General features: G+C 50.4%; 1 protein-coding gene across 2 annotated transcripts; it reads left to right on the top strand.

Annotated features, from left to right (window-relative positions):
• Window positions 1-13,155: 13,155 nt before the first annotated feature.
• On the top strand, window positions 13,156-61,148 carry STK32C (serine/threonine kinase 32C). Of its 2 annotated transcripts, XM_015867622.3 has the most exons (12): window positions 13,156-13,437; window positions 39,926-39,981; window positions 52,078-52,229; window positions 54,159-54,332; window positions 54,842-54,879; window positions 55,264-55,353; window positions 55,821-55,924; window positions 56,019-56,135; window positions 56,891-57,016; window positions 57,107-57,238; window positions 57,680-57,747; window positions 58,374-61,148. In XM_015867622.3, exons 1-12 carry the CDS (start codon window positions 13,353-13,355, stop codon window positions 58,510-58,512), a joined length of 1,281 nt encoding a protein of 426 aa, XP_015723108.1. In that variant the 5' UTR covers window positions 13,156-13,352; the 3' UTR covers window positions 58,513-61,148. The 2 variants fall into 2 exon arrangements, with proteins under 2 accessions (XP_015723108.1, XP_085411018.1); XM_085554892.1 differs by having other exon boundaries at window positions 56,891-57,238.
• Window positions 61,149-61,405: the final 257 nt, after the last annotated feature.

The raw sequence follows: 61,405 nt of genomic DNA, 5'->3' as shown, positions 1-61,405 counted from the left end.
TGTGTGAGGCCCAGCAGACAGGGAACGCGTCTCTGAACTGCAGTTTAACTTTGACAGGCTCTGGTACTGAGCACATCCAAGTGAACACAACGAGAAGGCAGACGGCTGGACAAGAAATGCACCTATTGGGCAAGTGCGACCCACCACATTCTTTAGCCTCACCAATAAATACAGCATTAAAATTACATGTACTGATTCTGAACACAGCACTTCTCCAGCTCCCAGTTCTACTCCAGGTTTCCCCTCATCCAGCACTGCCTGCTGAACAAACCATTCTTTTCCACTGTCCCTTGACAGATGTTTGTTAACTACACCACCACCCAATGAACCACCACCTCCATTACCAGCATCCACCCAACACCCAGAGATACAAACGTGTTCAGACACATTTCTTCAATATGTGCATTTTTTGCCCTGTATCACGTCACATTTTTGGTCTCACACACCATTATTCGCTCTCTGAGCTGTAGCTGCAGTCAGCAAAGATAAAGCTCAATTTAGGCTCGTACACAATGCGACACAAGGTATGAATTAATCAAAGAGGATTTGTTTCCCACTCAGCTGAATGGGAATTCATGGAGTTCCCAGGACAAGTTGGGATGATGGGCGACAGGCAGCATCTTCTTTGGAGCACTGAATACAGCAATGGTAACAGCACATTGGAAAGGAGCCTTTGTATTTACCTGCAAACCTTTGTCAAGGCACAGGGCAGGACGAGAATCACAGCCAAGACATCATTACTGCCCCACGTGCAGGTATGGGCCGCCCTCCCTGCCGCACCGATGAGGGGCACAGCTTTCACTATTGCATCGCATTGCTGCGCAGCCATCACGCTCCGCTTTTCAATAGGGGTCGCTGCTGTTGAAATTAAGAGATCAGTGTAATCCGGCGTCCCAATGACACTCAGATTTCTCGTAAGAACAGCAGTGTTCAGGTAGCACCCATCAGTCTGACAGACTGTGATTTGTTGGCCCTTTTTTCTGCTCGTTCAAGGTTTTTTGCCAGGTTCCAAGCAAGGAATGCTCTGGAAGAGCCCAGCAGCCCATGGATGTGCACAAGCACAGCGCGGCCTCCCTGACAGGGAACGTATGGATCTCAGCTTTGTAAACTCTTCACTCTTCTTTCCTTTTTAAATCATCAATTCCAGCACCCAGGAGCTGCTTCAAAGCACAACCATTCCAAAGCACGTAATGCTTTCCATGTCACAGCCAAACAGTTCTGTGCCCTCTGCACCCTGCAGAGCTCCCTTCCACAGAGCAGCAGCCCTACACTGCAGGTCCAGGGATGGGGGTCTGCCCCAAGGGTATGTATGGCCACATCAGAACCACTGCATAAAGACACGTGTTTCTGAAACAGAGCAGGACACAGACACTGCAGAGCTCTGTTTGGAGGCAAAAAGCTGAGAAATCGAGACCAGTGCAATACCTGGATATAGAAGGATTGAATCAAGGCTGTACAGTCCACTCTTTTTCCTCTCACTTCCCTGTTTTGCAGCTCTCAGTGCAGATTTGGGTACAAATAAGTGTCACATGAACTGTCTGTGACTGAATGAGAGCTCTCTGCAGGACGAGTAGTTAAAATATGTTCTGTATGGCAGAGGAAGCAAAAATGCATAGCACACCTATAGAGTGACTGGTAACAGAGCACAAGTGCCCATGTGAAGTCCAGAGTCAAAACAGAAGAGGTTTTACTGTAACCAAACCAAACACGTGGTGTAACTACCAAAATGAGGGCACTGCAGGTGTCTGTCTTCACTTGTAACTGAGGTTACCCAGGGATTTCCCACACGTACATGGCCGTGACCAGCTGCAGGGTATTACACCCGTGCTGGCTGCCGTGCACTGACACAGTTATCAGTACATTATTGGGGCACACACAGCACACAGAGCAGCAGTTACAGCTCTGGATGTTGCCCATGGGATCCAAACAGCTGCACAGCGTGCTCAGCTGCAGCGCTGGGATATCATGGGATGGATGAAGGTTTGGGACCAGACAAACAGCTCAGCGGGTTCCCCAGATCCAAGGGAAAAAACCCACTGGATTTGATGTCCCTCTTCCCACACTGTAGAGAAGAAGCACTCTTCCAAGGCACATTCTGTCATCCTCCCTGCATGCAGTGTGTATCCACTACTGCTTACATACTGCTCCCATCCAGCACGAACAGATGGGCACGTGGGAGGAGCACAACACTCCTGCATGTTACAGAAGGTTCCCAAACTTCATCTGTGTGCCCACGGATTCTAAATATTAAAGTCCAAGGGATTATTTGTCTTTAAATACACCACTATCTCAGCTAACATTAAACATAGCACAATCAAGTCACAAAGCAGTCCCAGACCGTGCTTGAGATTTGTTCTGCCATTGCAAACCCCCCAGTGGGAGTTAAGTGGCACAGAATGCAACCCTGCATTTTATGCAGAGAAAAAACAGCAGAAAAAAAACCCTTTTGATTTGCTATTTTGCTATTTTGAAGAATGCCGAAAAACCCTCAAACCTTCATAGGCTGTGCACTACCAAAGGGCGCTAAAAAGCCAAATAACTGATGCTTCAAGTATGTGCCTCCTTTGTTTTGAAAGGAAGCATAGAACAGAAGTGCACAGGAACCCAGAAAAGCACAGGGATGGTCCACACTGCAATGAAAGCAAAACAGCACTGCCAGGAACTGCCAGCTGCAGAGCCAAGTTCTGCCTTCAATGCAAACCTCAGGGCAGCATCACGAGCTCCAAACTGCTGCTGCTCAGCAGCGATCACTGAGAGCAGCATGTGTTCATCCTACACGGGCAAAATGGAGACAGCCAACACTCACCATCCACACAGCGTCTAAAAGGAGAACCAGAAAAGCCCCATTTGGTTCATGGCTGCACACACGTGGCACCGGCACAGAGCTGGGACAGAACACAACTGTGTGCAGCCAGACGGCTCCGTGTGAGCTGAGGGCTTCTACTGCCTTAACCTTACAAAAGAGGGCATAGATGTACACAGTGACACTGTACATTGACAGGTAAATGGTGGTAATTAAGAAGCAGTTCAAAGTATCATTGGCTTCAAAAGTTACAAATGGAGATCTTATATCAAGATAATAAATAACCACATAATCACATGAAGCTCTGAAAACACACGCAGATCCTTGCAATGGCCCCAGCCACAGCATCAAGGCACGTGCAGAACACCAGGCCATGGCCTTACATCATATTCTGACTTTGTTTTCGTGGCATTTTGATACTTTTACATTTCAGTGCATTGCTCAGCATTTCAATGGTTCATTCACACTCCAAATCTCCTGCATTCCCTTTAGTGACAGCACATCTCAACACCCCTAATTCCACCCTGATACCAATGGCATCCGTAGTAATTAGGTTTCCTTATAGCAAAGATGGCATTATGGCAAGTACTTCCATTATTAATGGCCTGTTAATAGGAATAGGAACTGCAAATGCTGCTGAGCCTTTTCCTCTCTGACAGCTTTTAAATTGCACCCTCCTAATGTGAACGTACAGCTGCAATAGTGAGGGAAAAGGTGGGAAAATATGATCTGAAGCCAAAATCAAACTGTGCTCATCTGTGAGGAACGTGAGCTCCAACAATAGGAACACACTGAAGCTGTAAGAGTCTTCTGTCTGTGGACAAAACACCAAACAATGTGTAAAAACCTGCTATGGAGGGCAGGATTCATGCTCACACTGCATGAGGGTTTCAGAGCTGCGGGTGCTTCAGATGGTGGGCAGGTCAGGCCCCACTTTGGGGTTTAGGGCTCACTATTGGCTGTGGAGGCCCAGTACTGAAACCCACCACTGTGCTGCCCCATAGGTGGGGGCAGGAAGAAACTCTTTACTGAGAGAGCCAAGAAGGGAAGCATCCCCTGCTCATGCTTTTTCCCACAACAGGTTACAGCAGACAGGATCCCCAATGTACCTGGAGCAGCTGGCTCTGCAGAGAGCAGCTTGCTGTTCCCAGATGCACAGAGAAAGCAGAGGATGGATTTCAGTCCCTTTCGTACAACGGTATCTCCAACACAAGGCTGGCAGTGAAGCCAATCTTCCTGCCATTTAGTAACACCTTGGGGGATGCACGAGGATTCAGACATGCCTGGCAGCTGAGTCAGAGGGATGAGCGGTGCTTCCTGCCTTTATAACAATTTCTGTGCTAATTACTATTACCGCACAGGCAGATACCACACAGCACCTTATTATTTGTGCAAATCTGTATTTCCTCAGCTTGCTGTTCGGGGCTTGGACTCGATGATCTCTAGAGGTCCCTTCCAACCCCTACAATACTGTGATTCTTAGAGCTACAAATTACTGGTACTTCTCTATACACCAAGTGCTAGCAATGCTGAGGTAGGGAAGGTTACAACCTGTACAATTCACTTCACTGGTTCTGCACAGAGCACACAGTGCTGCCTCACCGCCTGCTCCCAGCCCTGTGTGCTGCTCTGCTCCATGCCTTGCAGCGCAGAACAGAGTCTTTGCTCTCGTAAAATGTTTTGTAAAACCTGACTTTCAGAAATAGCAAACACATTACGAACAGCGCAGCTATTTGGTTTTAAATTACCAGCAATTAAAGCTGAAAGGAATGTTACAAAACAAATCTTGCACTGTGATTAGCAGCTTCATTTGACATTAGTTCTCATGAAACGTCGACTACAGCAATATCGACAGAGAGCACTTAAAAAGAAAAAATAAAAACCAGCATGCAAGTAATGGAAGGAAATGAGAGCTGAGGTGGGCGGGGGGTTCCTTGGGAGCAGCAGAGCACTGACAGGTTCATCCCAGCACCAGGGAAAGGGCTGTGAAGCACTGCAAGGGGCTCCCCTGGGACGTGGTTGAGCCACCGTCCCTGAATGTGTTTAAGAACCTTTTGGACTTGGTGCTCGGGGACAGGATTTAGTGGAGGGTTGTTAGAGTTGGGGTAGGATTGGGTTGGACTCGATGATATTGAAGGTCTTTTCCAATCTGAATGATTCCATGTCTCTATGATGGTCCGAGCACAGCGAGGAGAGGCGCTCACATTGCAGCAACATGGCACTGAGTGAGGCATCCCAGCACAGTGCAAACCCAGCACAATCTCACCAAACTACAGAGCAAATGCACCTGAAACTTCCATCTCTTCTACTACATCCCGACGTTTTCCATCGATGATCTGTCTCTGACTGGGAACTCACCAATAGTGCAGGGAAAAATGAGTCGTGCCACCCCAACACTTATTGAGGTAAATTCAACTCAAACCTCAAAAAAGATGAAACCTTTTCCCTGCCACAGACTACACACAGGACTGAAATTCTCAGATTTTAGCAAGAATTGTTATCCTGAAGTGTGCCAAAGGTGAACTCAAACCCAGCACCAGTGACAGCTGGAACTGCCTCAGCCTTCATTTTGAAGCAGCTCTGAAACTGAGGTGGGTCAGACACTAAACCTCAATGAGGCCAATGAAAACATCACCACGTAGGCCCATGTAGGAATGGAAAAGCTACATTATCACCAGGAATGGATCGCTCTGAAAACACACCCTTTAAAAACTATTTGGGAATACAGTTACATTTAAAATAGATTGTTTCTTCATACAAAACTATTTTTAAACAGGTTACCAAAATGAATCATGCAGATACTTCAGGACTGGAGGAATGAAGCCTCTCTTATCGTGCTGACAAACACTGAAGCTGAACATGACTTGGATGCAGTGTGGAAGCCACCCGTGCTGCACAGCTGCCACTGGTACAGCACAACATGGCAGTGTGCTCTGACAGCTCACGTAACCGGGAGCACAGCAGGGCTGCCCTCAGCCCTCAGCATCCTTTTCAAAACCTTTTACTTAAACTTTAACCATCCACCGAGTTCTTTCATCATTCCCAGTCATTCCTGAATTACTCTAAGGAACGCTGGGGTAGAAGCAATAATGTTATCTGGCTCCTGTACATTGGCTCCCCCCTCCAAAACAGCCTCCAAACACATCTCAGTTTACATTAGAAACATTTTGTTGGTGTTTATGGTACAAGCACCAAAAATCTGGTGCTCTACCTACTGAAAAATAGAGAAGACAAAAGCATTGAGTGGACACTGCAGGATGGTAGCTAAAGTGAAGCCGTCAGCATCAGCTCCTACTCTGTTTCTTGCTATAGGTGCTTAGGATGGCAAGCATACGGACAAGAGAGCAATAGGGAAGGGTAGGAGGAGGAGTGGGCTCCGAACAGCTGATGAAGCATGACTTTGTAAGAAAGAAAAGCTGTCCTGTCAAAACAGGAGTGTTTTGTAGAAATATACCAGGCTTTGACAACCACTTTCTCTGACACAGGCACAATTTCCCCATCTCTCTTCCAGGTCTCTTTCTAGGTGGCCTCCTGAGGATCTCACAGCATGAAGAAGCCGCATGAGGTGTGCAGAGGATCTGGGAGTTCTGACAGGGACAGCTGCGTGGCAGGCAATGCAAAGCCTTCAATAACTGGTCAGGGCAACCCACTGTACTTCAGAGAGGTCCACACCACTGTGCCATCTCATCTCATGCTGTCCACTAAGCAAGGAGGCAAGTCTGAAGCAGCTCAGCTGCTGTGGAGCTGGCTCTGCTCATCACATCTCTACCTGGCTATAAATACTACACTGCAGGTGGCAGTGCCACGGACACGCAACTTCTGCCAAGGGAGCTGACAGATCACCCAAAGCAAAGCAGGCAGCAGGACAGCATCACCCAGCACAGCACGCTCCTGCCAGCTGCACTCAGACCCCTGTGACTGAAAAGCACTGGGGAGGATATAGGCAAGTGATTAAGGCAAATGCTGCAGAATGCTGTGCAAGCAGAGCTGGCAGAACAGAGCAGCACGGCTCGGGCCACTCCTACACAGCCAGGGCACTGCTCACTAATGAGGATATACACAGCTCTGCAGAGCCTGCCTGCAGCCAGCCTGAGTGCCTCCAGCCATCTGTCACCGCCACACTGCTGCCCAACAGAGCCTGTCCTGAAAAGCCTGCAGTGCTCTTTTCCAAGTGCTGTGGGTTGAGCAAAACCTCCAACACAACACACAAGCTGCCATTCTTTCCTTGGTACTTCTCAACCATGCAACCAGTGGGAATGGACGGAAGGGATGTATGTTGCACAGCGGAATAATTCCGTGCACCTCAGTATCAGTGTGGGAAATCTGTAATAATCAAAAGAGAGGCAGAGAGCCCTAACCTAGGATCTGTCCTGAATGCAGTATTGCATGAAACAAGCCCTACTGCAGAAGGCAACAGCAATCAGAGATGCTGGTAGACAGGTAAGATACTGCACACAGAGGGTACTGGAGAGCCTAAAGTAATACACTGGAGTCCAGTGAAGCAGCCAGCGCAGTCTGTCTGAAGCAGCTGCAAGCAGCACTCCTACTGAGTCTGGCAGTACACACCTGAACAGCAGCTGTGCAGGAGGCAGCAGGGCTGCCTGCACGGCCAGCACCAGTCCATGCTGTTTGGTTTGGTGAGATCCCAGCCTGGGGATGCAGTTTTGGAGCTGAGCCTCCCATTACTGCAGCAAAGAGTCTTAAAGCTCAGACAACTTCAAGTAGGGCTGAGGAAACCAAAACAAAACACAGCCCTTACACTGTGAGCACGGACAGCCCAAGGAGTCTCAGATGGCCCCAGTGCTCCCAGAGGATGGGTGAGGGATGAGGACCCCTCCCCAGAAGCCCCTCTCCCAGTCTCCCCAGTACATGCAGGACAGTGCTGCAGGAGCCCACACCACTGCCCAGTTTCCTCAAAGGAGTTTGGTTTGGAAATACCTGTGGTTCTGAAGCAGTGACTTCCAGTGCAAAAGGCACTAATTGCGAGCTACAAACTTTAAAGACATTGTGAAGCATAAGAGGCTGCTGCAGAAGCTCTTGGCTCTAACTCTCAGAGCCTGTCTAACTCTGCAGATGCCCCCAGGTGGAGGAAGCTCAGACTCGATGGATGTTTCACTCCAGCCTTACACAGATACAACACCAAACATTTGTGACTGAAACCACTGCAGACATCAGATTCAACTTCTCCCCGCCCAGCGCAGCAATAATTATACACGCTCTCACAAAAGTAATTTCCTCCGCTCCCCCATAGCATATGTTTGTGGTAAACTGAGAACATTCTCCAGATAAATACCAAAGAGAACTCGAAGCACAGAACTGAGCATCGGTGCTATTTGCAAAACAGAAGTGAGTGCTTGCAAATTCTGCTGGCAGCTCTTTCCTAGGATTCCTTTCTAAAAGCAGAGTTTCCAAATGCCCTTGCGATAAAACAGAAAACAGCAGCAGCAAAGTTCACTTAATTAAACAGAAAGAAGAATAGTTTTCCTCCTTAATATTTTTCTAGCTCTTGTTTCCTACTACAGAAGGTAACTCAGAAGGCAAAATGCTTTTCCTCTGCAAACATCGGAGCTGCAAAGTGACTCACCCCAAAGCTCTGTGCTGTGACCATCTGAAGTTTGCATTTATGCCCATGAATTAATATCCACTCCTGCAGCACTGAGCAATCCATCTTTCTTTGCAAAGCGACCACTTTAAACTCTGACTGTTCCCATCATAAACTCATCCTCCGCAGCTGTTCACAACTGTGTTTCCCCTCACAGCATATGGCTGCTGACACCAAGGCAGCTGTGGAGACCGCACAAGGCCTGCTGCTTTAAAAACGCCTTCATTGCATTGCTTCACTTTCCCATTTTAACACCCACCAAATACCAGAACAAGTCACTCTACATGGACAAGGCACTGTGCAGCCGCAGGTGAGCTATGACCTTATTCCAGCTGCTGTGTTTTCAATTAGCAGTGGGGCAGTTTGACTCACTTGCTGTTAACATTCAACCAACCAAACAGGGGAAGCGCTGCTGGTTTGAGGCATTTCTTTACCTCCAAGAACAAGAAAACAGCAGCATTTTGGCAGCTGCTCAGCAGCACATCAGCGTCTGGGGCAACATTTGAAGACACTTCACTCAGAAATGCAACCACCGCCTTCACTTCCATAGTGTGAAGCAAAATATTCAATCCAGCTTAAAACAGAGATGGATGGAAACAGCAAAATATTCAATCCAGCTTAAAACAGAGATGGATGCAAACAGGGACCCTCCACTCTCAAGACACACTCCCTTAATTTAGGCCTCTCTGTGCATCATCTGTGCATCGTTAACACTAATTGGATGTTGCGTTCTGTGCGGCTCCGCTCCCGTGGTGGAGTCGGTGTGGCTGCACGATGAGGCGCAGCTCCGCACGGCGCACTGACGGCAGTTGGTGCTTCCTGCAGCGCTGCCGTGTTTGCTGACCATCAGAGCCAGACCGACGGCTGCCGCTCTGACTAAATCGCCCCTCGTTGTCAGGAGGTTTGCGACTATGGGCCCCTGTTTGCACCTCCTCTGCCACACAGCCAGCTGCGCTCCCCAGGTTTTGCATCATTTACACATTGGGAAGATGCCAACAGGTCTGACACTGCTAAGTCAAGAGCCCGGAGGTTCGCTAATGCAGAATTATTAATCGCACTTGTCAGTACATCTGAGTTTTAATAAAAAACAAAAGCTGACACAGCGCTCCCCTGCAGAGACAGCACTGCAAACAGCCCTGAGCAAGTCAGACCGTCACCATGAGAGCACAGCAGGGCAAACAGGAGAAAAATCCGATTTATATTCAATCATTTGTACGACCAGTGTTGTTACCTGCAGCCCCAGGGGAGCAGCTCTCACCTCATCTCAGGGCTTCAGAGACGCAGCCAAACAAAACGCGGCCACTTCAGAGACAAATCCTCCCATTAATGGATACGGCACCTCCCTGCAGGTGGAAGGACTGAACAGAGGAACCGCTCCTCGGTGTGTGAAAGGTTGAATGTGAAGAGAATAAACAACCCTCTGAAAAAAAAGCAAAGCCACACAGTTATACGCAATCGAAGAACACCCAGCTCCGAATAATACACATTTAAGGCTTCTTTTTAAAGCCAGGATTTAAGGATGGTAGCTGAGAGTTTGCAGTCTTTTCTGTTGACCCCACAAAGCCTCGAACCTCTCGGTGCTGCACTTAAGCGCAGGTTATCAAACAAAGAGGAACCCGACCCGATGTTGGGAACTTGAAGTATTTCCTCATCTTTCACCTGCTGTCACCGGGGCCGCGTGGAGGTGTCGGCGCTTTCAGCAGCTCTCCCGATCTCTCGGGACAGCCGAGAAGGAGCCCCGGATCCCCGGCACCCACCGACCAGCAGCAGCGCTGTGCAGCCCGAGCCGGCAGCGGAGCGCTCACCTGCAGGGGAAACGGCAACGATCGGGAAAGGGAGCGCACACGGAGCTGCTCGATTCCGATACCTGCGGGTCAGCGCCGGCGTTCGGCGGGGCTTTATGCGAACACAATCGCATCGTTCTTCTCTCACACAGGCACATGTACCTACACCCCGGAACGGCTACAGGACCGTCGGGACGCACCTTGAAGGCGCAGCAGGACGCGCCGCTGTCCGCCCGCACGGCCCGGCCGGGACCCCCCGCTCCCCTCCCCGGGCGGACCGCGGCCATCCGAGACACGCACGGGGCTCATCACGCTGAGAGCACAACTGCCCACCTACAGGACACAACAAAATAATGAAGGAAAAAATCCTCTGCCCCGCAGTGACCCATTGCGGGCTGTCTCATCCCCGTGGGAGCAGCGGGCTCGCGTTCATAACCAAAGCAGCCTAAACCTTCCCACCTGTTTGCTGCAGGGCCACAACCCCCCGAGCAGCACAGCGCTCACATATCACACATATTCCTCAGCTTGAATTCACCTCCACCTTAAAACACGGGCTGCTAATCAGGCTGTCATTGTTGAAGTCAAGAAACAGCTCCAACCATGGTGCTGTCGGTGCTCCTCGAGCCAAATCTGACTGCAGCACAGCCCCCCTCTGAACCCTCTGTTCTGCATGCAGCGTCAGCACACCATCATAGGATCATCCACTTGATTTGCTGATGTCTGCTAGGATTTTATCTAAATAGGGATGAAAAGAAACAATAGATGACAATAGAGAGAGCCGGGCTTCAAAGAGGTGTGCACCTCCGCACAGCTATCGGTTCAGACTGATGGGCACCTGCGTTACTTAGTTTCACTTGGAGTTCAGATAAGCTGGAGAAAACTTTCTTCCCTTCCTTTTTTCTAAAGAGCCACTGAACGGCATCTGAAAAGCCATTGTTCTCTGCAACTTTATCCAGCACATAAGAAGAAACATTAAGTTCTAATGGTAAATCCTTGAGAAACACTGGACTGACCTGAACACAGAGAGAAAGGAGCAGATGGGAATGAAAAGAAGAAAAAAGTCACTAAGGATGTGAAGGGTTGAACTGGCCACACAGTACCAGAAATAAAGGGGCTGTGCACAGCACTGACTGCGCCTGTGCTGCATTGCTTGAGGTTTTCCTCCTGCTCTCTCCCCGTACAAACAGAACCTCCTCCCAGCTGACCTCTTTTGTTTATGGACATCATCACATCCATTGGCTGGTAAGAGGCTCCAGGAACAGACAGACATTCATGCAGTACAACCATAACTTTCACTGCTGGAATGCTCAGCTCTTAGAAAAACATAAAATAGGGAGAGAAGACAGGAAGAGGAACAATAGGAAAAGAATAACAACATCGTGGTGATTTCAAGAACAGTCTGATCCTGGTGCCCTCTTTGGTCACCCAGCCAGCACATTCCTCCCCTTGGAGGGGTACTTACAGCCCTCATTTCCCCTTTAACCACCCCCTTTTCAACAGTCAGATGTTGTTAGTTGGGACTTCAGATCATAAGCAAAGCTGTTGGTTTTCAAACTGGAACATCATGAGAAATTCAGGCAAATGAAAAGGTTTTCTGCCACAGCCAAACACCGTGGATGGCTGCCTGCATTCTCTGCTGTGACATGGAACCCTGGGAGAACTTCTCTAAACATCTTCTCTCACCTGTGGTACGGCCCGTAATGGTCACAGCTCAAAACAAGCTGGATTGATGGACTCATTGTAGGAGTCTGAACAAGGCTGAGTGCCAGCTCCTGAGCTTCAGTTACAACAACCCTGTGCTCTGCTGCAGGTTTTGGTGACCTTAGAGGTCCTTTCCAACCTTAATTATTCTATGACCCCACAATGTGCCTGCACAACAGCTCCAAACACCTGGTTTGCTATTTAGAAACAGAACAGCCTACCTCAAACCAAAGCAGAGAGCCAAAATGCAATGGACGTACACCTGGGAAGAACTGCGTGATTCAATGCATAGCACACCTGACCCAGCTCTCTATTCAGGATAGCATTCCTCCTGAAAACATCAGCACCATTGCTTAGATAAAAATGGGGTGAAGGCACAGGCAGAGCCCCACGTGTAAGCCAGGTGCTGCTCTGGAAGAGCAGTGCAGGAGCAGGCAGTGCCCAGAGAAACTTTTCCTAACTTACTTTAAATTCTTGCATTGCACCCTAAAATGTGACAACATGATAGAAAGTACAGCACTAATAGGAGGATGGCAAAATCTAAGGCCGCAGCAAACAAGAACAAGCCCAAATGCAACAGCTGAGAGCTTGAAAATAAAGGAAAAATATTTGGTTACCTTTGGAAGACCTCAAGCAGGGACTGGCAGCAAGAGATGCTGGTCTGCACTGCCAGCCCTACAACGAGGTCTGGGAGGATCCCGGCTCCAGCCCTTCCTGTCACCCAGCTGCTCACACCTGAGCTGCCCCTGCTGCCCCTGCCTTCCACCAGGTGCTCCATCACTGCTTCAGGTCATGACTTTGGCTGGAAAAGCCCTTTGAGACCCCCAACCCCGCTGTGCCCACTGCCCACATCCTTCAGTGCCACATCCCCGCAGCTCTGAGCACCTCCATGGTGGCACTGCCCACCCCTGGCCGCTCTCTGGAGCAGACATTGCTCTGATACCCAACCTGACCCTCCCCGGTGCAATGTGAGGCTGTGACCTCTCATCCCATCGCTGCTACCAGGGGCCTCTGCCGGCCCCACCTCAACACAACGTCCCGTCAGGGCGTTAATTCCAAGGGACGTTCTCAGGTGCGGCGCAACAGAGACCTCCGTGGTGCGGGAGATTCCACGTAACGGCCGCGCTTATGTGACCGCATGGGGCGGGTGTGGGGTCAGCTCAGCGCCGTGCCCCCTCTCACCTGCTGTTGCCGCTGTGTCCATCCGCCGGGGGCGCTGCGTGCCGCCCCTCCCGCCCCTCCCGCTCCGCTCCCCGCCCCGCCCCGCCCGGCCGCTCGCTCCGTCTCCCCGCGCTGCGCTGCGGCACCAGCCGCGGCCGTCGGAGCGGGGCTGCCATGCGGGCGGGCGGGGCCGGGGCGCGGGGCGGCTGAGCGCTGCTCGGGGCCGATCGTCCCTGGAGCGGGAGCCGCCGGTCGGCGGGGAGCGGCGCGCGGGGAATGCCAATGCCATCCGCCCGGCCCGATGTTCCACTGGGGCAAGTGGAAGAAGAGGATGGGAGCCAGCGCCTCCTCCTCCAAGAGACCCGTGTTCGACGAGCGGGAGGACGGTGAGCGCCCCGCCCGCACCTGTGGCGGCTCGTGGGGCCCGGCGGTACCGGGCGGATCCGCGGGGAGCGGCCGGGAAACTTGTGGTGCCGCGGGGCGGGTCGGGGCGGCTCCGGGGGAACGGAACCGCGGGGACGTGACGGGCGGAAAGTTGGAGCGCAGCGGGAGGGGGGGGCGGCGCGGGGTGCGGGACCGGCGGGTACCGGGGGGTGCGGGACCGGCGGGTACCGGGGGGTGCGGGACCGGCGGGTGCGGGACGGGCCGGGCAGAACCGGGCACGGGGAGCCGCCCGCGGGGCGGTTGTTCGCTCTCGTTCGTCCGCTTTGCTGCTGAAGCGCGGAGCTGCGTGTCACAGTCCCGCGGTGCGGTCTGAGCCGAGTGTCAAACAACGGGAATTGCAGGAAGCCCCGCAAAGCCCCGAGCCCCGTTAGTTCTCCGAGCCGTGCCTTAGGCCGGCCCTGCGGCTGCCCCGCACGCGGCTTCACGGGGCGCTGTGCTGCGTGCCGAGGTGCTCGGCCATGGATGTGGCAGGAGCTGTGAGCGATGCGAGTGGCAGCGTGAGGGCTGGGGGCTTTGCTCCTGAATTCAGGCAGCGCTGTGCTCCGAGCTGGGCCCACACGGAGCCGGCGTGGGGAAGCGGAGCGCTGCGGGCTGGCCACGATTCTGCTGGCACCGCTAACGGAGCTTGTGAGCAGCGCTGTGCGATGCGCCGTGACGCTGCTGCTCGGAGCTGCCCGCTTTGCTCCGTTGCTCCGTGGCGGTTTCGGCTTCACGCCGATTTGCTGCGCAGCATTGTTGCTATGGAGATCCATTAAGACATTCCTATAAGTTCCCGAGGTAAAGGAGGCAGTTAATACTTGGGCTCCGGGTGACATTGTGCAGAACGTCTGCCAGCACTGACGATTTTAAGTAAAACAATAATAAATAGTATTAAAAATGGATAGGTTGGGACATTGCATTTAACCTTCCCAGTGATACACATACAGCAACCCAACTGCCCTCATCCAGCAGCCAGTTCTTTTCAGTTGTGGAAGGGTTCATGCGAAGAGAAGGTGGACATTTATTCCCATTAGTAATAACACAAGGTCCAGACGTTGCCCTCAGCTAAACCTGCCGACACGTGCAGGTCCGGGTACAGACACTCTTGGTGCTGCCTGTGGCAGGGCTGTGTGCCGGGTGCTGCACACAAGGCAGGGTGCGCTGCGTCCCATGGTCCTGCCCAGCTGGGGCCCCTTGCTGCTGCTCCGCGCTGTCCTGCTGTGTGACCGCAGCCTGCTGAGCCCAATTAATTGTGGTGCTGCAGGTCCGTGACTCGCAGGGAAAACCCCGTCTGTCGGAGTCGGTCATTTCCTTCTCCTGTCCGCTCCCTCCAGCTCTGTACACGGATTCCTGTTCTCTGCAGGACGTCTCGCTGTTTTCCGGGGTCGAAGCAGTGCTGGGTGCAGCCCCGCTCAGCCTTCCTGCAGCCCGGCTGGGCACCGTGGCCGTGCAGCACCTGCACGGATCAGGCTGTTGCTGACAGCGCTGTTCTGTTGGTCGCTGCACGCTGTGCCCCGCGCTGCCCCGACCGCAGCTGCTGCTGTTAGCACTGCTCGGGCTGATCCGAGCCCCCGGGGAGCAGCTCCCGGCCTCCTGCTGACTCTCATGTTCCTGGTGCCGTGCAGAACTGCAGCACGTGTTTTGCTGTTTCATGTTTGCTGGTAAGATCTTTGAAGTATTTCCGAGGCTTTCAGAGCTGGGATACGAGCGGTTGGAAAGCTGACTGTGATAGGAGGGATAGGAGGGCAGCACCGTGCTTGGCGTTTGCTTCCTGAAGGCAGCAGTACGTGCAGAGATGGGTTCTGACATCTTTGTATCGGCACCAGGTGCTCCCAGTGCACACACAGCGGCTGATAGAAACGTGTCTATTTTGGAGCTGCTGCTCAGGGATGTGAGGTTGTGGTGCCAGAAGTGCTGGGCAGGGCTGAGCAGAGAAAACTGGGTGTAAAAGAGGGGGAAAAAAAAAGGAAAAAATAAAAGGTCTAAAAAACCCAACAAACTTCACGTCGCTCGTTCCAAAGCCTCGCTGTGTTTGGGGGCTCCCAGCAGCTCAGCTCTGGATGCTCACAGCGCAGGGCTGGGCGATGCTGCTGTGTGTGTTCAGGTTTCCCCTGTTGAGGAGCAGAGCTCTGAGCTCAGGTCGCTGTGGGTCCTGTCCGGGCACTGGGGGACACTGGGCGCTGCGGGCGGTACATGGCGTTCATGTACAGGCGGTACATGGCGTTCATGTACAGGCGGTACATGGCGTTCATGTACAGGCGGTACATGGCGTTCACCGCCGCCCCTGTCCGCCCCGTGGGTGCCCTCAGCCGTTCCGGGGCCGCCCCGTTCCGTGCCGCTGGGTTCGCACATCCCCGGGATGCTGGAGGGCCGCGGCTGCTGCCGGCTCCGCTCCGTCCCCATGGAGACGGGCGGCGAGTTGCAGACCGTGGGGTAACGTGGTGGCGATGATGTCTCTGTTGTTGCCCAGCGTTGTGCTGGGGGGGTGCGCGGCCCTGAGCCCACCCCGGCGCGAAGGGGCAGCGGGCGGCACCGCGGTGCTGGCGGGGTGCGGGGCCGATGGTGCCGGGGCTGCGCTGCTCCCGCTCCGGGGCCGCCCCCTCCGTGTGGCTGGAGCGTTTGGAAGGTGCGAGGTTGTGTCAGGTTGCCAAACCACGCTTTTATTTCTCCTTCTGCTTCTTGTTTTGGGATCTAATGTCCAGCTGGAAAGCAGTGGCACACATATCTGCACCCTGTCTCTTGCTTGCCTGTGGGTTGGGAGCACAGATGCATTTGCTGCCTGTTATTTAAAAACAAGAAGAATAAAGGCTTTGTGTATCAAAGTGGTAACTAAGTAAGTGTCTGGGGGGGAGGAGGAGGGAGTGAGAATTGCAAGGAGGTGTCAGAAGAGCTGTGTTTAGTATTGTCATTTGTTTCTTTGTGTTCTATTATTATAAAGGATCTTCTTGCAGATCCGTGGCTTTTTTTGGAGCGTAGTTTATCCAGAGACAGGCTCTTGTCACACATTCCTGCTGCCTGTCCTGCCCACTTTACCCGTTCTGGAACTTCTTGGCTGCTGGGCTTTCAGATGGTCAGGTGGGAACAGCCCTAAGGGCAGCTGAGGCTGCTTTTCTGAAGCCAAATAAGGAAAAATTAACAAATCTGACAGCAGTTTATGGGGTGCCGGCTTTATTGGGATGGAAAAGGCAGGTCAGAGAAAAGTAAAGAATGTAGTATCAGTTTGATCTGACATTCTTTGTCTGTTCTCTGAAGGTATCAGTCACTACAGTCTGTGACCTGAGAATAGCACTGAAGAATGTGTTTTTAGGAGCTTAAACATCTTATTTATCACATTAGAATAACAAATACAGAACCTTTCAGGCTGGAAGAGCCCCCTGAGACCCCCAGCCCACCCCTACTGTGCCCACTGCCCACATCCCAGGGGTCTGAATGGCTCCAGGGATGGGGCTCCCTGCCCTGTTATGTTACCTGTGTGATGACCTCAGTTGTTAGTGCTTCCCCTGGTCCCTGCAGCTGAGTTTTCCAGGGGCTACAAGTGCAGTTAAGTGGAGCTGAACAGGAGCTGTTGTGCGTGGTGCCAGGTCATGCTGAGACCCCAGGCTGGCAGTTTTCAAATAGGAGAAAACACGTGGTGGGTACTTGGCAGGTGGAGGTGCAGGTAGTGTCAGTCTGTGCTTGCAGTGCAGAATGTCAGCTTTGATAAGTTAAAAAACACAACCCTGGGAGTGAGAGGAGCTGATTTGTTTGTGATTTGATGCTTTGTGAGGCGATGAGCTCCTTACAACCACGTACGGCTGGTGTCGTTCTCGCATGGTGATGATCACATTCATCCAGAGGGCGAGTGCCTGCTGTGCTGCATGTGCAGCAGTGTGTAGGGACATGGAGAGGGGCTCCTTTTCAGCATCTCTTTCTTGTAGAATGGTTTTACTGCCTTGGCCCAGGTCCCCTGTAGCAGAGCACAAGCTAAGTGTGGATAATAACTACCTGCTGTGTGATGTGCAGCTCATGGGGATGAAACTGGGCCTGGCAGTGCTGACAGAAGAGTGAATCCTGAGTGATTCTGTGCCCGTGTGTGGGTATGTGTGCAGCAGTGAGCTGTAGCCAGCCTGTGCTTCAGCCCTCATCTCCCTATAGAGGGTGTGTGGCTTGTGAGCACCTTAGCATCTCCTAACAGGAGAGGATAAATGTCAGCATCCTCTTCTCCTGTCCCACTTTAATTCCTCAGGAATTGTTTTAGGAAATTGTTATGGTTAGGAATTGTTATGGAAAACCAAACCTGCCTGGGATGTGTGGGATCAGACAGCTCTGAGCACTGCTAAGCAGTGAGATCTGAGTGCCGGAATGTTGATGTGCTGAGTCACCTCCCTGTGGTTCTTTGGGGGCTTTTCCCACGCCTGGACCAGTGGATGCTCAGTGGTGTTCTGACCTCAGCCCGCTGGTCCAACCGTGCTCTGAGTCCTTGTGGGCAATGGTTGGCCAGCCGCTGTAATTAAGTGGAACAGCGCTTGCTGATGTATTCACAGCCCAAATAGCAGTTCTGGAAGCTGATCATTTGTGGTTCAAAAAACAGCCTGTTTGGCTCTGGGGGTACAGCAGAGAGTTTGTGTGCTCCAAGTAGTTCTGCGTTAACCTGCAGCTGGCTCTTCCAGTGTGAGCAGAGCACGTATTGCCCAGGGCTGGGTACAGAGTGGGGGGACTGGAGACGTGTACTGAGCACCTGGAAGCAGAGCATAGGGCTAAAGGTGTCAAAGCGTGATGCTGGTGCCTTGTACTGGGTGTCCCTGCTGCATGGATGTACAAGGGAAAAACACAGCTCTTTGCTCAGGAAAGAATATTTCCATCTTCCTTCATATCAGGTTCAGTCCCTGCATGAGCCCCTTCTCCCCACCCCGAAGCAAATCCCACGACCAAGCAAAATACTGGCTTGTGATGTGTGTCCTGTGGGAGGATTGCATGGTGCTATCAGAAAGCATCGTGTGTATTTCAGACACTCAGAGTGGGGGGAAAGAGGGAAGAGAGGTTTAACAAAAGCAAGTGAAGAGTCTTGCACCTAGGGAGGAATAATTGCATGCACCGGTACAGGCTGGGGGATGAGCTGCTGGAGAGGAGCTGTGCTGAGAGGGACCTGGGTGGACACCATGAGCCAGCAGTGTGCCCCTGTAGCCAAAAAGGCCAATGGCATCCTGGGGTGTATTAAAAAGAGCATGTCCAGCAGGTCAAGGGAGGTGATCCTCCCTCTCTACTCTGCCCTGGTGAGGCCTCATCTGGAATATTGTGTCCAGTTCTGGGCTCCCCAGTACAAAAAAGACAGGGATCTCTTGGAAAGAGTCCAGCGGAGGGCCACAAAGATGGTGAAGGGCCTGGAGCATCTCCCCTATGAGGAGAGACTTAGGGAACTGGGTCTGTTTAGCCTTGAGAAAAGAAGGCTGAGAGGGGACCTGATCCAGGTCTATGAATGTCTGAGGTGTGGGGGGCAAAGTGGCGAGGCCAGACTCCTTTCAGCAGTGTGTGGAGACAGGACAAGGGGAAACAGCCAGAAACTGGAGCATAAGAAATTCTGCATGAATTCTGGAAGTAAAGAACTTCTTTACAGTGAGGGTGACGGAGCACTGGAATAGGCTGCCCAGGAAGGTGGAGGAGTCTCCTTCTCTGCAGATATTCAAGACCCACCTGGATGCTGAGCTGTGTGACCTGGTGCAGGGAACCTGCTTTGGCAGGGGGCTGGACTCGATGATCTCTGGAGGTTCCTTCCAACCCCTACGATTCTGTGAACAGCAGTAAATAGGAAAACATGGAATTGGTGAGAAATCATTGTGATATGTGGGAACTTGACACCTGAGATGTCCTAGCACTAAACATTAACAGTACTGGTATAGATGGGTTATGCAGTATGAGAGCATTACTTAGAACCACTTCAATGGTTATTTAAAGAATTGTGATGTGTTTCCGATTTTAGTACCTGAATATACTGACAAAAGTCAGAGTGAAAGGCTTGGGCTGCAGCTCTGGCTGCTGAGAGCAGGCTGTTCTCTATGGGGTAGGCCAGAACTCGGTGAGGTCAGAGCTTTGTACGTGCTGCCTGCTGAAGGAGAGGGGCTGGTTTTGTAAGCTGTGCATGTCAGCTGGCTGCTCACTGTGCAGGAGGATGACAGGGTCAGCCGGGTTCCTTTGAAATCTCTTTCCTGCTGACTGCACAGGTAGTGCAGTGTGTGCACACCTCCGAGGTCTCCGGGTGTGTCATGAGCACATCTTTTCCTTGCAAATGGTTTTCACTGCTACTACTATTTTCTGTACTATTTTAGTGTGGAAAAAGCACTTTCGAAGCATTGGATAGCAAGTGTGCTGCTGAGGTGTGACACTCCCTGGCAGTGCATATTGCAAACACCCACAAGCCACTGCCATGACAACTGAGCAGGAATTAAATGTGCCCAAGCATATTGATGGCTGTGCAGTTGGTCTTCGTGTGCTGCAAGTTGCTGTGGAAGCACAGTTACCTCTTGGATCGAGCTGTCAGTGGGCCCATCCTTCTGCCATGCTGTCAGCATCTCGTGTTATCCTGCACTGTCAGGAAGGTGTCCTATCTCATGTGAAAGGTCTTTTCTTTTGAACTGTGATACCAGGAGTGCTAAATGACCTTGTAAAACGTTTGTCACACGATCCATTAGAACGATAATGTGCTGCATGTTTTCCTGGAACCCCAGTTAATGGGAGCCCGCAGGCAAGACTAGAAAGTAGGAAATGCAGAAAATAATATATATTAGGCTTGGGTTGTTTGCACTGTGGGAGAACGTGCTTTTTGCTCTACAGAAAGTAAGGCTAAAGCCTGGTCCCGAGTAATTTGCACTTTAAAGGCTCAGTACTGCATGTTGTAATGAAATGAATAATTCACAGGCGTTCAAACAGCCCCAGTAACTTCATGTTCCAGGCCTGGTTCTGGGTTTTCTCCAGGCTTCAGCCCCACGCCTGCCCTGGCAGCACCAGCAGTCAGTAAGGTCCTGCCTGCCTTTGGCCTCGGCTGTGTTTGTTTACTGTCATACATCACTGCACCTTTAACCAGTAATGAGCACTTCCAGGGAAGACAGTGTTGGCTTGAGCTGTTGATATGAGCTGGGTTCACCAGCTGGGAAGTGGTGCCTGATCAGAAATGAGGTCTGTGTTGTAGGAGGAGAGTAAAGCCCTTCACTACAAGAAAGACATCAAGGCTCTGGAGCATGCCCAGAGAACAGCAGAGCTGTGCAGGGTCTGGAGTACAGGGCATGTGGAGAGTGGCGGAGGGAGCTGGGGTTGTCGGGTGTGGAGAAGAGGAGGCACAGGGGACCTCACTGCTCCTTACAGCTCCTGCTGGGAGCCATGTCAGTGCTGTGCAGAGGTCTCGTAGTGACTCTGTGACAGCAGGGCAGGTCTGTGTGCATCTCAGACGCCGTGTGTGGCACAGCATACACTCACACTGTGTGCCAGGACACTGGTGTTTGCTGTTTGTTTTGGTTTGATCAGCTTTTATCACATGTTAGATGCCAACGTGAGAGAATTTGTGAGCAGGTGTCAAAACAAGCACCGTGGTGGCAGGAGCAGAACTGAGGGATTGATTAATGCACATTGCACTGGGAACACGCATCTTTCGCCACGGCTTTCTCATACAGAGATCAGTGTGTGGAATTCTGTAACAAAAACCAGGCTTCTTCTAACTGGGACAAATTGCTTCTGTTTGTCAGAATGCCAAGTAATAGCAATGAACAATGGAATTGTTGTTTGCCCCTCCATAAAACTTAAGCAGTGATTTTAGCTTGGTGTTCCTTCTAGCCTTGGCATAGTGTTTTTCTGTGCTTGGTTCAGTGTCTCTGTTTTCCCCTTTCCCTTCAGGCTGGAGGGCAGTTCTTTCTCCTTCCAAGCCACAGCAGGCCCTGATGCTGGTTGTCTTTTCCAGCTGTTTGTCAGGGTGCTGTGGGCCACATTTCATGCAGTGCTGAGGCACTGCTGATGGAGAGCACTCTGGTTCCTCCCTCTGAAGGTATTTTGGGAGCGCGTGTCTGCTGCTCATCACTGCCAGGACAAAGATAGGACTGTGTTCCTAAAATAGCACTGCGGGGCCGCGTGTGCTGCAGGCTGCACTGGTGCTTCTACTAAGGAGGAAAATCCAGAGTTTGTTTTTGAGTCACCATAATTGTGTTGACAGCACTGTCGCGTGGAATGTTATCTTAACTGGGGAATGTATAAATTAGCTGCAACTACAATGTATATGCAGATACCACACACTGCTTGCATCACTGTGTAAATAACTAATGAACTCATCAGCCTTTCGAAATGCACATACGTGTAATTGCCTGCCTGGTGAGGCAGCCAGGCCTGCAGTTGCTGAGTGCCCCATGTGGGGTTGAGCACTGAGCTGCCAAGGAGACCTGCGCTGGGGGTCCCATCATGTGCATGCATTGAGGACATCATTGCAGGCACTAAGTGCATCTCTGTGGAACTCGTCTGTTTTGCTGCCAAGAACTGAGCGTTAGGGAACAGCTCCAGCTCTTTTTCATGGATGTGTGTTTTCTTAGTTTTCTTATTGAAATATTTTTCGTGGTGCTTGAGTGGAATGAAATGCTATAGCAGGAAGCTATATAGAAACCACTCTTAAATCTGTAGTTATGACATGTGCAGCATTATTTGAGCTACAGTGAATAAACATTAAAAAAACCAAGGAAGCTGCATTTTGGTAAGTGTGTGTCCCATGTTGGTGGTGGTGTGGGAGCCTGCAGTGCTGTCAGAAATGGCTCGGAACAGGGAGACCATTCCTGTGGGAAGGGAGATGCAGTGAAGCAGATGTGATGGAGTGCAGCAATGGGCGGTGTTTGGTGCAAGGGACTGGCAGGGGTGTGCAGCAGGAGCCCTTTGCAGCTCACAGCTCCCTGCTCCTGTGCTGCCAGTGCAGATGGGTTTGAGAGATGGAAAGAGCCAGAACGTGCTGTAAGAAATCCCCTCACACGATGCTATGGGTAGGGATTGGATCCCATGGCACAAACAGCCCCGGGGCTCTGTGTGATGATAGCACAGGGCCTTTCCCTGTGTGCATGAGATCAATCACACACCAGTCACTGCCGGCAGCCCGACCATTTGTTCACAATAGCTCTGCGTTATTTCTGCATAAAACATGAAGTTAACCAACAAGTGGGCAGCTCCGTTCTCTCTTTCTGAGAGCAGCCTTTGTTGCCTTCTGTGGGTACACACAAAAAGTATGCGAGGGCTTCAATTACCCGCAGCTACTGGATTTAATGCGGCTCACTTTTCTTGGAGAAGCAATGTTAATTATTAATATTGAAAACTTTTCTATTAATTAGTGTTCAAATTGTCCCGACGGTGGTGGTAGAGCCTTTCCAAGCGGTGCGGCAGTAGAAGTTAAGCTGTGTGTCCCGCGGGCGCTGTCCGTGGTGCTGCACCGCCGCTTCCCCCCGCGGCAGCGCTCCTCCCTGACTTCCCATTCGGTAGCAAGCGACCAAAACGTTGTTTTCTCATTTTTCTCAAGCAGATAACATCATTTCCTAACTTCCTGTGCATCCCAGCTCCACGAGAGGCCTTATAGCAGCTGTGGAGAGGTGCTGTGCAGCGTAGTGCAGCAGGGAGGAATATCTCTTCCCTCCAGTTTGTTTCTTGGAGGAATGGCGTGGTGGCTATTGCTCTCTTGGCCTGCCAACGTGTCAGTGGTAACACAACCCGACAGAGCTATAAGCACGGCTGGGGACTCTGCCTGTGTCTCAGGGCACCGATTTCCACAGGTTTAGTATTGCTATGTAAAGGAATAGTCTGTCGTTTCTAAATTTACTCTGTTAATGTCAGAGAGCGTGAAGAAAAAATAGCAAAAATAAGCTGACATTTACAGCAGGGAGTGATACAAGGAATGGGCCAGTTGCTGCTGCACTGTTCGCTCTGAGCAGTCTGTGAGTGTTTGTTCCTGTTTCTGGTTTAATTACTGAAGCACAGAATGTCATCTGCATAGCTGGCTTTTTCCACTTCAGGCTTCAGGCATGTGTGTTATGCTGACGGCTCTGATTTCAAGCTGGATCCTGACATTGTCAACACTTCTAAAGAAACAAAGAGAGGAAAGAAGGGGAGACCAAATTTGCCATCACTGTGGGGCTGGACCATTGGTGGTGCCTCTCGGTGGAGATCAGTGTTGGGCTGTGCCCTGCTGTGACGGAAGGATGGAGAGGGAGACAGGCAGGATAATCACTAAACTTAAAGTACTGCTTATGTAGACTTAATTATAGGAACAACTGGAAGTGTCTTTGTTGGGCTTGGTGCTGGAGAAGAACAGACCTGCTGTCTTGACAAGGATTGGTCTTTAATTAAACTGTTCTTTAGTTGGAGGGTAGAGAAAACCATTAAGGAGGCACTCTGCTGAGGCTGATGGGGTGATGTTAATTATTGATGGTTAATTAAAAAGCAAGTAAGAGGAAAGTTCTTTCATGGACTTGAGTGAGGGCTTGGGGTTGCCGATCCTGTTGTTCTGTGTTTTCCCATAACAGCCACACACTGGCTCCATTCTGGGTCTTTTGTAGAAGATTCACTGCGTGTGCTGTAAGGGCGGCTCCCTTAGCTCATACAGGCTGGTGCAGTGCTTATGCTGCAGAACCAGCTGTGTGTGCAGTGTGGCCGCCCTTTGCTCGTCAGCCAGCTCTGCAGCCCATGGCCATGTTTCTTTTTTTGCCACACCACTTTGCTTAAAATCCATCATCCAACACACTCTTTTTCGGTTTCCAATGCAATTTTGTGTTTGTAAATGAGCAAAATAAGCATTGCTTGTTTGTTTTGACAATTTCAGTACAATTTTCACGACAATCCTTCCTCATATACTGCTGAATGTTATGTGGTGCGTTTGGTGTAAACAAAGATGTTCTGCTAGAGACAATGCAGTTACTGGAGTTATGCTATCAAGCAGAAGCCTGGTTGCTGAAACCCAAGTTAAAATATGGTGAACTTCCAGCTTCTTTGGTTTTGCATTCATTTTTGCAGCTTGAATGCAGGGAAACTACATAAATAATGCACAGAGCAGTCAATGAGAGCGACTCTGAACCTTCGGGAAGTGAGCTAAGAAAAAGGAAAATAAGGGAAAAAAGTAATGTTTGTCTTCATTTATTTTGAGTTAGAAACCTCAGGTATTGTAGTGCATTAATGCTCACAGTGAGCTCTCTGTTCAAAATAGCGGGTACCATCAGTTGTTGCTCACCAGGATAACGGCCTGCTCTGCCTGATTTTCCCCTTAATCACTTTCTGCCTCTGAGGGATCTATTTTAAAGTCTGAGCCTATTGTGCCAACATGAAAGCAGCTGTAATATTGTCGTGCAGTGGTAAATTGGCAATGACTTTGCATTTCATAGTTAACAAGGAATAGCTTAGAACGCACGTGTCTTTCAATATATCGTTACAATGTGCCTCACATGTTTGGCATACTGTTAATTAATAGGGTTTTCCAAAGCTCTCAGTGACAGTTTCCATTTTGCCTCACCCAATTGCTTGATGGACCACTGATGTAGATGGGAACACATTAAGGCTGTGCGTTGACTTCTGTTTATTAATTATTTTCTGAAAAATGCTTTGGGACTCCGGGCTGATGAGGAGGCTGTTCATAGCGCAGTGAGCACAGTAGAAATGCCCCAGCTCTATGGGGGTGCAGCCCCATTCCCAGAGGGGCTGGTTGCTGCATGGAGCTTTGTGGCTGGGGCTGGACGTGGTTGGGGCCATCTCCATTCCCTCCGCTCATGGTGAAGGTCATGGCCTCAGTTATTCCTCCATGCAAGACATTTTGAGGAGGTGATTTGAGAGAGAAACTATTTCTAGAGATTCCTGTTGAGTCTTTAGTTAAACTGATGTCTGTTACCTAATGGCAGTTGGAGATGCCACTTCTGAAATAAGCTTCTGAACTGAAATTTACTTTGCGAACTAGTAAGATAGAGGTATCTTATTCTGCTCCAGTACAAAAGCCTGAAAGAAATTAACACCTGTCTTTAGAGGCATTTGTTGTTGGAAGTGAAAAATGTTCACCTGGGCCTTCTGCAGACATTCTGCTGTGAAGGAGCTCGCAGTCACAGTGCACACTGCAGTGTTTTGCTCTCAGTTTGATATAGAGCTAATTATCAATCTGCTTTTTGGACTAAATAATGCCATAATTTCCTGGCTTTCCTTACAATTCAGAGAATCTTCACTCTTTTCCTATCAATCTCAGCACTGGCTACTTAGAAAGGGTGCATTCCGCAGAACAGGGAGGTCGGAGGGGAGGGTAGGAGTGTGACCGGGTGTGTTAACAGTGACTGCTGCCCTATGGCAGCCTGGTGTGCAAAGCACATGCAGCCCTACTGCATGGCTCCTTATGGCCCATCCCTAATGCTGCAGGTTTAGGGTTTGATTAGGCAACGAAGAAGAAAGTGGGCCCAGTTGTACTAGTTTAGAATCAAATTAGTGTTTTTGCAATTTTCCTTACGTCTTCAGGGTATTTTTATCATCTACCTCATTCTAACAGCCTTGTCTGAGTCATCTTTTCCCTAGTTTAGATTTATGTGCTCCTTTCTGTGCCTGTTCCCTGCAGGGCCTGATTCTACTGAGCACAGCCTGGTGCTGGTCTCACTGAGGCTGTCTGAGGTTGGAGTTATTAAATTACATGGTGCTGGCTCGGGCAGTTGTGAACACTGATGTGTTTTATTTAGCAGCCATCTGAATTAGTCAGGGTCCATAATGCAGCAATTCATAATTTATCATAGAGGTAACAGATTAGGTTTCAATTTAATTATTGCTTGCTTTTGTAGTTGTGAGGTTTATGTAGAGAAATACAGAGGGGAAAAGCAGTCCTTCCCAAACTGCAGGCCCTTCTTTGAGCAATGAGATGGGGGAACCATTCAGGGCTGCTGCCAGGGGTGGATGGCTTTGCTCCAGAAGGGTTGGCAGGATCATGTTTGTGCTTTCTAATCAATAACAAAGCTATTAGGAGAGTCGCCCTGTCAACGTTTAAGATGTGCTGTCGTTTTCTGTGCTCCTGCCGCACTTGATTTCCTTACTTAATGAACAAAAAATTTCTGCGTGGGAACAATGGACAGCTGTACCACTCATATTATTCCAAATGGTGAATATTGTATTGATGATAGAGTGATCCAAATACGAGCCATCTGTTATTAAGATGTTCACTTCATAGAGAACATTTCCTTATCTCTCATGTAACATTCAAATGAAGAGCTGGGACTTCTTATGGCTGTTTTAATTTCTATGTAGAAAGGATGCTAACTCTGAGAAATTCCTCCGAATCGTACATTTCTTGTTCCTGAAATGCTGCTGAGGAGTTGCTAAAACATTCCAGTACTAATGAACTCTGGCTTAACCCCACACACATCTGAAATCTAGATGTAATCCAAAGATAAAGGCCCAGTCTTTCTCTTTGGGAGCATTAAGTATTTTGTGACTGACTGCATGGGAAGCAGCACTGGAGTCTGAAATGAAAGGGGGTTGTGGAAGATGCAGTAGGTCAAAGGTGGGATGTGTTAAAGGATCTGTGAGCTGCCAGCTGCCAGGAATAGAGTGTGCCAGAGAAAAGTGAAGTGTGAAGTGGTCTGAACTGATGCTTGGGTAGGGACCACATCTCCAGTGATGACAGTAGTAGCAGAACTTGGGGCGGGCAGGTTAATTTTTGGACGATATTCTGCAGTCCTGTGAAATTTTCTATGTTGAGAACACATGTGCTGCTTGGAACCTGTTCAAAATCTGGCTTTTCCATCTTCAGAGCTTGTCTGGGTCACCTGCAAAGAAAGTGGATTTTTTGGTGATGTAACTGATCTCCCAGTGCTGTATCCCTGCTGTGTTTCCTTTACTAGAGAGCATTTTTCATCCCTTTGGTGTGGCTCCATTTGTCCCATCTGCCTGACACAGACCAGTTTGCCTTGCCCAGCCTGTCCCACTCTGTACCATGAGCTCCCAGGTGGGTGCTGGGTGCTTCCAGCTCAGGGCATTGCTCAGGGCCTGCAGCACTCCTGCTCCCTCCCTGTCTCTTGCTTTATTTGTGTTTTTCAAGGAGGCCACGTGTGTTTGGTGGTAATCACAGGCTTTCAGTGCTTTGAGAATGGAAGGGAGCCGAAGGTTTGCTTCCCAAAATAGAGGATGTCAGCAGATATTGTGTGTTTCGGGAGCACATCTTTTATGCAGGTGGAATCTGCAGGTTTGTGTCACAGCGAAGAGCTTCCTCCTCTGACCTGAGGACGGGAAAGGAGGCAACCAGAGGCAGGAGGAGCTGCTTCGGAAGTCATGGGAATGTCTTTGGCTTTTTGAAATGAAGGGAAAGAAGATCTGCAAGCGCATCTGCCAACTCAGTGTTGTTCCCTAAAATGATCATCCTTGTATTTTACAAACTAATTTATACTGGAAATAATTCCTTAAGAGGTTTTAATCACCTCAGCTTGGAGTAAATAAATAAACAAAAATTCAGCGTGCTTCAGAAATGTGTTGACACAAATATCACTTCAGCAAATTCTTCGCTCTGCTCCATGTGTGTTGCAGGGGATGCAGCAGATGGGGCTTCTGTGGGCAGCTTCTGTAGTTTATCCATTTTGGTAACGCACGCGTTACATTTTGATTCTCATCTCTGACATGGAGAGAATTGCCTCGTAACAAAAGCAGCGCTAATAATTGTGCTGTGAGCCATAGCCACGCTCCGGCCACGTTTTGTACAACTCTAACCTATTATTTAGAAAATTGCTTTTATCGCTGATAATTGGGCTAAAAGGAAGGCTATTTAATACCGGCCAACACAAGTTTCTGGGACATTAAGTTCTAATGGACAGATACGGGCTGGTCTTATAAGACGAGTCTGGCATCATCTGGCTGCTTATTAACTATTAAACCTTGTTTCAGTAATTCTCTTGGCAACTATAATTGTGTTGCCATAGTTCCTTTGTTAATAGAGCAAGGCATTAATGCATTTTGAGTACTTCTCGCCCCAAAGACACACAAAAAATTACCTTACTCGTGTTTGAAAACGTTAACTGGAACATACTATAAGAAAAGGAAGACTGTGTGTTCTGAGTACATCCGCTATCCCCACAGGGTCTGCTGTGCTTAACGTGCAAGACAAGGGTTTGCCCAGGTACAGAATTGATGACAGCACCCACAGTGGAGTCTCTGTGTGGTGAAACTTGTTGGAGTGGCCTTAGAACAGCACGTCATGTATCTCAGCAAATCTGACTAACGTTGACTTTCCACAAAGGCAGAAACTCAAACCCGTGGGGTTGTTCCTGTAGCCGCAGTGCTGGTTTGGCTGATGGACATGAGGAGCAGCTCCCAACCTGGTGTCAGTGAGTCGTGTGCTGGGAGTGCTCACTGTGAAGCATCTGCCCCGTTTTCATGGCAGTGAAGGGGTGCTCTTATTTCCCACTTACTTAATGAGTCTGTATCTTTCCACTGGAGAGAGAGAGCTGGGGATTAAAGATTCAAGGAGGAAAGAAAGCGTGGATTTTTGGATTCAAAAGTATCAGGCAAGAAAGCTGAGCCATCCTGGACTGCAAACGACTGTGTGACAATTGGTAGGGATTTCCTACATCCATCACTGTCCATCTGAACTGACAGTGAGCTGCTCGGGGAGGTAAATCCATGGAAGACCTTTGTACAATTAACTTTTCTGGCAGCTACATTCCAGCATACGAAATGCCGTTGATAGAAATCTTCAGATTCAGCCCAGACTTATTTCCAGAGGGATCTGTGGGAGATTTATTTGGTCGTAAAAGGCTTTTGTGAGTAATTATAGGCTTAAAGAAGTTGTAGCGTTGGGTAGTGACAAGTGGTATTTATTCCATATTTCATTCAATATTGCAAATTACACACTTATTTAAAAATCAGAACTGTGCAGATAGAGCTGAGTGAAGCTGCCCAGCTGCAGTCCTGGTGAACTCAGCGAGCCCTGGGGTTGCTGGGTGCAGCTCTGCATTAAGTGCTCCTCTATGGAGGGCTCTGGTTGGCAGGGATGAGTGCAGGGCTCTCCTGTGCTAAAAGTGGAGAAGTCACTCACAGGAATAATTTTCTTAGATGTTCAGAGAAATGCCAAGGCCGGAATCTAATGAAATTAGTGGTTTTGTTTCTTTTAGATTGTTCTTTTTTAATTACACAGGTGGATTATGAACGGTGAATGCAGGGAATGATGGAGAAGGGCGAGAGCATGCATCCTTCAGGCTGGCAGCTCACTGTGATCAGTGGTGCTGAGCTGGGAGGAGGGCTGCAAGCTTATATCTTAAAGCAGCTCAGGGGAAGGGGAAGCACTAAGAAGGGGTAAAAAGGCAAGAAAATAATGTCTCCCCCTCTCCTCCATGAGCCCCAGGTAGCTCTGGTGAGCCAAGCTGCGGTAAGAAGGGTTTTTAATGTGGGAGTGTTGGACACAGGCTGTGCTCTTGTGGCTTTGCTGCTCAGAATGTGTGTGGAGGAGCAGACGTGCTGTGTTTGTACCAGGAGCCAGGGGCTTGCCCACAGTTGCTAATTATGGTGTGAAAATACTGGCGTATTAATATAAATATCCCTTTATGTATTTAACGCTGATGGTGGCTCTTAGAATATACCTGGTGCCATTAAGCTAATTCAGGAGACATTCAGTCTTCCTGTCGCTATTTTTAGTCAAGTGGAAACAGATTTTGAGCCATTTTTTCTTTACCCCAGAAGGTAGAGGAGTCGTATTTGCCATTAGGGAATAAGGAGAGCATGTTCCCTTCATTAAGTCTAACTGGAAAGTGCTCGAGGTGTCAGCAAGGAAAGAGGAGGCTGAGAGAAGGAAAAGGGTGCAACTTCTTTTTTCTTGTTTTTGTTTGCTGTCACTTAGCAGAAACTTTTGAAACTGGGAGTTAGGAAAGATGTAAGTAATCTGTTCCTAACAGCACGTGTAGCACAGGGGCGGTGTGAGGTGCAAACAAACATGGTGCAGCCATGGGGGAATGTGCCAGAACACAGAGATAGGGGACAGGTCTGCAGGAGGTTACAGACAGGAGGGGAGTGCAGGCAGAGCATCGCCTGTGTGTGGGAGAGGGCTTTAATTGCAGTAATCAGTGCTGTGCTCCCCTCTGTCTTAAGGCAGAATAATTGCAGAGATGAATCTCAGCCCTTTTATCCTAGGGAGATCTTGTTTCAGTGAACATGGGACTTATTGGGGCTCGAGTTGAGCATTTCAAGCTTACACTTAGTGCTCTGCACAGGGGATCACTCCTTCACACACACGCTGGGTGCTGCAGCATCACACACCCTGCTTTTCCTTGCTTCCCTGTGTGAGTCTCACCTTGCTGCCCCTCCCAGGGGCCAGCAGGGATCCCACATCCCACAGCAAGGGCTGACAGTGCTGGGAGTCGGTGGAAATCTGTGAGTTCACAGCACTTGTCGGTTCTAATCTCTGTAATTTGGTGGTAATGAGAGGCAGGCACTCCTTCCATGATGCAGCACTGAGTTCCCCAGCTGTGTGCTGACCTCTCCCGAGTTTGGCTTATTTTTTCCTTTCCTTTTTTTTCATTCTTGTGAATCGTTTTGAATGGAAACATTTGCAGCGTGTAGCTGCCTTGTAAGAGCAACATCCTTATTTAAGAAGGAATTGCTTTAAATCTGGTGCATCAGCTGATAGATAATCTGGAAGGTGAAATGCTGTGACATGTAAATGGAAAGTCCATCAAGTCCAGATGGCACAGTTTTCTCTTGTTTGTCACTGTTATGCTGGCTGTCACTGTTATGATGGCTTTTCCTTAACGTATCTCACCATTGCTTGCTGCTCCTGCACTAAGGCTCCCAGGAGGGAGCATTGAAGGGGCTGGGACTGAGGCCCCATGGTATGGCCATGTGACACCTTATCTACACATGTCCTGTACGTGGCAGCACATCTGGGGGACCAGAGGTGTTCTGAACAGACAATTCAGGTTCCCACTGCTCTCTTCCATTCCAAGACAGACCCAAGACTGGGGCACTGTACATAATGGAGAGTCCAGGGGCACATAACATCAATGCACGTGGCTCAGACAATATTCACACCTTTTTTTTTTTCCATACACAGTGTCATAGGAAGAAATAATAATTACAGAGGCACAGGTGGAACTTGTTGACACTCGTGTCTTACAGACTTCTTTGTGCTTCTAGTGGGAGGAGAGAAATGCAGACTTGGAAGAGAGACACAGCAGGAGAAGGGGGGAGTGAGCAGTAAGAGGGAGGGAACGGAGGGGACAAGAGAGGGCTGATTAAGGCAGGGTCTGACTAAAGCCGTTTTTCATTCTGTATGTGGTGCTCAGGTCGTCCCATCCAGTGCTTTAGAAATACTCTGCTTACCCACATGCACACCATAGCATGTCAGTGTGCAGAACGGGAGGCTCTGTCTTCTTTGCAGGCGTGTCTGCAGTTTTTGCTCTGAGTAGGACCTAGGGAGGCTGACCCAGTGGTCTTTCAGTGATAGAGTGGCAGTAAGTGCAAGGGAGTTGCTTATTAGAAGGATTTGGCTTTGAAACTGTTCAGTGCTGGTGTGGGAGGTGCTGGTTACAGCTCTGTGCTGGCAGAAGGCACTGGCTGTGGGCACTGGGCTTCTTGACCCAGCAAGCAGCCCCAGCCAGGGCCGTGCTGCTGGGCAGAGCAGGCACTGTGCACCCTGGGGGGCTGTGGTGCCGGGCCCATCATGGGTGCTCTGCCCTCGTGGGTTTGGGTCTTTCCTTGGGTTTGGGTTGCTGGGCCATTTGCCTTGCAGTGATGTGGGATTGGGGACAAGGGGACGTGGCTGGGAGCATGTACTGTACTGGCTTTTGAGAGCATGCATGCGTCCTGCTGGGAGCCCTGCTGGGTTCCTGCTGCTGTGGCCAAGGCATCCCACGTGCCATGGCGATGGCATCATCAGCCAGCAGAAGTTCTTGCTGTCCTTGTGTGCTCCTGGGACTGATTTCTATTTACTTGGCTGCTGTGATTCAATAGATTTTCATGGATGGAATAATTTATTTAGAATCATAGAATCACAAAATCACCAAGGTTAAAACAGATCCACAGGATCACCCAGTCCAACCACTCACCACCCATAGTTCTCACCAATCCATGTCCCTCAATGCAACGTCCAAATGTTCCTTGAACACCTCCAGCATTGGTGACTGCACCACCTCCCTGTGCAGCCCATTCCACTGCCTGACCACTCTTTCAGAGCAGTAATATTTCCTAATGTCCAGCCTGAACCTCCCCTGGCACAGCGTGAAACCATTCCCTCTCGTCCTACCACCATTTACACGAGAGAAGAGGCCAACCCCCAGCTCACTACAAATCACTTCAGGTAGTTATAGAGAGCTATAAGGTCTCCCCTGAGCCTCCTCTTCTCCACGCTGAACATTCCCAGCTCCCTCAGTCGCTCCTCATAAGCCCTGTGCTCCAGACCCCTCACCAGCTTTGTAGCCCTTCTGTGAACACACTCCAGGGCCTTGATGTCTTTCTTGCAGTGAGGGGCCCAATATTTTGTTTATTGTGTTCTTAAAGTGAGGCTTTATGTTGTTTGTGTAGCTTTCAGCACAGTCCATTTCGAAGTGCATGTAAGTGAGGGTTTTTTGACCCGTTTCTGAGTTTGATCCTCTTGAAACCTGATCCAGTGGTGAATAGATTTGGAAGCCCAGGAAATGGAGCGTTTAGTCGTTATCTTGTGAAATATTTTCCTTTCTCCCAGCAAATGTTACTGGCTTGTTGTAGATTTGGAGGAGTAAGTTGTCTGCGCAGGGTCTGTGCTGCACAATGTGGCTTCCAGAACATTCTGTTCTTGCTTTAGACAACGCTGAAAAAGCTCAGCTCTACGGGAGTCCTAATTATCTCCATTGGTGTTTGTGCAGCGCAGTCATTACACGTGCATTGCTGGGTGTAGCTAAGGAAGGAGGAATATCAAGTGCCACCTGGCTGCACGTCATTAACTTTAAGGCAAAGGAGCTGGTCCTGCTGTGTGCGAGGAGTTGTGCCACTTCAGCATGAGCTCTCCTGACAAGAGTTAGTGTTAGACAGGTGTTATGGGTTAGTAGGAGTTAGTGTTCAACTGCTTGCTGTCGAGCTGAACGGTTGGTTTGAATCAAATGCTACCTCGGCTTGTGTGCACTGCTGCTCTTAGCTCTGTTTTTACTGAGTCGGTACCCGTCAGCTCAGTGTGCTGCAGGCACAAAGTGATGCTGCACTTAGCACTGTGCACAGCAGCTCTGTGGTTGGCGTCCGTCACTGCAGCCAGGTGATGTCCCACAGACCTGCAGTGTGTCTGAAGGGCCACATCCTTGGACCTTGGAATTCCCAGGCTGTGTGTTGGCCTCTTCCCTCTGCTCCAGGCCTCGATCCCTGCAGGAGATGGAGCCAGGCCTGCAAGCAGCAAGCCATCCAACCAGCGTAGCTGTGCTCAGGCTTCATCCAGTGGCTGTGTAGAGTAAGACCCCGCTGTGCCAGTTCCTGTGCACATGACACACAGTGAGTGGCATGCTTTGCACTGAGCGCATTCAGCTTGCAGCACAACAGGAGGGCCAGGGCAGCACGTGCTGGTAAGACGCATGGCCCCATGGTGCTGCATTGCTCTGCACACACTGGGCTGCATTTCTTTGCTCTCCCAGTCATCTCAGTGCTGCAGGAGCTGTGCTGAGCCCGCCAGACTGTCGCTTCTGGGAGGGGTTTGTTGGAGATGTGAAGTCAGGGCATGTTGTGGAGCCTGCAGGCTTAGCGTGATGGAGCAGCATGAAAAATGCAGGGAGTTTAAAATTGTCCCGTCCTCATGTGGAGCAGAGCATAAAAATAGAAACGTTGGGGGGAGCACAAGGAATGTATGTTAATTCTTCTCTGCGATGAGGCTGACCTATTTCTGTGAGTAACTTTGGCTGCTAACTCTGGGTGACGAAAGCACACTGTGAGCGGTAAATAATTCAGTACCATTGAAGTGATTAATGCAGAAGGAGCTGCAGTGGCGATGGCAGTGCACGAAGCTGGGCAGCCGGTCCTGTGCATCCCTTCCATCCCACTCATTCACTGCAGGAAGGTTCCAACTGGAAATATTGCACAGCTCGTGGGGTGCTGCTCAGCTCCTGACGTGTGGGGTTGTGGGGTGCTGCAGCTCCATTTTGGATGAGGAGCCAAGCAGCAAAGGCTGGTGTCCTGCTGCACTGTAGTGGGTGATGGGAACTGCCCCTCCATGCCTGAAGACCTGGGCTGCCTTCACTTCCATTGTGCTCTGAGCGCCTCGCTGGAGGCTTTGGAGGGCATCACTCTGGGGGGGCACCATGAGGGCCAGGCATGGCACTGCGGGGCTCAGATGTGCAGCCCCAGCTCTTACCATGTTTTCAGGAAACAACTGGAATGTACTTGAGCTGTAAGAGAGAGAAGAGGCTGCTGTATGAGTTTGCTCCAGATTGAGGGGGTTTGAGTTGTATTTTAGTCCTGGTGTCTTTGGAAATGAAAGTAGGCTGAAATGAAAGTTGAGTTTGTGTGAGAAACAGTAAAGAGGTATGGGGAGGGTTAGGAGGGTAAAGCCTGGAAATGGACAGAAACGTGTTCATGAAAACTTTAATGTGTTCATGAAAACTTTGAAAAGACTTTTTCTTCTTTTCCCCCGTGTCAGATTTTATCTTTTATTGACTTAAAACCTGCACAAACCTCAACAGCCTGCGGTGTCCCTTGGATTTTAGACAGGAGAGCAAGCTCTCACATCTGCATCAAATTCATGATCCCAAGGGACTGTAAGAAGATGCATTATTGATAGATATTGATAGCACTAATTGTTGCAGTAACTTCCATGGAGATGGAGATGACCACAGAGCAGTGCCTCAGGCACAGCCCCAGCTGGAGTGCGTTCTCTGAACTTACAGCTGATCCCGAAACAGAAGGGAGTTCCAGGCTGGAGAGCAGAGGTTGGGGTGGCAAACCCTGTGTGTGTGTTTGGCTCCAGTGCTGCAGCTGCCACAGGGGCTGAGGCTCATCCAGGTGGATCTACACTTCTCCATCTGTTGATTTAATTTTGGAAGTGATTCTTGAGCTTCAAACATCCACAATTTTATTACAAATGTTGTTAGCGTTCCCTTTTTCTTGCTCCTTGTGCTTCATTGTGAGCCCCTGGTGTGCTGCTTAGCCCAGAGCTGGGAGTGCTGCAGCTGCTTTGTTCCAGTGGCAAGGTTTCTTCCTGCACACAGTGTATCTCTTCGCTGTCTGGATTTGATTTCTGATGAGGTGTCTGCATCCTCCCCTGAGAACTCTTTGCCTTAATGTGGGTTGGTCACCAGCCTTGCCCCAAGAGCAAAGCCTGGTGTGAGCAGTGTGCATCACCAGCTTTCAGTTTGAAATGGAGGTAGCAAACTGCCCCAGACTTTGTGTTAGGCCCAGTTTTCAAGACTCATTTCTTTAAGATCCCTTTTTCCTTAGAAACAAATTCATCTAAAATTGCTTGGCCTTCGTTAGGGTCACAGGCGCAGCCCAGCACTGAGCACCATCCATCCATTTGTCTTTTATAGCATATGTTGCAGAAACATTAAGTATCATAGAGCAGATGCTTATTGCTGGTGTTGTATTGCTATAAACATGCTATAAAGCCGTTCTCTTTTGATAAATCAATTTTAGTTACTTGAAACACAATTTCCTGAGCTGGAGGCTGCATCCGATCTGTCCATTAGACAAAAGGTGGAGATTGAGCTGGATTTTAGTTAGATCTGTTTTGCAATGCAACATGCATGGGGTCTGGAGGGCGGTGGGTGCCAGCAGTGGTGTGCAGGGAGCAGGGTGTGCCGGGAGACGTTTTGTTCCTTCTTTTTTCCCTCTGTGGCTGGAACAACCAAACTTGGTAATTAGAATGGAACAGCCCTGGGACTAAATGGCTGAAATAACCTTCCTGATCCTTTTGTTCTATTCTGGGAGAAATAGCAGGGAGAGATGAAGAAAAATAATTACTGGTGCTGTGGTGCGAGAAGCAGTGATTATCCTGCAGCACCGGGCTGTGCTGGCAGCGGCTGTGCAGGAAGGAGCACATCAGGGCCGCAGCAGCCAGCCCTGCTCCATCCTCCTCCTGTCCCACCTTGTGATCTACACCAGGCCAGGGCAGTGCCTCTGAGTGGGACATGGCTGCAGCTCATCCCTGCAGGCCCAGCTCGCTCTGTGTCCTGCTCGTGGGGTTGTGCTGTGCATCTCAGCCTGGCACTGTGTGTGCGCAGGGAACGTGTGCTGGTGGGCTCTGCTTCTGGCCAGCACCACCATGAGCTCATCCAGCCCTCTGCACCCACAGGGAGCTTGGCTGGGTGCTAAGGAGCAGTCAGGTTACCACTCAGGGTTGTTGTTGCCGCCAAGTACTTTAATTAGTCCAGCAGGATTAGCACTCGCAAAGGATATGGGATGCCACAAACGAGGTGCTGTGTTGTTCGTAGCCATCTCTGGTGCATCCTCAACTTTTTGGGGCAGAAGCAGATGAATGCAACATACTGGCACACATTTGGGAAGCATCCTGGCCAATATAAACAGTATTTTTGCATTAATTAGGAAGGGGTGGTGGCCAGTGTCAATGATTCAGTCTCCCTAAGGTGTCTTTGTAGTTGCTTTGTGTGGTATATTTGATCCCTTACAGAGTCGGAGACTCATTCTTCATTGTGCAGTGATTTATTGGTTTTACATGATTTCAGAGCTGCTTCCTAATGGTATGTTTGAATCCTCAGTTTCTAAACGCATTCATTTCTAGCTCTGGGCTTGTATTATACCTTTAATTTATCTCATTATCTACCAGCATTCCCTGAACTCCTGGGTAGTTAATGCTCCCTTGGGTTTCCTGACAGCCACAATTCACGTTTCCATTTTTCTCCCCCATGTAATCTCCTCAATAGACATGGATAGGTGAAGCAGCCCTGCATGCTGGGCACTGTGCCCGTGCCATGAGGTTTGTGCCATGCAGCCCCCATGGAGCTGACGCAGTGGGGCAGAGGGCTGCAGCTGCGAGGGGCTGGCTCTGTTCCCTGCTGCACTGCACTGCCCTCTATGCACCAAACCCCTCTGCCTCCCCCTCTCATATAACCTCAGCCCCTACTTTTGATTTTCCTGATCTTTTCAACTCATTCAGTTTTATTCCCTGAGTGGTACAAAAAACCAAGCCCTTCCCATCCCTGTTGTTTGCCTTCCTTATGAGTCTTTATGCTCTTTCCCTGTCTGCCTGATGCCCTTGCTCTGAGGTCTGCCCAGGCCCAACATCTGCTGACCCCTCTGTGGTGGTTCTCAGGACGTTCCCACCTCCCTGCATTGCCCCTCTGCTGCCCCCTGACTGCACTGAGGGCTGCTCTTCTCTCTGCCCGTAGGAGATGGGGCTGATGTGATCTCTGGGCTGTGGGCTGAAGCTCCTGGCATGCCATGGCAGCACGCTTTGTGGTTCCTGCGGCCACGTGTTAATGTCTCTGCATCAATTACTGCGGTGTTTTCTCCCAGAGCTGGGTTGCAGTTCCATAATGGGTAGACAAACACTATGAATTATGCCAATGTATAGGAATGCATTGATAAAGTTAATTGTTCTGTTCCAGTCCTACGGATTCAGGTCTGCTGCAGTCATTGCTTTGCTAGGAAGGGCACCAGGCCCTGATGTTGGGCTTGCACGCGGGGTCTGCTGAGCGTGAAGTTTTACACCGCTTTTTGTCTTGTTGCACTTCTGGGTATTTCATAAAGAAATACAGAGCAAACAGCAGCCGTCTCAAAAACATTTGCAACATGCTGCTCCTGTGCTTTTCTCCCCCAGATGTTGAGGTTTGCTTTGTACTTACTGGGATCACTTGATAATTCCTGAAGGAAATAACGGGGCTGGAACAAGAGCCCTTCAGATCAGTGGAGCCGTGTTAAATTTATTCACAGGGACATATTTGCTGACAGGCTCAGGGGCCTGGTAAATGTTCATCTCTCCATTTATTCCTTGACTACCAACTGGAGCTTAATCTGGATCAGCCGTAGTCATGGATACGTGAAAATGACAGTTGGGGTTTTGTTTTCTAAGCAGCAATGCTCCTCTACACAGCATCCCAAACATTGTTTTGAAGAGCTGTCAAAGACTGTCCCGTTGGGCTCGTACAACATGAATGCTGGTTCATAATCTCTGTACTCGGGTTTGCTCTGAGTATTTCTTGGTTCAGCTCATGGATTTGCTTGCAGGTGGGATCTGTTGCCCACGATGCTTCAGCCGCTGCATGCTGGCTTTCAGCGCTGGTACCACTAGCAGGTTATGGCCTGGCTGTGTGTTGCTTGCTGCAGTGCCCGTGGTTGGGGTGGTAGGGGAGCCTCATTGCAGCGCTGTGTGGCTGCAGCCTGCTCCTGCCCCAGGCAGGAGTAATGATAAAGCTGCTCCTGTAATGAGCAGCCCCCATTCTGCCCCTGGCTGTCCCCATGCCACTGCCCACGTTGCATGGCTACTGAGCCCTGCTGGGGCAGCTGCTCGTGTCCGAGGGGTGGCAGAGGTGGGGAGATGGCTTCCATGTGCTGGGGGCTGTGGGAAGGATGGGGCAGCCCCACTGCTCTGTGCATCCCACACTGCTCCTGGTGGAGCTGCCGGCGGGGGGCTGTGCAGGCAGCTGGCCATCATGCTGTTTGCCATTTCATTTGGCAAAATTGTCAGAGTTCTGCAGAAAATGTCCCACAGAAGTGACAATAACAATATTTTGGATATGAGCCGAGCAGAAAAGGATAATAGGAACTCCGCAGGCATGTGTAGGCTTTTGATTCATCCTCAGAGATGACAGATGTGCACTTACTGGAGATACGGGAGTGGGACTCGGAATATTTATGGTGATTTCTTTGCTCCCACTCTTCCTGTGTGATTTTTGCTCTGCTCTCTGTTCAGTGCACTCTTGCCATCTGTGTGTCATCCCTGCTGGAAGTCCCACGGCTGCTGTCTCCCTGTCCTACCCTGCAGCACTCCAGGAGGGGGGGGGGGGGGTGGAGTGGAGGCTCCTTCTCCAGGGCAGGGTCTCATGGGATGGTGGGTGGGATGGCAGGGCAGGGTCACCGAGCTGGGGGTGGATGCAGGGATCAGGGAATGAGGAGGCAGTTTGTGCATGAGACTGGTGCTGTGCCCACTGCATGGGCGCTTGTGGCAGTATTTCTTCCTTCGTTTGGCTGCAGGGCACTCCAGTTATAAGGCATTGGGAGCTGCCTCACTGTAGGTACAAATAGATATACAAAATATTTAAGACCAGTATTAGATTAGATCACGGCGACAGGTTAGAGGAATTGGTTTTGTTTGCAAACTGCTGACAAAGGCAGTAACTGAAGGGTTACATCCACCTTGTCCTCTCCTGCTGTGGCTCCTCGCTGAGGCTATGGAACAAGTGGCAGACCTGGTAGAGATGGGTAAGACCTGGTAGAGATAGGCAAGGTGGTGATTTTTAGCACAGTTCAACCAATGCTCTTCACTTGTCTCCCCACCTTCTTTTTCAATACAAGCTCTTTGCAGTAAAGCATTTACAAATTTAAATTCTTTTTTTCTTTATCTTGTAGTGAACTTTGACCACTTCCAGATTCTCCGGGCGATTGGGAAGGGCAGCTTTGGCAAGGTAGGCTTGGACACCCAGCTCCGATGTTCCTCCAGCATTTCGTCGGGTAATTGCTGTTGTGTACCTACAGTTACTGAAACAGTATTGTTGCCAAAATTGATTATTTTTATTGTGAGATGCTGCTGATAAGTAAACACAGGAAAAACGCCTTCAGGAAAACGCTCTGTTGCTGTGAGGTATCACCTTCACTCTTGGCGTCTTGGTGAAACAGCCGTATCTTACATTGCCCACAGTTCTGACCATTTTATGACAAGCATTTGTTGTGTTTCCTGAGGGGCTGTGTTGTTAGTGAGAGCAGGCAGAAGGAGCTGGAAGTGGTGCTGGGCTGACCCTGCAGCCTCGGGCAGCTCCCCCGCTCAGCAATGAATTCTGCACAAGAGTTTTTGTTGATGCTTTTTTTTTGTTAAATAAGATTCTTTTTGCCAAGTATGTGGGAGCAGGTGGGAGAGGATGATCAAAGAGCTGGGGAGCTGGGGAAGTCAATTAGTTTGATTTGCTGGTTTATATTCGTTTCTTGTTCTTTATTTCACCATCTCTGTCGCTGTATTTGCTGCTTTTATCACAGCATTTTCCACTGTTTATTTGCAGTGGAAGCTGAAAGCTCAGGATGCATGTGTGAGACTTCCTTGTGTTGTTACTGTTTGGCAGTTATTTGGAACCTGCATTTTGCTGTGTCCCAGCTGTAGCTGTGCCCTTCTCTTTAGGTGAGACATCTGCACCCAATGGGTCAGACAGGAGCCGTGGGAGCAATAACCCTGGCTGTGATTCATGACAATTGCTGTGCTTGGTTATCGTAATCATCTCATGCAATGGTTACATACTATGGGATTTGTGCTAGGATTGAGTTGTACTGGGGCAAGGAAACACACCTTTGAAGATGCTGCAGCCGCGGTCCTGGTGAGGTGCCGTCCAGCTCTGCTTGGAGCTGGGAGAGCAGGTGCTGTGAGCAGCAGCACCGCTGTTAGCACTGCTTGCTAATGAAGATGTTTCGTCTCAGCCTCAGTTAATGGAGGTATCTATTGCATCGTTCTGCTGTGCTCGGGGCAGAATCTGCCCACACGGATCCCTGCCTGCCTTGGCTGTGAATCCCACGGGAGGAGGGCTAATGAAAATGTTATGCCAAGTGCAGTGCAAGTTGGGGAGGGGGGGGGTTTTAAACAGTCGCCCACGTTCTCACTCGTAACTCTTGAGCAAGGAAGCAAAAGCTGAAAGGAGAGTTATGTTGGATTTCTGAGGTTAGGTGGGACAATGGAGAATGATTTAATAGGAGCTCAGGACCTTCCTTCGGGTAATGCTGTAGGGGTAAGGCAGACGGCAGGTGCTTCTGACGGCAATAGGAAGTGTCAGTGTTACAACTTCTGCTCAGTGCCTAAGACAAAAAAGCTGACCCAGAACCTTACTACAAAATAGCAGCTAATGCTTCTTTTGAGGTCATATGGGGAAACTCATCCTTCCAGATGTGAGTTTTCTGGAGAGAAGGGGTTGATTCTGATGTACAGCAGCTCCGTGTGTGCTGGAGAATCACTTGGACTGAGAACAAGAACAGGAGAAGAAATGTGTGAGTCTCAGGGCAGGGCCTGCCTGGCTTTGAATGGAGCGTCACGGCAGCTTTGGTTTATGTTTATGTTAAAGAAAGATGAAGTTTCCAGCATCACAGTCTTTCAGCCATCAGAACTGTATATCATTTCAAAAAGCTGAAATGATTCATCTGTCATCTTTCTGGATAATTATGTCAATAAGATAAATTTCCTTTGATACTGAGAGAAGCTTTTTACATTTACAAAGTCATTTAAAGCTCACATTTAATGATGGCAAATGTGGATCTACCTATCTGAGAGCTGTTATTTGCACTCTACAACTTTCTGAAGGGAGATTGTGATGAGGAAGAGCCTCTTCTCCCAGACAGCAAACGGGACCCGAGGAAATGGCCACAAGTTGTATCAGATGAGGTTTAGACTGGACATAAGAAGGAGCTGTTTTCCTCAGAGAGAAGCTGTGCTGTGTCTCTCCCATAGCACAGCCCCACTTCTGGCACAGGTCGGGCTGCTGCAGTGTCACTGGGCAGTGAGCAGAGGAGCAGCATCCTGGAGGGGATTTCCAGCACTGGGAGCAAGTTGTGAGCTGTGCTAATGGGAAACTCAGTGTGAGTGCTGGGCAGCATCCTGAGAGCTGCCGTGAGGCGTGGAAGCCTTGGAGGCATTGGTTGCATGGTAGGTGCCTTGACATCTCCCTTTGAGAAGCTGACCTTTCCTGGGTTAAGTCTTTTCAGTTTGAGCCAGGAGGCAGAACGGCAGACTATTACTATTCTTCCCCAAGTTTTCCTTTTATCTGCGCTTCCCCACATGCTCTGAATCAGCTGCTTTTGCTTTTTCTTTTTTTTTTTTTTCTTTCTTTTTTTCTTTGCCAAGGATTAAAGAGCTGAGGTTATGGGAAATTCATTACTTTCACTTCACTGCTGTGAGGACATAAAAGCGTATCTGTCTTTGTCTGCTCTTGAAGTCGGGGGTTGGACCGGGATCCCGCTGGGGGGAGCAGTGATGGGAGCACAAGGTCTGATGGGGGGTCACACTGTGCATCCACAGCCCGAGGCTCAGCCCGTCGTGCCCCTGCCTGCTTTCCCACTGCTTTCCCACTGCGCCTGACCTGCTCAGCACTGGAATGAAGACTCATGAAGCCAAGCAGCCTACAGACGGGGAGAAAGACATCTCATTCGTCCACTGATTCATTACATTGTGTCTCAGGGAAGTGTCCAATCTATTTTGCTGAAGCCTCTTAGTGAGGTGAGGATGACTTTTCTGGAGCAGTACTTGTGACTCCCTCTGCTCCTACACCTTCCTTTTTGCTTCCCACCCCAAGGCAATGAAGGGCAGAGTGTGCTGCGCTGCTTTCTGGGCTCTGGTAGCTGGGCAATGTACCACAGGTCACGTGCACAGCCGAGGCTGAAGTTTGTGCATGAGCTCATCTGTGTCCCTGGTGGGTGCTGGGATGCTTCCATCCCGTTCACTCCCCAGCGCTTGGTAGGAATGCTAAGTGTTGGGCTTGCAGAGTGGTTGGGGAAGGTGCCTGTTTATGCTTCTCCTGCAGTTTTGTCACTTCCTTCTGTGTTTCTCATCAAAGTGCTGCAGCACCAGGGAGGGTTGAGCATCTTGCTGCCAGAACAAAGCCTGTCTGTGTTGAGACAAAGCAATGAGCCCTGACTTGATATGTTGAACTCATGATAACGCCCTGGTGCCTAATAGTGTGGGTTAATCACTGATGGAACCCTCCTCTCCTTCTGGGTCTATGTTGCCTTGTCTCGTTGCTCTTCACAGAGCTGAGAGGAGCCGCGGTATCATCAGGATGGTCCTCCTGTGAAATCTGTCTGAAACTGGCCGACAGTTCTAAGTCAGTGGGAGCAAGTATGAAAAAGCCTCATATCCTCATCTTCTCTATACGTGTTTAATTCATGAAGCCACAAGCTGCTCTAGCAGACTTGATCCCTAGCGGCATAAGCCTGCACTGTAATGCAGCTCATAGCAGAGCTCCTCTATGGGGAAGCCTGAGTCAGGGCTGTGTGCAGCAGCCGTGTCCCTGATGCCTGGAGCAGCTGCGTGGCACAGCTGGGGCAGCTCATGGCGTGTGCAGTTCCCAGCACACAGCCCTTGTGGTGGCTGCAGCAGCTCAGCTCCATCTCTGTGCATATCGGTGCTGTAATAACTAGTCCTGGTTAAATTCTGGCTCCTGCCTGGGAGTTCTCTCAGTAGTAAATTCTAATAACATCTTCTCCTCCAGTTCTAAGCCCCAGTCTAAGCTGTCCGCAGGCTGCTATCTAACGTGGCCAACTTTAAATGGTCTTGTTTTAAAGTGAAAAAAACAACAGTGCCCTGCTTTGCTCATGTTAATTATAAATCTCTCATTGGCTTAAATATGGTGAGCATTTGGATCTCCTCTGTGTTCTGACAAGCCGTCATGCAGCACACCCCCACACGCCCGTTAATTGTACCAAGAGCATGGGATGCTTCAGCGTCAGATGCAGGATTTGGCAACAATTAAGTTGAAGCTAAATTGGATGTCCAGATCATCTGCGAGTCCTTAGAAGCAGCAGCTGATGGGTTTGGATGTTGTTATGCCGTTGGTTGGACAATCCAGTTACGAACCACTCCGTGTCATATGCAGTGCTTAACAGTACTGCTGCTCTTAGGAAATATTGGATGTGTTAGCATGATACAGCAAATATTCTCTTCTCTCTCTCATAGTAGCAGTCTGCACTCACCCTGAGGATTATGGGCTGTCCTTCCTTTGTCACCCTAGGCAGTGCTGTAATGCAGCAGTGGCCATGGGGCGAGGTTTGCTCCCTGCTCCTGGTGCAGTGTTCCTCCTGGTGGGTTGGTGAGAGCTCAGAGCAGTCTGACATTCACAGCCTCCTGTGTGTGCACTGCTTAGGAGCAGACCTGTTTCTCACAGTAATGGTGCAGACATAGAGAAGAGGTGCAGTTCTGTTCTGTTTCCACAGTGGTGAGTGTGGGATCTGCCCACAAGCCAGTAACAGTGACTGGGATTCTCCCTGTGTCAGCAGTGAAGTGTAACCTGAGAAAGCACAGGAGCTGTCCTTGTGATGACAGGCTGCAGGTAACGCTGCAGTCAGAGCTCTGCAGTGCAGGGCACGAGGTGCAGCAGGAGGTCACAGGCTGCACCCCCAGAAGGCACTTCCCCACTGTGTACTTTGATTCCTCTGCTTCTCCTGCCTATTTTCCAGTATTTTAAGAATCTGGCAGTGGTTTTCCTGGCTTCCACCGTGCAGGTGGGTCTGGAGATGCACTGACGGTGAATGTGTTTGGGGACCCTCAGCTTCTGAGTAACCTTCTGTGTTCCTGCAGTGCGGGGCTGGTGGCTCATTGTCCCTGTGCTGTTGGTTCCATCTCACAGCAGCAGTGATGCTGTACAAGGTCCCACTCCACTGTTACAGAGCAGAAACTGGAAAGTAAAGAAGTTTTTTTTTCCTGTGTTACCCAAAGCTGTGAAACTGGGTTGTACGGCAGAGCAGTGATGGTAGGCAGATATCCATTGGATATCCACTTCCACACAGGCATGAGATTTCTTTCTCTGGACCAATATGTAAACAGAGCTCTGGCTTTGATAACTGTATTTTTGTAGTGTTCTGTACACTTGTGTTGTTGTTGACACGTTGCAGTTCTGGTGAGGGATATTTTCTCTATGCACGTGGCGATGGGCACCGAGGGAAGGTGAATAACTCGGCATGGTTAATTAGCGGAAGTGTGGAAGCTCCACTAATTAAAAAAGCTCCACTAAGTGCCTGGTGGGAAGCTGCGGTAGATGGATGCTGTGTCTGGTCGGGTCCTGCGAGCTCTGGGTGTGGGCTGTTCCTTCCTCACAAGGCAGAGGTACTGGGGATTTTAATGCCGTAATGCAAAGCAGCTCTGAACAGATGGGGCTGTAACCTGCCCAAAAGTCTGTCCTGCCAAGTTACTGGCTCCAGACCTGCACTTGATGGAATAATTACTGCTCGGAGCAGCACGCAGTGTGCATGTGGAGCTATTTATTGTCAGGCAGCACTTGTTTGCACGTGCTCTGATTTCTGGCTACCCATTGGGCAGACCTGACACCCAGTGTCAGAATTTGGGAGGTTTTTATCCAGCCCTGGCACGTTGGCTGCTTTTAATGAACCGAGTTGAGCTTTGCCCACCTCCTGTTGGGAATCCCTCACAGTTTGCTGGCGTTGTAGATGCCAGCATCTGCAGCGTGGCAGCTCGAGCAGCTACATGTGATCCCATGTGCCTGCTGCTCTGCCTTGCAGCACAGAGGAGCTCTGTGAGGGGAGATGCCTCCCAGGGCAGATCTCTTGGTAAGCACTGGGTGATAAACTCAGCAGCACAATGCAGCCAGGTCCTGCCAGCTCCGCACTGAGCACCTGGCTGCACGTTTCATTAACACCCTCCTGGAAGGTCCACACCTGGGGCACAAGCACTGCTGGCTGCTTGGCTGGGGAGCTCAGCCCGTGTGTGCAGGGCTCTCCAGGCAGCACAGGGAGTGTTTCTGCCTTGGGATCAGGAATAGCTTTGGCGTTAATTTATGTTCAGAGATTAAATAAAGCCCTCTGTTCTTCATTGGGAGTAATTAGATTTCTGTCTGCTCCCAGGTTTTATCAAATATGTAACTAAAAAAATCATCCTGTCTTCCTCTTTGACTAGCATATAAACCATCACGGATCTAATTATGGCCGTAATGAAAGGTGGTTTCAAATATAAGGCTGGACTCAAAATGCACATTGGCCGCGGGAGGATGTACTTTTCATGTTATTCAGAGCATCCTGCAGAGGTACGTGTGGGAGCCTTGATCCCCACAGGAACCTGGACCTTGGGAGGTTCAGAGGCTGTGAGCAGATAATCACCCATACCCCAAACTCAATTATAGAAACGTCTGTATAATATCTGACTGGATGTTACTTCCTCAGCGTAACGTGAAAAGGAAGTGCCTAATCTGAGCCATCTAAAATTGCTTTTAATTGCAGGATTCATGTCATATGGATTGCATTGCCCCTCCATGAAGCCTTACTGGGAAGCTGGATGAAATCCCATGGTAGTTGCATATGGAAAACCTCCACTCCTTACTTGCTCAATACAGGAGCTGGCCAGGAGAGCTTTTCCTGGGGTGTTTTTATGTGCTGGCTGTGTTAGTTCAGCTGTGATTTATGTCAGTGGCAATATAGGAATAAGCTTCATTTGGAAAGAAGGTAATTGTGCAAGGCCAGCTTTGAGCACTTGCCCAGCTTTCCTGGCCTCACGAGTTCCTTTCCCTGGCACACAGAGGGCTGGCCCTGCTCAGAGGTGACGTCCATCAGTTCTGCAGCCTTGCACAAGGTAAGAACACAGGCACGTCCTTAAGGCCACAACCTGAAGCTGGCGGTGTGGGGCCGTCACACTGAGACTCTGTTGTGCACAGTGTTGTTTTAGGTCAGACGAGGTTTTCATCTCTATCATAAGCAACCGAGTGGGGGATTTTTCATGGGAGCGTTGACATGACCTGAAAGCAGCAGCAGGCTTGCTGTGAATAAAAGTTTTATCAGCTACCGCTATAGCTTGGCTGGAGCAAGCAGCAGTACTGAATTAAAGAGCTTTTAATGATTTATGGTGTTGTGGCACACCGGTCCTTCATCCATCTGGTGATAAAGCATCACTTTCAGCAGGGAAAGAGCAACATCATAAGGCTCTGTGAAAAAGAGCTTTGGGAGGAAAATGTGGTGTTTGGAACAGAAAGGAAAACGAGCACTTGGGGTGAGGATGTGAGAGCGGATGTGTCAAGCTGTGCTGGCCCTGTGCTTACAGCACGTCTCTGGGGATCGTGGGCTTTTTCCATTCATTGCAACTTCATACCCTTTAATTTCTCTTCTACCTCAGTAAACATGTTCTGATGCTGACCTTTGCCTCCAAAGAGGAGGCTGTGTTATTAACACACTTGCTGCTATTGCTGAGACATCGCTGTAATGCGGCCCCAGCTGAAGCTGTCAGAGCAGCACAGGGGCTGCCCGGTGCTGTGTTGAGCTGCACAGCTTTCCTGTTGCAGGCCAGCCTGAAAAAGTGGGGGTTCATAGACTGCATCCGAGTGCAGCAGGAGGATCTGTTGTGCCATGTGTCCCTGTGTGAGCACTGGCTCCCACCGGGGCTGGATATGAGTGCAGCAGCAGCAATGAGCTGTGGCTTTGCCTGAGCCAACCCAGGGCACGGCCCAGAGCTGTGGGGAGCACAGCCATGGGGAGGTGGTGTCACTTGGGTTGTGTCACTGTGCAGGGGGGGCTGTGCCGCAGTGTTGTCGGCATCACACAGTGCAGGGGTTGCTGTGCAGTTTGCCTCCGGGATCACGGCTGCAGGTGTCCCATTCTTTTAAATGGGGCTTTTTGTGCTGGAGATAATGGTTGGGTAAAACACTGCCAGAGACACTATTGTCAAAACTGTTCCCGGAATGAAGTTCCAGATAAATAAGCTGCACTATGAAAGCAATGAGGGCTTTTGGTTGTTCTCAAGTCTGTTTGCATTCAGGACCAGACGGTATCATGGCAGCACCCAGCCCGGCTACGTCTCAGCCCCTCCAGCCCGAGCAGCACCTCCACAGGGTCAGTGAGGCCATGGGGCTGCTCAGCTCCCCCCAGTCCTTTCCCCTTGGATCAGTGGGTGTCACTGCTGTGTGTTTCAGCTTCCCTCTGCAGCCTGCATGACTCCGTGCTCCCCATGCTGCCCTGCCAGCTGCACCTGGGGGAACACTGCTGTCCTTCCATCATCAGGTATTCCTGCTGTCCATTTGTTAGTCTGTCCCTGCGCCCCTGTCTGTGCACCAGGAGGCTCTGCAGCCCCTGTGCCAGCAGCTCGGGGCCATGACAGCCACAGCCACAGGACCTGGAGCCCCAGGTGTACCCGGCACCAGGGCTGTATCACCTAAAAGACACCTCTAGGCTTTGTTATCTTGCCATGCCAAAAGAAAATTGAATTGGATGGTTTTATCCTTAACATTGATTAGGAGTGTGGAACAAATTAACGTTATCTTTTTAATTATAAACGTTATGCAGATGTTAATTACCAGACAAAGACTGTATTTCGATAACCATCAGAGGCATCGTAATATAAAATGGATATGAAGATTGGTTTGAAATAACAGGGTAACTGCTGCTGCCTACCATGCAACTGTGATGCTGTGGCCATGTCAGGTGTCTCTGGTTTCCCTTCACAATGATGTCACCCCTTGCTATTACTTTCCTGATATCGGCTGAAAGTTGACTTTCATTTTTTAAACATAATTGACAGCATTATGGTTTCTGTTATTGGTTTAAAGCTGTACCAAAGCAGCGTGGAGGAGGCAGGATCTGCAGAGGAACTGGTCTCTGACTGCCACAAGGGCAGCAAGATGTGTGATGGCCTGGGACTTTTGGGCCTATATATTGGGGTGACCGTAGTTGGAAGGTCTGTCTATTGGTGTGACCATATGATGGAAGATCATGCGTAGGAATGGCTGTGCAGTGGAAGGCCCATGTACTGGAAGACCTGTGCTATGGTGCTTACTATCCGTGCCCTGGAGCAGTGTGACAGGGAGCAGCAGCATTGTGGATGTTGCTTTTTGGGGAGGCCCTGCAGCTTGCTGATATTTTCTTGGGTGGCAAAGGAACCAAATTCTAGTAGTGGTTTTGCTTGTGTTGTTTCCTATTGACTTGGTCAGGTTAGCATTATTTCTGAGAGCAGAAGCCTCAGAAGATGAGTGCTTGGAGGTGCAGCTGGGGTCAGCTGAGCCCTGTGGTAGATCACTGCCCACTGTCCAGCATGCCCACATGCAGCTGCAGCACTTCTCATCTCTGCAGAGTGGGAAATATAAGGATTTTCTTGACTTCTGAATATCTAATAGGATATTTTGTGTGTCTAAGAGCCCAGAGATAATCGCCAAGGGAAGTCAGCAGAAACTGAAGTATAAATCACTGTATTTGGATCAGGTGTAGCCACTCTGAATAAGCATTTTACAAGCCAGAGCAGTGTCCTCCTGTGGTTCACTTTCAGGTGGGATTAAGATATTTGATGTGAGCGTGCAGTGCTTGTTAGTGCCGAGCAATGACTCTAAAGACAGAATAAGCAAAATCCAGGTTTGCACCCTGAAAATTCCTGGTGTCCTTCAGCCGAGCCCAGGAATGTTTCTGTGACAGGTTTATGGAGTGTCCCATGCAAAACCATGGAAAAGGCTCTAGGGGAAAACGTGCTGCTCCCATCCCCAAAGCAGAAGGAAGACATCATGAACCCAGCTATGGGCATTTGCATCAGATGTGGCAGTGATGCCCTGCAGAGGGCGGCTTCACGAGTGCCTTAATTTGACATCTGCATCAGCAGAAGAAGAAATAGCCTTTGTGTAGCCGAGAACAAGCAATCTCAAGTACTTATCTGCTTCACAGACAGTGCCCAGCATGCAAAGTACTTGCTGTTGTTTGAGCCCATGGACATACTGTGCTATTCCATTATAATTAGCTTGAGATAAGTCAGGACACGCTATTAAATGATTAGATGACTTTTCATCTGAGTGGGGATTTCAGCCCACTGGATTTGCTCAGAATCAGCAGGAAAGAAGTTATTGAGTTTCCAAAGCCTGCCTGCATAAAAGATAGCAAGTTGAACTGAAAAATGTGCAGAGCAGCAAAAATGCAGAGGATCAAGGAAAGTATCCTGAAATAACAGCAACAACAGAAGTCTTCCCACAAAAAGAAGTACCTTATGTCCCCTGGCACCACAAGGTGCTGTAGTTCCATTCCAACTTACACCAGTAGGTGAAATGCTGTGGCAATGGAGGCTGCAGGGATGCGCTGCAGTAACAGAGCGACATGGCAGCAGTGCAGGGAGCGGCACAACCCTCTGGGGGGGGCAGCAGTGATGGACATTGTTGGCCTCACTGAGAAGACCCCAAGGGCTCTGATGCCTTTACAAACATCTGTGTGTTTAGACACAACCATGTGCTGTGAGTTTTAATGGCAATGCCCACCTTAAGCTGAGGATTTCAAAGCCAAGAGTCAGTTTTCCTCTCTTTGTTTTCTATGTATCAATTGGGTCAGTGACCCTTTGCACTGTGCTGTGAACACCTGCCATAGCTCAGCTGCTCAGTGCAGACCCAGCCTGTCTGGGTTCTGATAAAGACAAACTTTGGCTCCAGTGACCATTTCTGTTGTCATCATACATGGCCCCATAAAGTGAGGTCGAAATGGGAGATGTTAAATGCACATCTCATGTCCTGAATAGCAAATGCAAGTCCCAGCCCCTTTGTGCCTTTAATGCAATAAAAGCAAAGGCAGCTGTATACAAACCATTTGGCAGCAGCTGAGTGCTCAGTGTATCTGGGAGTCTATTAAATCTTTTATGTGCCACGTCTTGAGCAATATACTGCCAGCTGATGCCTGCCTTCTGCAGCACAGATCTGGCAGCATTATATACAGTTTTTCCTGATGGCTGTATTTAACCAATGACAATTTCCTTTGTGCAATGAGGGACCACATTGTGCAGCACGAGGACACGATCATCTCTTCTTTTGCTTTCTTGTGTTGCTTCACTTTGTAGACCTGCTTGAAAAATGGATCCAGGCGTATTATGAAACCACTCAAGCTTGTTACCCTGTAGATGTTCCCTGCTTCCACGGGGGCAGAGCAGAGAGGTAGAGATGTGTGCTGGGCCAGACCCCTGCTGCCCCCAGTAGTAGCCAGCCCAGAGCGTGCCCTTGGCACAGAGCTGTGTATATGCGTGGTTCTCTGCTTATGCAGTCACTGCAGTGGCAACTGCAAAATAATCCTCGTAATTTCATCATATTGCTAATTAGGATGTTTGTAGCAGGCTAACAACAACCATCTATTATTTTGTCATCTGCTGCTGCAATGTGTCCTTGATGATATTATATTATGTGCCATTAGCGCTTGCAAATTGTTATTAACGGGAAGTGTGGAAGAGCTCAGGTCTTTCCATGATGCTTCCACCATTCAGGGATACTGTGGGATGCTGCAGGACCTATTAGATGCTGTGGGATCTGTTGGATGCTCTGAGGTGCAGTGGGTGCTGTGGCTCCAGCAGCTGGAGGTCGCCTTTGGTTGGGTCTTGCTGTGGTGTTTAAGGCTGTAGGAGCAAACTGCCAGATCTCTTTTTTTTATTGAAATCATATGCAGCGCACTGCAGCCTGGTAATGAGAGGACAGACATAATGATACCAGCTGCAGAACGCTCGTTAGTTCAGTTCAGAATAGCTACCTTGATAATTAGTGTCGTCATCAGCCAGAGACACGGGAGCAGCACTGAGGATGCTCTGGGAGTGCTGTGAGCCCCACTCTGTGCTGTGCAGGGATGTGGAGCTGGCCCAGTGCTGGGCACAGTGCTCGTTGATCTCCTCATTTTTAACCTATTTACATTCAAATAGCTTTCAGCTAAAGCAGAATGGATTGTTTGACCTTTCTGAGTATGTCTGTATCTGAAAGAGGTTAAACTCAGTCTGCTGGGAATGTACACCCAGTGTGTGAGCTTCCCAGCCTGGAGCGCTGGTCTCACATGTTGAGCAACAAATGAGGGTAGGGAACGTTTTGCTAAACCTCCTTTTGCTGTAGGTGTGTATTGTGCAGAAGAGAGACACCGAGAAGATGTACGCTATGAAGTACATGAACAAGCAGCAGTGCATCGAGAGGGACGAGGTCCGCAACGTGTTCCGGGAGCTGGAGATCCTGCAGGAGATTGAGCACGTGTTCCTGGTGAACCTCTGGTGAGTGGCTTCTGCCCTTCCCCTTCCTCCTGCCTTTCCCCTGCCCCTCCCCGTGCTGCAGGGCTGCGTTCTGCCCCAGGTGCTCTGCACACAGCCCCCATTGGGAGGGACTGCTGAGCTGATGAAGCAGGAATGAAATGCTTTCAGTGAACTCACACACAATGTCCAAATGTTACATCACCAAGCATTTAGAACAGTCTGTCTCATGTTGGTTCTCCTTCGGATCCTCCCTGTGTCCTGCTGTGTGCTGAGGTGCTCACCAGTTGAGCTGCAGTGTTGGTGTGACCATTAGGGGTGAACACGTTTTAACTTCCAGCCTGATTTGAGGACAGTTGGTTTTTTCAATTGGGCCCTGAGCGCTTTGAAACGCGGCTGTTTTCAGTGATCTCTTTCTGAACTGAAGTGCTGTGATCTCTGCAGATTAACACACGTGTGGCCTTTGGCTGGAGAGCAGCTGATGGCAGAACAAAACTCTGCAGCAGTTTGCTGCTGAGTGCTGTGGGTCCCTTTAGAGCTCAGATATTTCACTGAGTCTTGCACAATAAATTCATTTCCAAATGTAAACAGTGGTGCATTATGTCTGGAGGTTACTGCAAGATTTAGCAGCTGAGAAGAGTGGAGTTTATGCAAGGAGACACCACAGAGCAGAGGTGACAGGCTGACAAGGAGGAAGGAGGGTGGTCTCTTATTGCTGACGTGTACGTGGCCGTGGTTACTGATGCTGTGCCTGGGGCTGCTCAGTGCTGGGCACGCTTTGTGCCTTCAGAGGACAGCACAGCACTTGGTAGAGGCAGCGGCTGCAGTGGGGCCAGGGAGCCTAACTGGGTCCTGTGGGCATCATTTCCACCCTGGTGGCTGTTGAGCATTTTAACACTGGCAAATACATTTTCCAGCAAGTAATGAGATCTTTGAGCAGATGTGCTCATGCAGATTTTCCCATCTCCTACATTTGGAATAAGCACACATTGAGGATGAGCAGCGTGTGATTCAGAAGCATTACACAACCCCACACACTCTCCTTAGAAACGCTGTAGCCAAATATAACAATGGGACGTTATTTTGTAGTGTATCCTCGCTGCTGTCACTCTCCTCCGGGATCCTCTGCAAATAGGGAGGCGTTTTACTCTACCGTAAATACCCATCTATTTCTCTGTTTTTATGGCTAAATTAGAACATGCACTTTCCAATTCATTTTCAGGACACGCAGGGATATTTTAGGTATGACTGCGTTGTGCTTTTCACAACTGAAAATTCACAGTGACTGAGACAACAGTGAGCAAAGCCCCGTGGGCTGTGTGCCAGGGAGATGTCAGTGGGGACTTTGGTACAGGATGGGTGTTGTGGGGCATCAGGCTGGATGGGGCTCTGAGCACCAGAAGGAGCTGTGGGTGTCCCTGCTCAGCACAGGGGAGTTGGACCAGATGGTCCCTTTGAAGGTCCCTTCCAACTCAAACCATTCTGTTGTTTGCTATGGGATCTTCTGTATGGGAAGTTTGGAGCAGGGAGCAGTGTGCCTCAGGTGAACCAAGGCAGGATACCAGTGAGGCCGGGTGTAAGGGTGGGAGCTGAAACACCAGTGTTTGCTCTGTGGTTTTCTGGTGCTGGAAGGGCACCCCCAAAGCCTGTACCTTGCTGTATGAGTTACTTGCTGAGTGGTTCTATGGCATTCTGTGGGGTTTAGGTGAAGGGTGGTGCTTGGAAGGCAGCAGGAGTTAATGGGGGCAGCTGCCTCACTGTGGAAGTGCTGCTTAGGGCAGCAAAAGCACGATGGCATCGTGAATGGTGCCCACTTAATTAAAGAGATGCAAACACCGAGGCCGACATATGCTCGTAGTGGGGATGCTGGCAGGTTTTCAGAGGTGCTGTGCAGTCAAGAAGAAACATTCCTGCCCTCAGTCTGCGTGCACTGCTGACAGCCACTCCCCGCAGGTATTCCTTCCAGGACGAGGAGGACATGTTCATGGTGGTGGACCTGCTGCTCGGCGGGGACCTGCGCTACCACCTGCAGCAGAACGTGCAGTTCACAGAGGAGACGGTCAGGCTGTACCTCTGTGAGATGGCCCTGGCACTGGACTACCTGCGCAGCCAGCACATCATTCACAGGTACTGCCCTGAGGCACTGGGAGCGAGGCTGTTCCATAGGCTGCACTGTGAAGCCCAGGTGGGCAGGCAGCTCTGGGGGCTGTGCGGCTGCTGTCTGTGTTTGGGGCAGGCTGTGGGTCCAGCTGGGCTGCAGGCAGGTGCTGGGCAGTGAGTGGCACACAAACCGTGCCCACGGTGCTGCAGCCTGCAGACCTTTCTCCTCTCAGGGGCCCAAAGTGCAGTGCTTGGGGCTGTGCTTGGAGCTGGGCTGTTGGAGAGCTTGCCATGGTGGGCTGACACCTGGAATACTGATTTCACAGATGTGATGCCTGAATAAGTCAGACGCTCCCCCATTTTTTCCTAGCAGAAACGTGCTTGTAATCTGTCTGAAGGGACTTGTTCCATATTAGGATATTTTGGGGTTTTATCTTTCTAGTTTTTGGTGGATAAAAAGGTTGCAGTCTTTTTGTAGCAGTTACTCTGTCATCTGACTGAGATTCCAGCTGCTGTAACTCTGTGTCTGTTTGCAGAGATGTAAAACCAGACAACATTCTCCTGGATGAGCAAGGTAGGAGCTCTCTGCCTCACTTTGTCCACCTGCTGCACGTTTCTTGCTGTCATGGATTCTGTGTGTCTTGTTATGTGGAAAAAGTGTGAGAAACACACATGCCCCAGGCTTCCTGTGAGAAGAGAACTGTGCTAAGCCAGGTGTAGTGAGCCTGGCAGCCTTCATGGGGGCTTCTATTGGTTGTATTATTGGCAGAAGCACAGCGAGGCAGCACTTAGCACCTGCAGGCCTGAGGTCCTCAGGGGGCTGCAGGAGCCCTGGGGCCCAGATCCTGCCTGCCCTGCTCTCTGCTGCCTGCGAGCAAAAGCTTAAACACACCTTTGCTCTGCATCATGGGGTTCTGTGCAGTGAGTGATTCCTTCCTAACATCTGTCTTTGTTTAAGGTCACGCACACTTAACAGATTTTAATATTGCAACAATAATCAGGGATGGTGAAAGAGCAACTGCGCTAGCTGGAACAAAGCCATACATGGGTAAGAAGCAACAGCAGGTTGTTATGTCTGCAGTTTACCTTGAAGGAATGCTCACTGCATGCAGCCTTCTAATTCCTGTCTGTCACAAAAGCACTGAATGGATTTTGCCCATTAATGCGCGCACCCCAGTCATTCAGCAGAGCTGAGCTGGCTCAAGGGGGGAACTCCACAATGGCTGCACTGCCATCAGTGCTGCCTGTCCGTCCAGCATACCCAGCGTCCCCCCAGCTCCCTGTCCCCATGGCCCAGCGTCCCCATGTCTCACTGTCCCCATGTCTCACTGTCCCCATGTCTCACTGTCCCTGCTTTCTGCCCAGCCCCCTGTGAGACCAGCTGTGCTGCTGACTTGTCCTGAAAGCCCCACTGCTGCCATTAACTGCGCTTATGCATGGCCTTACATGGTGTGGGTGATGTTAGCAGAAACCAGCTGACCCCATAGATAACCTGCTGTGGCTCTGTCTGTTCAGCTCCAGAGATTTTCCATTCCTTCCTGAGCGGTGGCACGGGTTACTCCTTTGAAGTGGATTGGTGGTCGCTGGGAATCATGGCTTACGAACTCCTCCGTGGCTGGGTAAGCTTTGGAGCCGGAGGCCTGTGAGCATGGCTCCTTCATGGGCCGCAGAGGGAAAAGCAAATTCCTTCTCACCCCTCTGTGCTTCCCCCAGAGACCGTACGACATCCACTCCAACAACCCGGTGGAGTCCCTGGTGCAGCTGTTCAGCACCGTCAGCGTTCAGTACTCGTCCACGTGGTCAAAGGAGATGGTTGCCCTGCTACGAAAGGTGAGGGCTCTTAGAGTCATAGAGTCCTTAGAGTTGGAAGGGACCTCTGAAGGCCGTGTAGTGCAGCTGCTCTGAAGGCCCTGTGCTGTGCTCCAGCAGCAGCTGTGGTGCATACAGGTGTGACTGGAGATGTCAGTAGTGTGAAACTGAAACTGGACTTATTATTTATGGCTTTGCTCAGCATAAGCACTGGTTAATCTTCTGTTGTGGTTTATTACTTCCGTAAGTGTGGAATCACATAATGTCTTAGGTGGGAAGGGACCTTAAAAGTCATCTCCCTGATGCCTATAGTGATAAGAAAGGCTGTTTCTTAGTGTAATGATTCAGTTCTACTTTGGGCTGAGGCTGGGTTCTTTCAGCTCCCAAGAGTAAGGTCCTCGGGCCATGGGGGGGTGGGCTGGAACAGCTGGGAGCAGTGGGGTCTGCGCTGCCCCTGCAGTCTGGTTCAGGGTCTTGGTATGTGTCCGATGTTTTCATGTTCCTGTTGCAATGCGGAGCCGTCGATGCTGTAAGGTCGGTTTTCAAAGCCCGTCGCTGCTGGGCGGGCTCACATCGTCCCCTGCTGGCGGCTGCGGGGAGCGCCGGGGGCACAGAGGGGCGGACTTGGGGCTTTGAGTTCAGCTCCCCTGTACAGAACGGCACGCACTGCCCCCAGCTGAAGGGATGCGGCGCTGCCGGGGTCCCCGGCTTTGTTTGCAGGGCCGGGGCGCTCGGCTCCATCTCTCCTTGCTCACAGCAGCGCTGTTGTCCCGCAGCTGCTGACGGTGAACCCCGAGCACCGCTTCTCCTGCCTGGCTGACATCCAGACTTCAGCATATCTGTCCGCCGTGCCCTGGGCCGATGTCTGCCAGAAGCGCCTGGAGCCGGGATTCGTCCCCAACGTGAGTACTGCGACCTGCCCCACTCACTGCCCTGCTCAGGGCTTGGGGTGCTGGCTGGGGAGGGCTGACCTGCTGTGTGTGTGTCTGCAGAAGGGCCGCCTGCACTGCGACCCCACCTTCGAGCTGGAGGAGATGATCCTGGAGTCCCGGCCCCTGCACAAGAAGAAGAAGAGGCTGGCGAAGAACAAGTCGCGGGACAACAGCAAGGACAGCTCGCAGTCCGTGAGTGCAGCTGGGCAGAGGATGGGCTGCCACCGGCCAGGGGTGCAGCGTTACTGCGGTGGTGCTCCCCATGCAGATACATCGGGGTGGAAGCCTTTGCCAAATGGAGTCTTCCCGGCAGTTCCTCTCCATAAGTGCGATAGATCCCTTTCACAATAACCTGTGCTCAAGGAAGTGAAATGACAGAGACATCCTCACTGCACAGGAGAGTGTGGGGTGGGAGCCCAGCCCTGGCTGCAGGGTCTCTGCACACCACAGTGAAACGTGCCACCAGTAAAAGCACAAAGCAAACAGTTGTTCTGTTTTCTTCATCTACTGAGGCTGCATTTTCTGGTGGCCACCGTGTGCTATGCTCAGGTTGGGGCAGTGCAGTGCTGTAGGAAGCAGACCTGCAGATGGGGACTCTTCACACACGTGTGGTTCTTTTCTGTTCTTCAACAGGAAAATGACTATCTCCAGGAATGCCTTGAAGCCATCCAGCAAGATTTTGTCATCTTTAACAGAGAGAAGTAAGTGGGGGCTGTTCTGGGGGAAGAAAAGATGTTCTTTGATGTTCTTTTCCTGGCTTTCCACAATATCGGTGCCTGAGTCCCAGGACCTGGAGCACGTTGCAGGGATTTTGCTGCTCAGGGGCTGCTGGGGTCTGACCTGCAGATGTGGCACCGCCTGGGCTCCCTCTGCCCCTGTCTGGCACCACCTCAGCTCCCCCTTGTGGACAATGTTGCCCTGGGAGGTGAGAGCAGGGAGCGCAGGCTCGTTTCCTCTGCATGTCACAAGGTGCAGGAGCAGTGCTGCAGTTCAGCGCTGCTTTGCCATGTCCACGCTCACAAAGGGGCCCTGCTGTGTTCAGAAGCAGAGCAGCAGTCGGCCCTGTGCTATGTGTTGTGGGTGGGTGCATTGCTGTGCCCGCAGGATCTGGAGCACTGAAGCCCACACAGCGTGGTTGAGCATCTGGGTGCACAGTGGTATGTTCTGCTGGTGCTTCCACCCATGTAAGGATGTCACCATGTGCTGGAGGTGCCACCAGTCTGAAGCCCCTCTGCTTTACCCTACCTGGGTCTGCCATGGGGTGCTGTGGGGGTGCTGGGGCAGCCAGGGGCTCACGCTGTGTGATGTGCTGCTCTGCCCCACGCAGGCTGAAGAAGAGCCAGGAGCAGACGAGCGAGTCCACGTCTGCCCCCGAGACCACGGCTGAGGCTGAGACGGAGGCTGAGGCCGAGACCTCCAACCTGAACATGTGCAGCTCCGTGTGCTCCTCGGCGGGCAGCGGTTAAGCTGGGGCCGCCCCGCTGCCGCCTGCCCTGTGTGCACCGAGTGCCATTGGCAGTGCCCTGCAGCACCCGGCACAGCAGCTCGTCCCGCAGCGTTGTAGCAGAACAGTTCTCACAGAGCTGAGCTCTGGATTTACACAGGCACCGGTTCCACACGCCGAGGTGCTGCCGTGGGTAAGGATCCTCGCTATGCAACTTGCGGGAGGAAGGAGACCTATTTCACTACTTGTTCTTTTTTTAATGTCAGATTGCTGACAGGTTTTAATACAAAGCGATGGCAGCGTGAGAAGTTACATCTCCAACATGGGAAGCCAGCGGGATTAATACTGGATGGGTGGCTCACACTGTGTGAGGCACTGCTGCCAGCGAGGGCTGCGTGGGGCCCAGTGCTCCCACTGTGGGTTGGGGCTGCCCCTGCTGCAGCCACAGGTGGGAGCGGGGATGGGGTGGCCCTGCAGCTCAGGGATGGCACGGACACACTGTTCTCTTCACCACTGCCACAGTGTCTTTCCTGACTTGGGGTAAATAAATGCTTTTTGTGCACTTCTGGGGCTGGGTAATGATGAAATACATGATCAATGTCAGGTGTATTTAAGATACTTCCTTCATGTAGCTGCTGTGAGTGGCAGGAGCCGTGTGGCAGGTCGGGCCATTTGGGCTCTGTGTGCCCAGGTTTGGGGGATGCATTTTGTCACAGGTTCAGGTCTTTTTGGAAGCCGTTTGTGACCTTCCAGTACTGCTTGGCCACGAAAGGAGGGCAGTGTCTTCATTTACCCTTCAGTTCTCTTTATTTTCAGTGTAAAGTAGAAGTGCTGTACATAACTTACCAAAACCTGTTTTTATCTTCCCGGTAAGGCAGGAGCTCTCTGACGGCTCCGCTGTGGGGGGTTGCCTTTCTCCTGCTTTCAGAGGCCTTCACTCTGTTGGTTGCTCAATCTGCTGCCTTGTGGCTTTTGGTTACTGTTGTTAAACGTGAGCGGTGGGTTCTGCTGCAGCACGAAGCCGTTGTGATGCACAGATTGATTGCAGCGGCGTTCACCTTAAAGCGGGCGACATGTGTTGGCTGGCAGATGCTGAGGAGGTGGCTGGGTTTGCATCCTTGGTCTATATTTGTAACACAAAAATGCATAGAAGAGGTTTTTAACAGATGCAGACTCTTTTAGGACAAACACTGCTGCTTTTTTAGTCCCTGTGGATGAAATCATAGAACGGCTTAACCGTGTACAGTTATTTTATATGAAAGATGACACTAAACACTTAATTTCCACAGTTTTATGTGGAGATCAGGAAGTGGCTGTTTGTGCAGAACCACCTTCATGAAGGGGCAGCAGAGGCTGGAGGTGCACGGCTGGACCTCAGCACCGGGTGCACAGTGATGGGTGGGGGTAGCTCTGCTCACAGCCCCATGGGGTGGCCCACCTGAGCACCACTCTATGTGCCCACACACCTGCCTCTCTGCCCAGCCCTGCCCCACTGACTGCCCCCTGTCCCCCTGTGCGTCATGCAGTGCCCGCAGCAGCCCCAGGCAGTGCCCAGCAGTGCTGGGGGCACGGCACAGCCACTGCCCTGTGGTGAGATGGGGGCACACACATGGGGAGCACAGGCTGAGGAGTGTGTGTCTGCCCTGGTACCTTCTGCACCTTGTTCTCCAGGACAGCTGATGTGACAGGCTTTTGGAGCACTGCACAGTCTGAACCCTGTGAGTACAGTATCTCTTGGGTACTCTCTTCCAGCCACATGTGGATGTGTTTCACTGCTGCCCACTGCAGAGCAGGTTCTATTGCTGCCCATTTACTTATGCATAGATACAGGAGATGAAGCTGAAAGCTAAGAGTAGCTGTGAGAAGGAAGCACAGCAATAGTGCATCAGTCCCGTGCTGGGCTGTGGGGCTGTGCTCTGCCCAGGGGCTGTGATGGCTGCGCTGCCAAAGCCCTGAGCCCTTCTGTCCATCCTCTCTGTGGAGCTGGGTCAGTGCTGCTGTGAGCAGAGCTCACAGGGCAGTGTGAGGCACTGCCCTTTCCCATGCAGAGCCCGCAGCAGTCGGTCTGGCCCTGCTTTACACCTCCACGACAGTGTTCTGTATATAACTATTTAGAGATGTGTATTTTTTGTATGACAGATTTATACAGGGAGTGCCGTTATCCGCTGTGAGACGTCTACATCACCTGTGAATTATTCTCCTTAAACTCTTACCATAAGATTCTTTTCTTCTCGCTGTTGTATTTGGGAGTTCTGCAGAATTGCCTATTTTCAAGTGTTTCCATTGAATTCCACAGACTTTGCTGGGAATTTTGTGTAGAACCAGGTCAGGTCCGGATGGGTCTTTTGTTGCCAATTGTTCATCACTGCACCTTGGTGAGAATAAGGGTATCATGAATGGGGGAATATGAGCTCGAGGCCGGATGGTGCCGAAACCCTGATGCCTTGGTAGGGAGTATTTTTACATGATCTCGGTGTAAATGGGAGAGGTAAAGTATACCTTTGTATCTTATGTTAATATACTTCTGTAATTTATTGCATAGCAATACTGCCGTGTCACGGAGCATTTCAGTTAGGACAACAAACGTGTGGTTTTGCAGACACTGCAAGAAGCCATTGCCTATGTGGAGTAATAAACGTGGATTTTTAACATTGCCAAGTTTTGGCAGTCGTTTCTGGGTTATTGCTCTGCAGGAGAACAACGCTGAGTCCAGGACAGAGCGCATGTTGGGATACGGGTCTTGCTTCCACATCGCAGACCTCCTCTGTTTAGCATCCAGACCACAGCGGTGGCATCACAGCCACAATGCACCATCACTCAGCTGTGCGTTCACTGCTCTATGGGCGCTCCTCAGCAGCTCTGTGGTACAGCTGTGTAATGAGCAGCTCCATGTGCCATGTATTTCCTAACTGAGG

The sequence above is a fragment of the Coturnix japonica genome, chromosome 8 (genome assembly GCF_054131305.1).
Source record: "Coturnix japonica strain WE chromosome 8, WE-NBRP24, whole genome shotgun sequence".
Lineage (NCBI taxonomy): Eukaryota > Metazoa > Chordata > Aves > Galliformes > Phasianidae > Coturnix > Coturnix japonica.
Note: the sequence above shows the minus strand (reverse complement) of the source record. Positions and strands in the feature narration are given on the sequence as shown.

What these genes read in the sequence shown, in the direction of transcription:
- STK32C (XM_085554892.1), top strand. Translation starts at nt 13,353, where the DNA reads ATGTTCCACTGGGGCAAGTGGAAGAAGAGGATGGGAGCCAGCGCCTCC. An exon ending in TGGAACAAAGCCATACATGG is followed by an intron (nt 55,354 to 55,820) that starts GTAAGAAGCAAC and finishes CTGTCTGTTCAG; the next exon opens with CTCCAGAGATTTTCCATTCC. An exon ending in GTCATCTTTAACAGAGAGAA is followed by an intron (nt 57,748 to 58,373) that starts GTAAGTGGGGGC and finishes TGCCCCACGCAG; the next exon opens with GCTGAAGAAGAGCCAGGAGC.